The sequence below is a fragment of the Toxorhynchites rutilus genome, chromosome 2 (genome assembly GCF_029784135.1).
Source record: "Toxorhynchites rutilus septentrionalis strain SRP chromosome 2, ASM2978413v1, whole genome shotgun sequence".
Classification (NCBI taxonomy): domain Eukaryota; kingdom Metazoa; phylum Arthropoda; class Insecta; order Diptera; family Culicidae; genus Toxorhynchites; species Toxorhynchites rutilus.
Window position 1 is genome coordinate 238,726,594 of NC_073745.1, and position 72,089 is coordinate 238,798,682.

Here is a 72,089-nt window from a genome sequence, read left to right on the forward strand (position 1 = left end):
AGTCGAAGAGAGATTCTCTTCTCCTGGACAAAATTATCACAACAAAGAGAGACGTAGAGAACAAGAAAAGGTTCACTCGTTCGTGAGAATGAACATTGCTAGTGATTTCGCTAGCAACTCATAGATAATGCTGTTCTTTGGCTATTGACGTTTCCGTGTTTCAAAGCGTTCGATATTTATTCAATGTATGATTCAAATTTGAAATAATTTGAAATTAGGGTAAATCCGACACCTTAAGGATTTTCACATATATATTTCCAAGACCTCCCATGTTTTTCGACATCAAATCATTACAGAATATTCCTTCAAATATTCATGAGCCATTCTACAGTATCTGTTGATCGTTTTTTTTGGGTAGTACTCGAATTTTAGTAGAATATAAAAAATGATGTTTTCAACTGAAATGAATGGGGGCGCAGGTAAAATCGAAACTTTTGAAGAAACGAATAAAAACTTTTTACAATTATTTCAAAGTACACTGGAATCGCTTTTTACGCGGGGATACGTGATTTATTAGTTTAAAATGCAACTCATATTCTAACAAAATTCTAACAATTGCTTAGCTGTTTTTTTTGCATGCTACAATCATGCTATCTGTATCTCCTTTCATTTCTCAACTACTAATCAGTGATACAATACAAACTCATTTCGTTAAAAGTCACACCAATTACCATATTTGTAAGCGGTTGATACGTGCTGCGTAGAAAAAAACCGCGTAGATTTCGAAATCCGCGTAAAAAACCCGCATAAATTCCGAAATCCGCGTAAAAATAAACCGTGTAAAAAAGGCCGCGTAAAATAAAACCGCGTACAAAGCGACTTCAGTGTATTAAGAGGGTATCATGTACATTACTGCCCATGTTTGCATAGGAGACGTAAACGACAAAATGAACAAAATCGACTTTTTAGCTGTTTCGCATTCCACGCAATGTAATACGTATGCTCAACATGCTAACAAACATTTTTCGTTCGAAAACATTTGAGCAATTTTGAAAAAACGTTTCCGAAAAATCATTGTTTGTCCATTGTTTACGAATCGATCGAAAATCAACAATTACCAGTATTATGTGCTATGAACTAAATCTACATTTGAATCACATTCTTCACAGAGTCCAAACATGCCTTTCATCTCTATATAGAGCAATTCCAAATGAAATCGACAAATGACAAAACATGAGTATTTTTTATTCGAATGAAAGTTTGTATTCCGTTTGGCTTGAAGGAAATATAAGTTTTCCACAGCAATTGGAATTTTTTAGACTCAAGCGTAAATTTTGAAAAGGGCGTATCGATTTTAGTAGGAGAAATCCTTGATAATTTATATCTCAAAAACTATGAGTCGTACCGAAATAGTGTCTTAGAAAGAGTTATAGAGTATTGATGTCTAAACATGAAAAAAATATACACTGAGAAAAAAAATAGTACTCTTTTTTTTATTTACAAAAAAAAAACATTGATTTGCAATATCCTAAATACGATTTTTTAATTTATTTTTTTCAATTTATTCATATAAAATAGAAGTCATGAAGTAAATTAAAAAAATGGGTCAAAGATGGTAAAACTATTTTTGACGAACTTTGTGGAACATCGAATTTTTATGAATTTCCGAAACTTCGAATTTTTATACGTTAACAATCATTTTTAGCCACAAATTATGATTTCTGATGTGATTTAAAACAAAAAAGCTAATTATAAATCTCCTTCTAAATGCAGCCATTCTCGAGATATTTTAAAACATATTTCTAATTTATTGTCTTTTTCTAGTAAATATTCCTTTTTGATATGTTTGTCGTGTTATACCGTCATGTTCATGAAATTTTAAGAATTTGCTTATAATTTCCAACAACTTTTCCAAACCTAAGCCCCCTCTTGTACAGTTTTTACGTCAATGATATGGATGATTGTCTAACTAGAGACTGCACGCTGAGACAACTTGCAGACGATGGAGTTATTTCCATCACGGGTACTAATCCCGTCGCTCTGCAAAATTCGTTGCAAGATACCATGAACAATCTGTTCATGTGGGCCCTCAAGCTGGGTATCGAATTCTCTACGGAGAAAATTGAAATGGTCGTTTTTTCTAGGAAGCACGAACCCGCCCAATTCCAGCTTTACCTATCCGGCAAAACGATCCAACACTCTATGTTTTTCAAATACCTGGGTGTATATTTTGATTCTAAGTGTACCTGGGGGAGACACATTGCGTATTTGGAACAGAAATGCCAGCAAAGAATCAATTTTCTCCAAACAATTACCGGAACATGGTGGGGTGCCCATCCAGGAGACCTCATTAAGTTGTACAAAACAACGATATTATCAGTGTTAGAATATGACAGTTTTTGCTTCCGATCAGCTGCCAGGATTCATATTCTCAAGCTGGAGAGGATACAATATCGTTGCTTGCGTATAGCCATGGGGTGTTTGCATTCGACACATACGATGAGTCTCGAAGTTTTGGCAGGAGTACCCTCGCTTACTCTTCGGTTCACAGAATTATCCTACAGATTTCTCATCCGTTGCAAGATCATGAATCCATTGGTGATTGATAACTTCGAAAATCTACTCCAACTGACTCCTCAGTCAAGTTTTATGTCTTTATACCATGAGTACCTTACCCACGATGTGCACCCTTCACCAGGCATCTCCAACCAAGTTTGCTTCCCTTACTTCTGCAATTCCATTGTCATTTTTTATCTGTCCATGCGACAAAAAATCCATGGAATCCCTGATCACCTACGCTCCGATTCTATTCCGCCGATATTTTCGGCACAATATGGGAAAGTTGGATCTGATAAAATGTTCTTTACTGACGGTTGATTCATAAACGGGTCGACTGGCTTCGGCATCTTCAATGAAAATTCCAGTGCCTCTTTCAAACTCAAAGATCCTTGTTCCGTGTATGTCGCTGAACTGGTGCGATATATTACGCATTAGGGATCATTGAAACATTGCCCATCGACCATTATTTTATTTTTTCAGACAGTCTCAGCTCAATAGAGGCAATCCGCTCAATGAAAGTTGATAAACGCGCATATTATTTCCTAACAAGAATAAGACATCTATTGAGTGGTTTTGGTCGAAAAATTATTCAAGATTACCTTAGCATGGGTTCCCTCTCATTGCTCGATTCCGGGGAATGAGAAAGCGGACTCGCTAGCTAAGGTGGGCGCTTCAGAAGGCACACTTTTTGAAAGGCAAATTGCCTATAATGAATATTTTCACATTCCTCGTCAGGACACACTCGTTAGTTGGCAGCGCATGTGGAGTGAAGATGAGTTCGGTCGCTGGTTACACACGATTATCCCTAAGGTTTCGACGAAAGCTTGGTTTAAGGGATTGAATGTAGGTCGTGATTTCATTCGCGTGATATCTCGGCTTATGTCCAATCACTACAACCTAAACGCGCATCTCTATCGCATTGGGCTCGCAGCAAACAATCTTTGTGATTGTGGCGATGGCTACCACGACATCGAGCATGTTGTCTGGTCGTGTATCCGGTTCCATGCTGCTCGCTCTCAGCTCTCTAGAGCACTGAGAGCACAAGGCAGACAATCGGATATCCCCGTCCGGGATATCTTAGGTAGCCGTGATCCTGATCTTCTGCTTCATCTATACCTGTTCCTCAGAAACGCCGATGTCAACGTTCAATGATGTTTCCTTCGTTGTGTCCCTGTTTTAATCCCTCCTATCCAATCTATGAACTTTTACTTAGTCGCGGCAATACATACACACACTCTTTACAGATACACGGGCCAAAGGTTTTGCAGTCCACTGATGATTCAACAAGAGCCAACGGTTGTACCGCTCATGACAACTCTACACGAGCTGATGTTTGCGCCGGCAAGAGACCATTCTATCCTGGATTCCTCGAGTCGAGAAAGACGCACCACGCTAGATATGGGGTACATACTAGGGGGGCGTTGCTGATTAATGGTCAGCTGCATCCCAATAGGAAGTATCCCGTGTCGGGCACACGTACAGAGCATTGGAGACAGCAACATCCCAATTACGAGAACACTTGTAATACTAACCTCGAGCCGACCGCGAGTAATCGGTTACATATTACTAACATAGATAATAAGAAAAACTGTTCAAATATTGAACTCCGGCCCCGTCAGGCTAACGCCATAGGAGCCTTGATAAAAATATATATTTTGGAAAAAAAAAACTTTTCCAAATACATCATCATGGTAATAATATATGTTTAGGAGTTACGTTGAAAATCATTTGAACACATGTGGGTTAATATAAAACGTAGCGATATTAAAAATTGTTTTTTTTATCTTAATACAAACTTTTAACGTGTTATACATGTTGCGTCAACAGAACACAACATTTATAAAAGGAAAAAATATAATTCTCTACAATTTGGTCAAATAATTCCTATGTTTATCGGAGTTTGGGAAATACTAATCATAATACTAGAATTTTTAGCATTTATTTTTTATCAACATTTATTATTATCAACTAACAATTTTGTTGTATATAACTTATTTTTTTCATTATTTTCTTATATTTCTATACACATTATGATAACTTGCTGCATTATCGTTAGAGTACAACTTTGCTGCTACTTCATTCTCGGATACAGGTACAAAAGAATGATACTTTTGGGTACCTGGAATTTGTTTGGTGTTATCATACATGCTACTCAACTCTTCCACACCCTGATCATATTCTTCTTGTGACATATATGAAAATGACAATTTTGTAAGATAGTCTTCTTTTCGCTTGCTAGCCCAGTCAAATAACGTTTTTGCACTCGTACTCGGATGTTCATGCTGCCTAGCCAAACTAGCTCTTGTTGCCATCCGTTTTAATGTACCACCATCACAAGGTCCTTTGCCGTGTGATGTTGCAAAAAAATGCCATTCAGCTTCAATTTCGTATTTCGATTTAAACTGACATGAACTCGCGAAATTTTTCCTATTTTTATACTGGGATACAGCACCATCCGACATGAATTTTATTCTTTTTGTCTGCATTTGTTGTTTCAAAAATGTCACCAATTTAGAAATAAATACTTGCATACAATTGTCATGACTTAAAACTTCAGATATAACTACAAAGCTTAAATTTGCCAGAGAACCTTTTTCATCTCTATAATAAACAACGAATGGATGGATTGTTGCTTGATCATTGTTCCAGTGATGACTTTGAACTTCATCTTGAAGCACAAATGAATAATTTTCGGAAAAATCGCAAATCACAACAACCTCATTTTCTTGCAAGCTTTTATATTGTTAAGAAATGTGGACTGTTGTGTTTTAATGTAATCATGAGTAAATAATTTTTCTATTTTTTCGCAAAAATACGATACAAATTCTTCCACCGGTTTTACAAGAGTTTCTATGTCACATCGATCAGTAGAAATCCATTGTGCATAAGAGATTTCAATTAAATTGCGTTCCTGAAGCTCATCTAGAAACCAGTTTCCAAACTCGTCCATTGTTGGGCATTTTTTACATTCACGAAGGTAACAGTATTTTGATCTATTTGATATGTTACATAGTATTTATTCCATATATTCTTTGCATTCAATGTTAAAGTAATATTTTTTGAGACTATGAAGCATAAGATTTACATTTCCATTGAATGTACAAACACAAACGTTATGATTTCCTGAACTACTCAGCAATTTGCAATGCCTCGGACGCATTGATGCAAAAGAGCTAAATCCAATTTTGCATTTTGGATTAAGTTCCTTAAATCTGTTGGAAGTTTCCCGTAATGATGTTATTAATAACCTTTTTTGGATGTGTTGACGCTTCCCATCTTTGGCTATAGAAACATAGTCTCTTTCTCCAGGTAATGATCGATTGATATCGTCGTCATTATAAAATTCCGAAACATGATTTTTAACATCTTCACTTAAACTTGGTCCGTATTTGCTATGTGACAATACAGCTTTTTTAATTGCCAGTTTTTGGCTGAATTGCCATATATTTATTAACGCCAAATTCTTCTTCCATTTTTGTTAAAATTCTTACTTTTTCTGATAATGTTGACTCTGTGTGGTCAAATTTCTCTTTGAGCTGATTGATAATCTCATCAAACTCTTTTGCCTTTTGTTTAAAGTTCGACTCTTCGTCTTCTTCATGTGAAAAGGAAAATAGATTTCTTTTAATACCTTTAGAAATTTCTTTGAATTTTTATTCGGGGTAACTAGCCTGTCCAAGTCTTTTCGTCATTATTGGTGAAACGTTAATACCGGCGATTCCCTTGTTGAATAGCTCAATGTTGTACGCTCGGGAATACTCTGGTATATTGCTGTTTTGGGAATCTTGTGAAGATGCTGAAACGACTGAAACTATTGATGGTATTTCTTCTAAAATATTTCCTACTGCTGTACTGATCTGCTCCTCAGTATTACACTGCTTTGGTTTGGAAGAGGATACAGTTAAACTGCATGATCCGCAAATTTTTAAATATGTATCTAAAAGGATATTGCATCCCATTGACTTAAGTTTCTCAATCATTGACACGGTTAAGAAACGTTTTTCAGATGAACATTTCTTACCGTTTTTCGGAAACGGTCTACAACACGAAAAAAAAATGCAGAAAGTTGTGTCCAAGATACGACCGCATTGTTGACGTAGAACTACGCTTTTATTTTATATAAGTTGCTTGATTATACCTTCGGATATTATTCTATAATTCTGTGAAATTTTAGAAACAACTGCTTAGTAGAATTATCTCTAAAATGTTTTTTTCATTATAGAATCAGTTGACGATAATTGATTGATTATTCATTCTTGCCGTCGCAAAACAATACACTAGCTGATCGCAATTTTTTCATGTCAGTTTTCAATGCACTGCATTCTGCATTCAATGCATTTACCTCGAACGCTATTCCAGTGACCTTTTTCGCAATTGACATAGACTCGGCTACAGTCAATTATATACATGTTGCACTGCTTCATTATGATCAATATTAGCTCAAATGCAATCCTAGTTGAAGGCAGTTTTGCGACTGGCACGCGAACCCAAATAACTTATAACATTCCAGTAAGACATTCAAGAAGGTTGGTATTCCCCAAATAATTTTTTTGGCGCACAACCTTCACGCCTGCTTCGCCATAACGTCAGTTTAATGCATTCTCAAAGGCACCAACGAAGCTCTTATGATGACGGAAAACAAACAATGTTAACTGCTTGAAAAAAAATGAATTATGCCACACAGCTTGTACTCTGCTTTACCACCTATCGATGCGAATTCGCTGATGAGTTCGTCAAGAGTGACCGCCTTCACCACCAGCGAGGGGAGCTTGATTTTGGTTGCTGCCCAGGTAATGGCGTTTACATTTTCGACCGACGCGCCAAAATTTCCTACTTCGCTGTTGTTCGATGCGGTGTCACACTCGCGAAGGCTCGATTCAGTGCGAGCGCTTTTCACTGCACCAACATCGCGTGCATCATTAGATGACGCTTGCCTTGAAATTTTATTGCCCCTGGCAATTCGTTCGAGGGCAGGGCTCGAGCCTGCCCTCCTCTTCTTCTTGCTCATCACACTACGCGAAGCGTCCAATTTATGACGCGAAAAAATAACACACGATACGAATAACGCGAAAAACGAACAGATAAACCAAACGACGATATCCAAGTTGGATTACCACTGGTGGGGTTCAATCTTAGATCGAAGCGCAGCGAAAAAGTGAACTGGATTACTCAATAGTCCGATGTCGAATGAAAGTTTGCCTCAGCGAGATCCACTGCTTATACTCTAGGCAAGTTATCCCCTTCATTCTTCTACTTTACCTCTCCGCGAGAAGATTTTAAATCCTACGATTTCCCCTTCGTTGGTCGTCGATTAGTTGCTCGTTATCAGTCTTCCATGTTTCACAAAAAACACTGCGTCCGGAATAAACATGTCCACGCTGCTGTTCACAGTTTTGTGTTTGTGTACAAACATGATTTTTTCGTACCTATGTTAGAAAATGTGACATGTTTGTATTCGTGGTATGTTTGGACATACGATGTTTAATCCCAATGTTTCACCAGATGTTCGAACATGGTGTACAGTTTCTCTTGCATTTTCACCCCAAGCACCGGCAGTGCGTAGAGTAGAAGAAGCGAATCGGACACCACACCACCACCATTCAACGCGTGGTGTGTTGGTATGTTGACATGGAAAAAATACTTTCCTATCATGACAATGGGTGCTTCGTCTAAAATATTGGGCAAATAAAATAAACCTCTTTTTCTGTTCTGAACAAAATAAACATCGATTAGTGCACGCATCAATTTATATATTGAATTCATGTAACATTCGCTATTATTAGCTATTCGAACAAGTACTAAAATTGAATTATTCAGCAGTGACATGTTAGGCGTGACGCTGACAATTCTGGCTGGATCTTTGAATACAATACTGCTTGTTCGTGACCCGAGCTATAAAACGAGCGGAGAAGAGGAGAAGAAAGGATGATGCAATCGCATGCACACATAGCATATGTAGTGCAGTGTAAGTGTAGCATTTAGTTTTTTCCTTCATTCAGTTTGTGATAACATCGACAAATTAATGGTGTGTTTTAGCCGCTGAAATTTCTCTGCTGGTTCTGCTGTGTGCCGCTGAAGGTTGCATCTAAAACAAATTTTTGGATATTTATTTTTTTGGTCAGCATTTGTACGACGTCGCCCGCTATGCAGTCGGCTCCCCAGACTTTAATTGCCAACATGCACGCAAAAAAAAAGAAAGCTTCTTTCTATTCAGAGAATGTTTTCTTTGAACGAAACCAAGGATTATTTAATCAGACTTGCAAAATGTGCATGAACGATCTATAAACTTTTACTTAGTCGCGGCAATAAATACACACACTCTTTACAAATAAACGGGTCGAAGGTTGTGCAGTCCACTGATGATTCAACAAGAGCCAAAGGTTGTACCGCTCATGACAACTCTACACGAGCTGATGATTGCGCCGGCTAGTGATCATTCTGGATTCCTCGAGTCGAAAAAGACGCACCACGCTAGATATGGGGTGCAGACTAGGGGCCTTTGCTGATTAACGGTCAGCTGCATCCCAATAGGAACTATCCCATGTCGGGCACACGTACAGAGCACTGAAGACTGCAACATCCCAATTATGAGAACACTTGTAATACTAACCTCGAGCCAACCGCGAGTAATCGGTTACATATTACTAACATAGTTGTAAGCAAACATTGTCAAAATATTGAACTCCCGGCCCCGTTAGGCTGACGCCATATGAGCCTTAATAAAAATATATATTTTGGTGCATGAACTTATAGCCTCTTAGTTCGTGCAATTTTTGAAATACGAACTAAATTTCAAGTTCGTTTCTGTGAAAAAGTATTCTACGAAGAAATGTTTTGGGATGAATAATGTCTTTCCGTGTATGAAAAGAAACGAAACGAAAGCAATGAATACTGCGACATCGGGTGATATGTTTGTACATGATGTTCTTGAATTATAAACATCGTGTTTGTTTTCACATGTCTATGTTTGTGTATCATTGTTCGTGTTGGGGATAGACACTCAACACTAGCGAGAATCATGTTCGAATTCAAACAAAAACATGGAATTTTCACATCGCGTGGACATGTGTAAGTGTTTTTCGGAAGACTGCTCGTTATTGACAGCTCTGTTCGGGAAAGCACACAAATGGACAGAACAAATGTATGGGAAAATGGAAACGCTTGAAGTTTTCATGAATTTTAACCATTTACAAACCTGGGGATTCTAATGTATTTTCAACAAATCTTAGGGAATTTCCGATTCGTTTAGTATGTAAATCGCCAAAATCCGTTCGTGGCAAAAATAGTTATTAACGTTAACTTTATTTCATAAAAACGTGACCTGTTTTCTGATTTGGCACCCTTAATGAAAGACGGAGTTCTACGTCAAAAATGTTTGTAGTCCATTGTGGTATACTGTTATTCACTCTATAAGGAAGATTGTTCGACTGATGAACGATGTTTGAATATGAGTAACTTTATATAAATTATAGAGGTACCTTAAAGGTACCTGACTTTATATACCTGTACAGAGGTAGCTTAAAGATACCTGACTTTATATACCTATACAGAGGTAGCTTAGAGATACCTGACTTCAGGTATAATCTAGGCATAACGTAAACAAGTTAATTATATTTGTACCCATAACGTCCGGTTGAATCAACAAGGTTGTTGTAGGGATTTCAATTCTACTGTTCGTGTTTTGATTGTGTAACACGAATAATATGTTAAAAGTTTGTATTAAGATAAAAAAAGATTTCTTATTATCGCTACGTTTTGTGTTAACCCACATGTCTTCAAATGTTTTTCAACGTAACACCTAAACATACATTTTTACCATGAATGATGAATTTGGAAAAGTTGTTGGAAATTATAAGCAATTTCATGGTATAACACGGTATAACACAGGTATAACACGACAAACATATCAAAAAGGAATATTTACTATAAAAAAGACAATAAATTAAAAATATTTTTTTAAATATCTCGAGAATGGCTACATTTAGAAGGAGATTTATAATGAACTTTTTTGTTTTAAATCATATAAGAAATCATAATTTGAGTCTAAAAATGATTATTAACTTACAAAAATTCGAAGTTTCGGAAATTCATAAAATTTCGATGTTCCACAAAGTTCGTCAAAAATAGTTTTACCATCTTGGACCCATCTTTTAAATTTTCTACATCACTTCTATTTTATATGAAAAAATTGAAAAAAAATAAATAAAAAAATTGTATTTTGGATATTGCAAATTTATTTTTTTTTGTAAATAAAAAAAGAGTACTAATTTTTTTCTCAGTGTATATTTTTTTCATGTTTAGATACCAATACTCTATAACTCTTTCTAAGACACTATTTCGGTACGACTCATAGTTTTTTAGATATAAATTATCAAAGATTTCTCTTACTAAAATCGATACGCCCTTTTCAAAAGTTACGCTTGAGTCAAAAAATTCCCCATTGCTGTGGAAAACTCATATTTCCTCCAACCCAAACGGAATACAAACATTCATTCGAATCAAAAATTCATGTTTTCAAATCTGCATTTTTGGACGATTTCATTTGGAATTACACTATATATAAATATCTCGTGTCACGATGTTCGTGGTTGAACTCGTCTGTAACAGCTCGACCGATTTTCATGAAATTATGCACAAAAAACTTGGTAGGCACGAGAATAAGACGAAAACAATATATGATACCGCTAGGGTACCGATTACCATATGTTTAATTCCGATTAGGGTAACCCTCTGCAGAAAAAACATTCTAAATAATTTTAATTTCCATTTTTTTTTCTCAAATTTGACATAAAAGTACATATAACCTCAAAGGTTTACTCCCATACCCTTTTTTCTCGCGGTTTTAGTATTTTGGTTTGAATAATATCCAAATAATGGACCCGTAATTTGTTTTTCAAAGAGACCGAATTCATTTACGTTGTTGAATGACAGATGGCGCTAAGTTCGTTTCATCGATTCTTCATCCTTACATGCGCCAATAACCTTAATTCGGCTAAAGCCATGTGTATTGCCAGCGAGCTAGAAGACTTTTTGAATAAACATAATGATTTATTGAAATTCTTCATATCATACATGCGTGGTTTTCAAGGTGACAATCACGTTATTGTCATCAATTCTAATGAAACACCGACTGGAGAACACGTGTATAAATTCAATGCGTATGTTGTTGAATACATTGCTGGAGTCATGGTAGGCGACTGCCCAGCGACGCGAGAAATTGTGATTCGAAGAAGAAACAATAATCTGGAGTTCACCGTTGACACTCACCGTTCAAACGACGCTCTCAATCTTCTTCTTCTATATCATTAATGTTCCTAATGTTCCTAACGTTCACCGTCTCAACGTAGAACGACTTGCGATATCGAGTAGAGAGCGATCGAATACGATTTTAGACAATCAGAAGCGGTGTGAGGAAAAATACACTCACTTGCGAGACACTATCATGAGCAACGCCAGCGCAGCCTTTGATATTGCCAGGCCTAAACACATGCATTGTTATGATATTACAAAAAGTGTGTTCAAACAAGAAAAAAGAATGAAATGTAGAATGAGCTTCATTACGACGTTACATGTATTCGGTTCCACACCTTGATGCATGTATTCGGCTGGATGGCAGAAGCGAGGATTACCTCATATGCACATTTTTATTTTGGATAATCGACAAAATACGCCCTGACGAAATCGTTAGTGTAACTTCCTCAAAAAATTCAGATGCGTCTATTGATCAACTACTCACCCGTATTCTGAAATCCGATCGAGTCAAAATTACCCGAATCGATTGCAATATCACATTCCGTCATCCGTCGACTTCGTCGGGTTGTGCAAATGTCATCTGACCTTGAAACGCAATGCGTATCGACGTCATTGAGCTTCGTGTTCCATTTCTGTGAAGCGTATATTGTTATGATTTTTCAAGTGAAATAAACACGCTTTTAAAACAAAGAAAAAATAAATGAAATACGGTTTTATTGTGCGTTTTGTGTAACAGAATAGCATATATAGGTAGGGAAAAATGTTGAACGAAAATAGTCTCTGATAATTATTCAATATTCTGGATAATATTTTGGCAGAAATGCAAGTAGATTAATAAAAACAGGAAGTGGGTTATATCTATGGTATAACCGCAAGGGTGACGTAGGACTATCGTTGATTTAGAGATCATTTGTTTGAAGTTGAATCTGAATTCATTCTGAATGAATGAATATTTGGGGGACCTCGAAAACGAGAGCGTTACGTTGGAGGCACAAGGTTTTATGCATCCAATATTGGATACGGAAATATCCTACTGCTGGGGAAGAATAATCTTCAGAAGCTATCCTGTTAATTGCGATTGATTGAAAAATCACAAAACCAAATGTATTTGGTCACAGTGTTACATGGATAGAAAACATTCAAATAAACTCTTTCACATGAATGTATTTTTAAATTCCCAGAGGAACTGGCAGAATATTTTCCGGATCTTTCTCGATGTTGAATGGCATCCAAACGGAAAGAATTCCGCGCGTGTATGTGTGTGTGTGAGTGTGTGTAGCGGCTGCTTCGAGATCTTCCCGGGGAACCGTTTGTGGCATCACTCTCCTCCTGATGGATTCCCTTCTGGCCTAAGGTGCACAAACAGGCTCTTGGTGACACCGTTCATCCGCGCTTTCATGATAAACGAAGAGCTTCACCACAACAGCGACAACATGCTCCAATCGCTGTTCAATTTGAAGTGAGTGGATTTCCGAGCGGCGCTCGCCAAAAATTTTTAAATTATAAAATCCTTTTGTGATTTTTGAAGCTGAAGTTTATAATTTAAATGAATTATCTTTCCGTTGTTGTTTTGTCAATATCTTCAATTTCTTCATGTGATGATTAGTTCGTTGGAATTTCTTTCAAACCTATTTTATTTTATCCGACAACAACTGAAACTATCGACGGAGACGTTTTGACTATTATCGGAAAGGTAAATGCTAACACTACAGACAAAGCAACCTGGTTGTTACGTCTAGCTATACGAACAAATATCCATTGAAACGATTGATTATCCGCATAAATAGACGCAAGCGTTTTCTAAATGGAAAAAAAAATGTTTTAATCCTCAAAATCTCCTAGGATCTCTTTTTGCCGATAATATCCTTCAATAGGACAGATCATTTCATCGGAAATCTGCATGGTTATGCTTGCAGATCAGAAACAACAAAAATGCGTTTTCCCAGCACGAATGGTGTTATTGACTACGTCTACTATGCAAACATGCGCAGATTAGGGTGTATGGGAAAACATCGACCCTAAAATTTCAAAAAGTTACCCTATACAAAATGTTCACCACCTCAGAAAAACACCTTATGCCAAATTTCAGCTCAATCGGACTTAAGGGAGAGTGGCGCAAAGCGGTCAAAGTTTGAGTTTTTTGAAAATCGAAAAATCACCCAAGGGGACAGTAAAAAAATCGGGGTGTTCGAAAATTTTTTTTCAAGCCAAATGTTAAAATTGCACGTCGAGATCTAGTGTCATCTAGAATTTTTTTTTGTCAAAAATCGACACTCTGGGGTTTAGTTTTTTTTTTGGTATATGAGACGAAGCGTAAGGTTTTGGGTGCCAACAAAAATCGTTATCTAGTTTTTCCATTCGGAACTTGCTGTGAAATGTTTTTTTTTCCGAGCAATGAGAGGGAACCCATGCTAAGGTAATCCTGAATAATTTTTCGACCAAAACCACTCAATAGATGTCTTATTCTTGTTAGGAAATAATATGAGCGTTTATCAACTTTCATTGAGCGGATTGCCTCTATTGAGCTGAGACTGTCTGAAAAAATAAAATAGTGGTCGATGGGCAATGTTTCAATGATCCCTAATGCGTAATATATCGCACCCAGTTCAACGACATACACGAAACAAGGATCTTTGAGTTTGAAAGAGGCACTGGAATTTTCATTGAAGATGCCGAAGCCAGTGGACCCGTTTATGAATTAACCGTCAGTAAAGAACATTTTATCAGATCCAACTTTCCCATATTTTTCCGAAAATATCGACGGAATAACATTGGAGCGTAGGTGATCTGGTATTCCATGGATTTTTTGTCGCATGGACAGATCAAAAATGACAGAGGAATTGCAAAAGTATGGGAAGCAAACTTGGTTGGAGATGCCTGGTGAAGGGTGCACGTCGTGGGTAAGGTACTCATGGTATAAAGACATAAAACTTGACTGAGGAGTCAGTTGGAGTAGATTTTCGAAGTTATCAATCACCAATGGATTCATGATCTTGCAACGGATGAGAAATCTGTAGGATAATTCTGTGAACCGAAGAGTAAGCGGGGGTACTCCTGCCAAAACTTCGAGACTCAACGTATGTGTCGAATGCAAACACCCCATGGCTATACGCAAGCAACGATATTGTATCCTCTCCAGCTTGAGAATATGAATCCTGGCAGCTGATCGGAAGCAAAAACTGCCATATTCTAACACTGATAATATCATTGTTTTGTACAACTGAATGAGGTCTCCTTATATGTATTGGGTATATTACAATGCTGTGAAATGTTGATTTGCACGATAATATACCCAATACAAAGTATTAGCTCATTCGGACTTAATTTATTGGTGTCGCAGACGTTAAAAATTGATTTTTTTGAAAACCGGATAATCACTGGAAATCGGGGTTTTCATGAAAATCCTAGTAATCCTAGTCAAAAACACTCTCTCGGTAGCCATTCATCCGTAGTTTTGAATGGCTACCGAGAGAGTGTTTTTGACTAGGATTACGTTTTTCGGGAACATATTGGGGTACAAATTGAAAATCGAAAATCGAGCACACCGTATAAATTGTCCAATTTCAAAGGCTTATTGCTCAATTGTTTCATGATGGATTGATAAAATTTTTGCGTCAATCGAATTTGGCACTTCATAACAATTTTTTATATTGATTAAAATAATATTCAAATATATATATATATGAAATTTTAGGAATTTCTAGTGAAATTAGTTTATTTGACTTGATATTTGAGATATATCAACAGTTTGAACGACTGTTCACATATTCTAGGGGAGGTGAACAGATATTTTGTTCAATTTCAGCGATTAATTCGCATTTTTCGCATTTCGTTGTTTGAGGGCAAAGTGGCCAGTGGAGGATTACTACTGACAATGTTCTGTTTTCAAAAGCTGATATACCCTATCACCTTCTGCTCCTAAAGGGGTCCCTTTTGTTGTTTTGCCCCATGAAAAATATTCCACCCCAACCAAAACCAGTTTAAGTTCATTTTGAAAAACGTTATGTGTTTCCTACTACGTTTTTGTACGTATGAGAAAATTTCATTTACGATTCTAGGTGAATAGACCTAGCTCATTTCATACATGTACCTACTATTTCAATAATGATTTCAACAAATTTGGCCAAGAAAACACGCATAAATCTATCTCTTTGAGCGTGATATGTGCGAGTGACCACTTTGCTCCCCACAGGTGACCACTTAACTTCCTCACTAAAAAAATGTTCGATTTTTCAACCTTTTGACGTAGGATTACGTCTTTCGGGAACATATTGGGGTACAAACTGAAAATCGAAAATCGAGCATATCGTGAAAATTATCCAATTTCAAACGCTTATTGCTCAGTCATTTCATGATGGATTGATGAAATTTATGCGTCAATCGATTTCGATACTTCATAACAATTTTTATTTTGAAGAAAATAATATATGTCATGAAACTAACTATCGAATAATTGAAAAATCTCAACCCCGATCCGAACGGAAATACCCACTTCTGATTGGTCGAATTGACGAGACATGCAGTGGGTCCCTAACGGAGACATCAAAACCCAGCTGCCTGGGAGAAATCGGCATTGCGAATACATGAAAGTAGTGGGAACTTTTGTTCCTACCGAAATGTGTTCCCTAACAGAGACATCAAAACCAAGCTGCCTGGGGGAAATCGGCATTTCAAATATATGCAAGTCGGGGGCATTTTTATATTGTATGTAAGGTGAGTGATACGATTAATTCTAGGAAATAAAATTGAAATTTGGAACCTTAATGTTTGGTTGCTTCGTGATATTCCATATCCATGACCGATCGTGTATTGTGAAAAATTTAGCACAACTGTAATTATAAAATTGTATATGTTAGCAGTTGTGTTAAGAATGACTTGAAATATGAAATGATTTATTTCAATTTTCATAAATAAAAACCGAGGTGTATTCCCACTCGAGAACGGGTCGTTTGGTTTAAACTGTCTGTTTTGTTGTGCTCATTTTCACCCAAGAAAAGTTTATGCGGCGAGAAAAACCGGAAAAGCGAAGAAATATTAGAAAAAGTTATTTCCCATATGCTCTACATTTAGTATTAGTTGTTGTTAGTCCAATTAAAATCCGCATTGGGTTGAATAAACACACAGAAAGTAAAAATTAGAATAGAAATTTACCTTTTCCATTTCAAATATGTTTTCTATATAATAAAGTAACATGTTTTTACTGATGAGAAAAATTGATAATTGTGTTCGGTATCGGTAATTATCTCATTGGTGAGTTTTTGTTTTATTTATTCCATCCATACATAACCCAGGAGGCATCTCGTCCAGGATCACAGAGGACGGTTTTCATCATATCTCGTTTCACTTCGGTATCTTTTATCTGATACGCGCCATCCAACAACTGTTTACCATCCTTCTGTCATCATCACTCGGTAAACACTGGTGGAGTGAACAAACAATTCCCAACAACCAAACAAAATGGCCCTTTTCAGGGCCACCAAATCATTATCAAAGAGTTTAACGATGTAATTCTTCAAACATAATAACGGAATCCTACGTAAACTTTGCGGTCGTGTCTCGGACCCAACCCTCCTGTTACTTTTTTCTAATAATGAAAAATGTACTATTATCAATTTTCATAATAAAAACCGCTTACTATTTTTAACTACAATAAGTTGAACTACAATATTCTTCGAAGAACGGGAATTTTAGTGGTATGTGGACACAGGAAATGGGCTTGTTCCTTAGGGTGACCTCATTACCCCCAGTTCCCCTAGATAGAAGATATAGGAGTGCGTTATTTCGCTCGAAAATCCATTTCTACTTTCGACCATAGATCAATTTCGGTAGCGCAAACATCAAATGGATTAACAAGGTATCAAGAGGTAATTTTATAACATTTGGGAGTTTTTGAGGCAGAAATTTTTCAAAATCAATGTGTCCGGCATCACTGAAAAAAAAGAATCGAGAAAGACGGACACTTGGGTATGAGGAGATAATCAAGTTCTTCTCGAAACAAAATGATTGTCTTCACCTTCGGTGAAGTGTCCGTCTTACCCAACTTGATTAGTATTTTTTTAACATCAATATTTATGGAATGAAAAGGAAAAAAACTCACCGCTGATTCGATAAAATGGAAGGAAAGTGATGCTAAAACACTCACGTATCGAAAAATATTCATAAAATTACTTTTTAGCAATGAGCACCTTATTTTCTGCAGATGAAAATTTACATAGAACTGTTCTTTGCAGATCACTTTTATATTTTTACTGGCTGACCCGGCAAACCCAGAATGATTTTTTTGTTATCAATACCAGCAAACAATCACGTTTTCTTACTAAGCGAACGTTCATGGGTGCAATCGCAGATCTTTTGATTGATTGATCTTTTAACTGACCTTTCAAAATTTCCTTTTACTATAAATTCCGTAGTACTTCCAACAAAACTCGTCATTGTAATATCAAATTATTTTCAGACAAAATTTTCGTTCGAGATTTTTCAATCACTTGCAAATAACATGTTACTCCCTTACATGGAATACATGTTTGATAGAGAAAATATGACGGTTCCTGACGGTTCTCAAATATGACGGTTCCTTTTTCGAGTTTTGTGCTTACCCGTTTGCTTGATTAGTTCTCGGGATATGCAGGAATTTGTGTTTCATTTGTTTCGGTTGTGTGACAGCCCCCCTTAGAGAGGGGGGAGGATCTTCGTATCGCAATAAAAACATTTCTTGCCTCCTAAAATCTCAACATGCCAAATTCGCGGTGAGTTTGCCCGACTATTCCGCGGGGTTCTTGTATTAACTTGTATTAACACATGATGTTTTTTTTTCCACCTGTGATTTTCCCAGATCTTCTCATTTTTCAAATTTCTTAGTGGAATGTGACGAAACACACAACTAAGACTAAAGTAGCTACCCCGCTTGCTAACAAAAAAAAACGAGCTCAGAACATTAAAACGTTGTTGCGGTTCATTCACATCACATTGTCAGTTCACTTCGAGGTTTTGATTTGTATTGCGAAAAGTACCGTTTTTTGCTATTAAAAGTATCCGTTTTCCAAACAAAATGTTTTTATTTATGCTTCCTAGAATTTCAGTACTTTATTATATTGCAATACAGTACAATTATAATTGCAATCGCAAAAAAGGCTAACAAAAATTTATTGTCCGCAAACTTACAGGCACGCTCGCAAATCTGGCAACTCAGTCTCAAAGTTCGTGAGGTGAACGTCAACATCATGGATTTATATGAAATGTCACGATATTGATGATCGAAAATCAGAAAATCCTGCTGTATTTAGCTGTCATTATGCTCTAAAATAACATCATATTGTCAATAATATTGACCGTGTAAGGTCCGCTTAATGTCTCATCGTCCATAGCAAGGCGCATATATATATATATATTGGAATATCTGTATGCTCTGGTGAAAATCTCTACTCAACATATGAAATTGTATAAAGGTAGCGATATAAAAGTGTTGAACAAGAACGGATAGCAATGATTAGAGCAATCAGACAATACTACAGGCGGTCAAGTAAATATTTCGACTCAGCCCAGTGGATCAGATAGTTAGCAACAACTGCAAACGACGAGTGTAGTTGCCGGGCGGAAGAATAGGCAAATCATCAGAACGCTTATTCGAACGATACCTACTATGTTCGGCTTTCGCGAATTTATGTAAAAAAGAAGGGATGGTTTTGTAGAATTTCTTTCTCATCCAGTTCATCCACTACTCTCGCATGTGAAATATGCAAAAATGGCGTATCCTAGTAAAAACAAAACAAATAACCTCCGCTCCACAAATCGTAATACCATTCTTATTAAAGTGATGATGTTGCTTCACCTGTAATACATATATATAAGCACCTTGGTCCATAGTGAGTTCGCACAGAGAAATATGTCACATGACAACTTTTATGATACATCCTCTTTCCATGACGCAAATGAAATATTTCACCATTGAATCGAAACACGTTGCATAAACGTTGTTCCTGAACACATTTATTAAACAGTAAAAATATTATACTTAACCCTAGATTTACATGCGCTTTATGTTCTTTAAATATCATCTTTCACTTGACTTTAAACAGTTACTAAATAAAACAGTGGGGAGCTTATTAGATCTCTCGGTTTGGCTCACGTTATGGAATTTAGTTTATACACGAAACGGTCTCTCACTTACATTATTCTATAATTCGTTTTTATATCAATTTGGCACCATCGATTTGTCAGAAAAAAAGATTCTGCTTAAACAAACTACAATATAGTTCGACACTAAATCATAATAACATAATGATCGCTCATTTCCGCTTCTCTGCGCACGGAAAAGGGCACAATTTTGAGAAACTGAACACTTGGTTTGTTGAATACACTTATTTGCTTGCATTTGTCGACTAGTGCTCTTGACGAACGCTGCGCTGTTGAACGCGCTTTGCTAAATTCAACAGAGGCAAAACAGAGGCAGTAACATCTTTCGGTTCGTACGTGTTTCGTCGTGTGACTTCTTCGTCGCCACTTTATGAGTAATTGAACAGATCCTTGCTGAACTAGGGCGCTTCGCGAGACTGTCTTCTATTCCTCGCGCCGCCACGCTGCCTTTCACTTTAACTAACCGTAATACTGTACATTGTTTAATTTTCGTCCGGCCAAGGTTGGTTCGCGCTTAGCCAGTTCGACGTCCGTAGGGCGGATATCTTCGACTTGGATGGGGAACATAGCCGGTACCAACGATCATCTCCTGCAGCTCGCCGACCTGCCGCATTGGCTTCACCTGTTGGTGGACATACGGGAGCGAGGCGAGCACGTAGCTTTCGATTTCGCACTCGTTAGATCCACGCAGAATGCGGAAACGACCGTTCTCTCCCCACCATTTGCCCCAAGAGTTCATGGCGACCTGAACAGAACAAAACCACGTGTTTAGATTAAATGCGCCTTCGGTTAGGCAATTGGGTGACGGTACTCACCCAGTACTTGGTCACTTCGTAACCAATGCGTTCCTCTCCCCAACCAATCAGACGCACTGAGTGGTAGCCGGCGCGCTGATCGGCTGCTGTTGCCGCCGAGTGGCGGTAGATTCCGCTCTTGTAGGAGAAGAAGTCGCGGTGGACGCGCATGATAGCTATTGGGAAAAACAACAACAAAAAAAAAGTGTGATGATATTGTCGCAAGCAATGGAAATTGCTGGTGAAACGTACCTTGCACGGGTCCATGTTTCTTGATCTCGATCATAATGTCGGTTTCGTTATTCAAACTGAAAGCCGGTCCCATCTTGTACATGTTAACACGGTCGACTTTGGTTGGCAGTTCGCAAAGTGCGGTTTGCAGCGTGTCTGAGTGACGGATTTTGCACGCATTCTGGGCAGCGATGTATGGGTAACACTCCTCGTTGACAGTGCTGTTGCGAAATACAGACATAAGATCGATTTCACCACCAATGGGTGGGATTTAAACTCACCCAACTTTACGAACGTAATTCCAAGCTGTATCGAGATGACCTCCACTGCAACCTTGGCTTCTGCGCACACAGGAAATGATCTGCTGCGGGGCGAGTTGAACAATTTCACGTCCCTTGGACAGAATGGCGAACCGATCGGACGCGACCGCGGCGGTAGACACAGCCCACGAAGAACCACACCAACCTTGAATAACATAAACAATTTGGATTACACCCTAACCAAGTTGATCGAGGCTCATCGAACTCACCCTGATCTTTAACATCCCCGATGAAACCCGACCAGTGGGTGGTAGCGTCAAAGTGCGTCGGCAAATGCTCCTGCCCGTTGGTAAGGCGACTCATGGACTTCACCTTGAACTTCGGATAGAAGGTGCCCAGTCGGAAGGTCTTACCCTCGTCGTATTTGTGGCCCCACCATTCGCTGTAGTTCGTCGCCTGCCAGCCAATCGAACGTTCCAAGTGGTGCAACTGTTTCAGTAGATCGCCATCCACCAAACACACGTCGGTCGTGCAACTCACTTCACCGTCATTTTGACACTTGCTACATGGGTTGCGGGTAATCCATTGAATAAAGATCTTTCAGGAAGAGATCATTCGTCTACTCACCAAGTGTTGCAATTGTCCACTACCGGTGGATCGAAGGGTGTGAAATAGTGACCGTTGTGGACGCAAGATTTCACATCCTCGGGTGGTTGTATTCCCAGGCAAATTTCTTCGTAATCTGGACAACAATCGCCATGATCCCCGCGCTCGCAGAATTCGTCACAATAGCAGAGGGTGTCTAACGAAGGAAGCAAATTGAATTTGAATTTCTGCATCTTTTAGATTTTCTTGGTTCATAAAACTACTTACTGGAAATCGGCTGCGAACAACCATCTTGACGACTGTCACAACATTTATCGTACCGCCGGGCGGCGCAATATGGACCTGGGTATTCCGCGCGGAAACGGTTCGCTTCAACCATGCTGAACACCAACAAGACGACCGCTAGTTTGAACATTGTGTCTGCTTTAATTGGTCTGAAAAGAACAACAACAAACGAAAAATATTTAATAACGCGAAGCAAACATTGTATGACCTCAATCAAACAGCCAAAATAACAGTTCATCCAATGATGAACCGGAACAGATCAGATCTCGAGACATCACCGCAGGTGATCTCTGACGTTCACGAGACGGCAAAGGAGACAACGGAAAAAAAAACGCCAAAAAATATCAGCCAAGCGATAACCAATCGTGACTACTTCATGAAGATAAAAAAAATAATAAATTGCCGATGCTGTGGGCATCGGTTGCGTGCGATAGTCATAGTTGCGGCGCCTGCAGAGTGAGAATATCTGAGTTACCTCGAGTTACAGGTACGAGAGCGTGAGTGCCGCCGGCAATATACCGCCGACCGGCATGCGCGGGTATTGCTGCCGCGGCTTGTTATTCTCTTAGATGTTTACGAGCCTCCAGCGCAAAGAATTCTGTTTCTGCCTTATCTTTGCGTGAAGTTTTGTTTAACGCCCGAACGAGGGAGATACAGAGGTACATATTTGCTGAGTAGTTTGTGTTGTTTGAGACGCCCTCCAGAAAAAAAAGGAATGGCTGTTTGGTTTGTGATGATGTAGGTTGGAATTTGTTTTTGCTTTTAATCTTTTCGATCCTCTAATATCTAGAGTATGGAATACAATTTTTCTAACATAGTTAATCACGACAACAAGTTTTAATTCTAGGATCACGGAACTCGTCAACTTGACATATTGAATTGTGTTTCAAAGATCATAATTATTTTGCCCTTCGTCCTGTACTCCAACGAGATTTTAAATCTCGTCAAGGTGTTACATTATTTTAATCTGATTTATCACTATACCACGAATTCCACGAATTCATTAAACGATCCCCAATGAAAATAGAATACCATTAATATTGGTACAACAAATGAGTTCAGTCCATTTTTTGTACAGGTTCTTTCAGATTAAACGCTCACGCAACAAATTTTAATAACTTCTACAAAAGTGACCACCCCTTTTTTCCGATAACGCGTTTTAAACGGTGAACAAAATTCTTCATGCACAACTCTAACATTACGACTTCGATGTTGTTAACAATCCGGGTTATTTCTTCTTTAAGTTCCTCAAAATTTTGTGGCTTATTAACATAGCAACGGTCCTTCACGTACCTCCAGAAGAAGTAATTGACGACGAGAAATGTTGAAATTCTTACACGAAGAGAACAAAATTTCATTAAGGCTTCCGTTGCTCGAGTAATACGATTTCACTAAAAATACACGTTCTTGTACATTCGTACGTTCGATACAGATTTTCTGAGAAAAAGCACAGAAAAAAAAATTTTCAGACCAAAAACACAGATTTTATTACGGCAACCCTGATCTTGACACTAAAAACCATCCGATCAGACTAAACGAGTAGCCGAATATTATCGTCCCGAAGTGGGAAATGCAGTCGTACCATCGACGTAACTACCATATACTACATGAATTTCATATGTTTTTGTGCAAGCACTGATCATAAACGAATGTTTCTGATTTCCAAGTGTCATAAATCATAAATTGACGTTGAATATACTTTATTCTAAGCATTCAACCTTGTATGTAAATATCTTGTTGAAATCATAACTATTTGTGTTACAACGAAATATCTTCAGGGTGGTCTTAAAGAAGTTGGACAGAGTGTATTTAGCTAATGAGGTTTATTCCAGGTTTTCAAAAGTCATGAAGTGAACCGAACAAATCGCTTCTGTAGGGATTCAATTCGTTTAGGTAGTGCGGATTTCTAATCGCTGAACTGTATTCCAGTTTTTTTCATTTTATGTGGAATATTTTATGTGGAATATTATGTGGATTAAACCAGGGCTCGCTGTCGGAGTCGGAAGGACTTTAATTGTCAAGGAGTCGGAGTCGAAGTCTAAGTCGGAAAAATTTTACCGATCCCGACTCCGACTCCTGGTTAAATGACCCAATAAAATCAAAATATTAAAAAAAATAAAAAATATTTTATAACGGCAATAATAACAGTTCAGCTGAAAAGTTCATAAAGCTGACGTCTAGAGGGCGCCTCTTGCAATAATCTACTTGACTAGCACCATCTTTCAATGGATACGTGTCAAAATTTGACAGCAATCGGTCGATTGGTTCGTGAGTTACAGCATCGAGAGTGAAGCAACTTTTGTTATTGTGGGAAAAAAATCAATACAATGCACCGTGTCACAAATCCATGAAAACGATAGCAAAATTGCATGAATTGGGCTTCGAATTGCTTCCGCATCCACCGTATTCTCCAGATCTGGCCCCCAGCGACTATTTTCTGTTCGTAAACCTGGAGAGAATGCTCGCTGGCAAGAAATTTAAGACCGATGATGAAGTGATTACCGAAACTGAATCCTATTTTGAGGAAAACCGAAAGAGTGCTATAAAAATGGTATCAAGTTGCAAGATCGCTATAATCGCTGTATCGCCCTCGAAGTCAATCATGTCGAATAACAAAATTGAATTTTGCAAAAAAAAAAAATAATTTTACTGCGTTACCTTATAAACTTGTCAGCCAAACTGTTAGCTCTCCAGTTCGCACAAGCTGATGCACATGCTTATATAAAATCGAATTCTTCTTGTACAAAGCTGTACCTTATTTTTCATCAATATATATGATCGTTGCAAATCGACAAGTTCCGGATAAGTTTCGAGGCTTTTCAAAATAGGACTAGTTAATTTCATGAAACCATAATTTTTTTCAACATTACCTTGTATGAAGTGTATGTGCAGATAGCCGCAAAGTTATTAGTTGAAGAATATCTTTACTCAAGAGAAGCTTTTTAAATTCAAAGTCAATATAATAAGATGTTACATGACATTTTCTCGCCAGAGATGAAATAATTGAATATATCTGTTCAGCCGTTCCTTGGCAAACCGATATAGTGGTTCTCATATTTCCACGAAAAGTGGTAGTTTTGTTCTTTATTGGGAAATAGTAGACCCGTTTTTTTTTAATTTTTCGTTAGGGTGACCATTTCCATTTTAGGGTGGTACGAAAAATCATTTCATTCCACTTTTTCACAAAAAGGAAATTTTTTTCAAAAATTCTGCACTTTCGAACCACTGAACCGACTATTTTATTGGCTTCAATTTACTATTCCGATTATCTAAATCAGTGGTTCAGTGGTTCAAAAGTTATGAATTTAAAAAGAAAAATGTTTTGGGAAAAAATGAAAACAATTATTTTTCGGACCACCTTAAAATTGAAATGGGCACCCTAAAACAAACGGGTCTTATGTTTTGTGATGGAGAACAAATTACAACTTCTGACAAAATTCTGAGAACCACTATATCGGTTTGGCATGGAATAGCTATATATAAAATACAGCCATATATATAACATACAGCCATTCCATACCAAACCGTTATTATAATGATGGAAAAATAGAAATTAATGATAATAAAATTTATAAACCGCACTTTTTATGTTTTTTTAAATAATTTATTCTCACCTAATGACTTTGATGTCTGTGTTGGGGAAACCGTTAATCGGGCCAATCAAAACGGGGCAGTTAGGGCGTTTAGATAATGCTTGAGATTTTACAGTTATTCAAATGCTTATCTCATGAAAAATAAAATTTTATTAATGGTTTTATTATTAATGATCTATCAATTGATGCAAACATCTTTCATTAAGAAACATTAACAAATGTTCGAGTTATAACATATTCAGGTTCCGTGGTTCAAGTACGAAGACGTACTGATTTGGGTTAAATTATTGCCTCTAAGACTCAATCTATGTGCTAGCAGAAGAAATTGATCGTACAACAGTCCAACAAAAGTAGAGCTAGCAACGGATTCGGTTTGGTTAAAGAACAAAGGCGCGTCAAGATATATGAAGAAATATTATATTATATAGGGGAAATGAGGTTAAAATGAACAGGGTTGGTAAAATGAACCAGTGCTCAAAATTCGATAATTTAACTATAAACAATTTTGATACTTTTGATACTTCTTCATTATCCTACTCTTAGAACATTTGAAGCTGTTCAAGACACCTTGTTATGCAGGAAACTGTCAAAGGTAAAAAATAAAAAAATAAAACAGAAATTTTTCTCACGGTAGCCATTTTGATGTAATTTTGTGCGCATCGTATTCAAGGAATTTCCCGTGAAATTTAAATTATTCGACCTGATATCTTCGACAAATCATCAGTTCGGACAACTGTTCACATATTCAATGAGAGGTAAACAGACGTTTTGTTTAGTTTCAGTGATTAATTCGCATTCGAAATTACTATGTTCTTTGGGGCAAAATGAGCCACCACAGGATAATCACTAACAATGTCATGTTTTCCAAAACTGATCTCCCTCATCAAATGTTGCTTTTCAAGGAGTTCCTTTTGTGGCTTTGATCCTGAAAAAAATATGCCACCACGACCAAAACCAAACATCAATATGTGAAGCGTTATGGGTTTCTTACTACGTTTTTGTACGTATGTGAAAATTCTAATTCCTACTCTAGGTGAATAAGCTCAGCTTGATTTAAACAAATTTAGATAAGGAACAACGCATAAATCTTTCCATTTAGCATGAAATATGTAATTGTTCATTTTACCATCACCATGTGATCATTTTAACCGCACGATAAAAAAAAAATACTCGATTGTACATCTTATTTTCTTTTAATGAAAAATGTACTATTTTTATTTTTTATAATAAAATATTTGATATCTTGAACAACAGTTAGTTGAGCTATAATATTCTCCGAAGAACGGAAATTTTAGCAACATGTGGACCTATGTTGGAAAAAAATATGCAAAGTCTGTGAACTACAAATCAAACGCATTGGAACGAGTCATGTGAGTACACCAGTTAAAAAAAAGTTTTAGGTAGGGTGGAACACAAGCAGAAGGATACAGGCTGGTCCGACCGTAATCAACTTGATTCATTTCCGACGAATAATAACTTCTTAATAATCGGAATGGTAGCTTTTGAAAAAAAAAATTGTGCATGTTGGTGTCCTCATTATCTTCTCAATTATCTCAATTATCTCTCCGGGTTTGATTAAGATGAGAATATGATTTTGTTTTGAGAGTATCCTCGATGTGTGAGAGTTATTTTTTTTCCAGTTAAACTACAGGGTCTTTCAGATCAAACGCCCACAAAAAAAATTAGCTCCTTATAATTTTTTTTCGCTCCGTCGATGGTAACACTGCATTCCCCAATTCGGGACGATAATATTCGGCTACTCGTTCAGTCTGATCGGATGGTTTTTAGTGTCAAGATGTACAATTTAGAAAAACGTGTATTTTTAGTGAAATCGTATTACTCTAACAACCGAAGCCTTAATGAAACTTTGTCCTCCTATGGTAAGAATTTCAACATTTCTCGTCGTCGGTTACATCCTCTGGGGGTACGTGAAGGACCGTTGCTATGTTAATAAGCCACAAAATTTGGAGGAACTTAAAGAAGAAATAACCCGGATTCTCAACAGCATCGAAGTCGTAATGTTAGAGTTGTGCATGAAGAATTTTATTCACCGTTTAAAACGCATTATCGGAAAAAAGGGGTGGTCACATCGAAAATGTCCTAGAATAAGCTTTATTTTCGTTTTTTTTTAAATAAAAATCGGTTCACTTTTGTGGAAATTATTAAAATTTGTTGCGTGAGCGTTTAATCTCAATTATTTGCGCATTTGACTATCCAGCATACGAAATGGCATCATTTCTGCCAAAGATGAAATGTTTTCAGCCAACGCTAGTTTGGGTGCATTTTTGTTCGCGGTTCAGTTTCGTATGGAATCTATTGTCATTCAAAAGCTTATTTTTAGCATGGACTTTGATCATCGCATTGCTTGCAATGACATCTAGGACCACTAATAAGAAGGGAAACATTCTAAATCTTTTCATCCGTTCTTGTCGTCGTCTAGCAGGCTTTTCTGAAGACTAAAAGTTAGCTCTGAAATTTCCAAATTTCTATTTTTGAGGCTGGTGTAACACACAGCGATTCAGTTTTGTTTTTCTCGTTGGCTTGTTTTCAAGGATGTGGGCGTGAATGAACGTTAATATTAACATCTTCTAGAATACAAAGAATAAAAAGTAGGTACTAAGGCAAACCAACGACTCTTTTCAGGGTCCCAAAAAATTTACTATAAGGTCAAATTTCGCTTCATTCACAAATCATATCCACAGTGATAAACAAGTGGATAGGATAAAATGATGAAAGTAATTTATCGTGTCTCATATGACAAACGCTTAACTAAACTAATTCAAACAATCTGTTATTTTTCCAATAAAGACCGGAAGCACATGTTTAGAGAATTTTTCTTAAATATAAAAACACAGTTGTCGCTCTTTTCTATTCCTATTGTTCAAATTTCGAATTATTCTATTTTATTCTAATTAAATGTATATTTCAGAGTAAGTATTCATTTAATTTCTTTCAATCCAACCACAGAAGCATATCTCTCATTGTTCACATGCCAATTATCGTGTTAATAAATTATTTTTCAGTTCATCAGAAGTGATCACTACATGTACTTAAATGTGATTATACTTATTCAACATATATTCTTCTTACTCGGTTAAGAGGGGGTAACATATTTGAGTGTACCATTCAGCATCTAATAATGAACTTCAGTATGAGAAAACAAATGAGGCATGAAATTTGGCGTGAAAATCTCTACTAAGGGCTAAGTAATAATGACACTCGAAATACGTTACGTCAAGAAGGTGAAATAGCACTCAGGAATGTGTTAACATGTAAGTGGTTACAAAGCAGAAAAATACCTTCACTGAACATTCCTCTTCATGTTCTGATTTTCAGTGAAAAGATCCCCTCCGCTTGTCGGCTTAAGGGATTTGCCTAATTACTGTTTTGGTTAATTATAAGTGCTCTGCACTCAGACCGTCAGAGCACATGTACCCCGAAAAACCAAAACAAAAACTATTTTTGGTGTAATACATTGCGGCCGGAGAGACAGTAGCTTCTAGTAATTTGCTACCATGTCAAACCGAGCACCGGACGGAAGCGAAGGCGTGTGAACGCGTTACTTAGTTCCGCGGCAACATACATAAGCTCATCAGCATCAGTTGGCCGGCTGATGGTGTTTTTCCGCTGATTGCCTGCCGATCCCAAGAGACGCGATGAGAGAAACGGTCAAAGTATTCGTCTCATATATTGTTGTTTGCCAACGAAACAGTCCGGCTGCCTGTCGAGTTGGTCCCCCCGAGATGGGCTGGGAGTGACGAACAACACAAAAATTCCTGACTCTTCAAGGGAGACAAGCAGAATAGACTGAAAAAAGTGCAATGACTACAACACGGCAATCATCTCTTCTCTTTGAAGATCTGTATGAGGTAATATGCTTAGATTAGCCCCTCGCAATAACCGCACGCGTCGTCGCGCATTGGGTCATCGCTGAATCGTATTATAATCTAATGGGATGGGTGGGTATTTTTAGAGAAATTATTTCACGGCTTCATCATCGTGTTCTGTGTCGTTTCATTTGATTGATGGACTTTTGAGGCTGCTGATCGCTGCAGAAGAACGTCTTTGTGACTCTCGGGGAAGAGGTGCTAAACCGTGTGCGAGACATCCATTCTCTCTCTCGGGGGGCAATTGTTCACACCGTCGTTGCATATCCGGCGGTAAACAGAGAAAGTTTGCATACTGGTGCGAAAATAATCTTCGGTCGTTGCGCTGGAAGCAGCCCGAGAAGTGTTTATGCGTCGACGGATATCGGACCAAGTGTCAACAGATTGGCGCGTCGACAGACGGCTGTTCGGCTCGAAGCAGTACACCTGCTAAACGGTTACGCTGTTTTGATTGACATTTTCCACCCAACCGATGACGAACGATGCGTGGAGCGTCGTGTCGCCTTGTGTTTGCGGGAGTGCGTTGTGATTCGAGACGGGCGGATATTTATTGCAGAAAACAAGCAATAACTTTGGCTGCATCTCACTCACAGGGCGATCACGAGTATTACACACGCATTAGTTTAGCGGGTGTCGAGCTAGGCGGCGTCCCGCATTAGTGAGGAATCCAAAAACTTTTTTGTTTGTTTTTTAGCTCCGAGGGAGGATAGCCTTTGGTGTAGGTTGACCAAACGTACCGTTTTTTCGACCATTTCGCATTGTCCTGTCTTTTCATCAACTTGTACTGTATTTTGAGTATAAAGAAAAATATTTGAAATATTGCCCTGTTGTACTACGATTTATTTGAATACTCATGCCTTAAACAATTGCTTCTTACTAGAGAGCAGTTAGGGGCTGTCCACATACACGTGGATAACTTTAGGGGGGGTATGGGGTAAGAAAATGTCCACGCTTGTCCACGGAGAGGGGGGAGGGAGTACAGACTGAGTCCACGTGGACAGGAAGAATTTTCTCTCCGTATTTATCAATAAACGGATTGAGCCGCCTGAGAGTGCTGCCCAGCCAACGTTCATATATTTTTTCTCATATTATGGATCTTTTTCAGTGAAATCTGTATTATAAAAATATCTCACGTAAATTGTGAATGGCCAACTCTTTCCTATGATCGAACTTTTATAGTTACGGGGTATGCATAGCCCTCATAGCCAAAACTATAAAAATTAAACGATTCCATAATGGTTGAGATTCCATGATATGCGTTAATGATTTTTCATCAAATATAATTTTCTATACATTTTGTTATATCTCGAGAACAGTATATGTTAATAATGTCTGTATAGTTTTTCATACAGAATTGCTTGTAAAATCATTTTTCCAAAGTATTTTCATTCCATTAATTTCTAGGAATCAATATTTACATTTGCATGAGATTGTCTATGCATCACTAGTCGTCAACTTAAAACAATTGAGCCAGTGTTCTGATAAATTATAGAATATTAGGCTGTCAAAAAAGTCCTGCGGTATTTCCGCGAGGTGTCGTTGTAAGCGCGTAGTTCTAGTTGTATTCATTGTATCGAGTCATAGCTTGTTGAAAAGGTATTTTTGCGCGCTATAATATAGTCTTTGACAGTGTTTTGTGTTTTTACATACTACTATGACAAAGGCAAAAATGTATCTCAAGCTGCCAATAAAATTTGTGCAGTTTATGGACCCGATACAGTTTTCATTTCCACCGCACAACGATGATTTCAACGTTTTCGTTCTGGTGTAGAGGTCGTCGAAGTTGCGCCACGCTCCGGGAGGCCTGTCGTCGAAAATTGCGACAAAATCGCTGAATTAGCCGAGAAAGACCGGCATAGTAACAGCCGTAGCATCGGCCAAGAGCTGGGGATAAGTCATCAAACCGTTATTAACCATTTGAAGAAGCTTGGATTCACAAAGAAGCTCGATGTATGGGTGCCACACACGTTGACGCAAAAAAACATCTTTGACCGTATCGACGCATGTGAATCGCTGCTGAATCGCAACAAAATCGACCCGTTTCTGAAGCGGATGGTGACTGGCGATGAAAAGTGGGTCACTTACGACAACGTGAAGCGCAAACGGTCGTGGTCGAAGCCCGCTGAAGCGGCTCAGACGGTGACCAAGCGCTCATTAACGGCCAGGAAGGCTCTGCTGTGTGTTTGGTGGGATTTTCAAGGAATAATCTATTATGAGCTGCTTCCCTATGGCCAAACGCTCAATTCGGACCTGTACTGCCAACAACTGGACCGCTTGAAGGTAGCACTCATGAAGATGAGGCCATCTTTGATAAATAGAGGCCGCATTGTCTTCCATCAGGACAACGCCAGGCCACACACTTCTTTGGTGACGCGCCAGAAGCTCCGGGAGCTCGGATGGGAGGTTCTTTTGCATCCGCCGTATAGTCCGGACCTTGCACCAAGTGACTACCACCTGTTTTTGTCCATGGCGAACGAGCTAGGTAGTCAGAAGTTAGCCACAAAAGAGGCCTGTGAAAATTGGCTATCCGAGTTTTTTTGCCAATAAGGGAGCGAGCTTCTATAACAGGGGTATTTTGAAGTTGGAATCTCGTTGGGAACAAGTCATCGAACAAAACGGCGCATATTTGACTTATCATCATTGACAATCATCTGTTGATTGTAACTAATTTTATGAACAAATGAAAATTCAATAAAAATACCGCAGGACTTTTTTGACAGCCTAATATTTTAGGAGGTGATAGAGGATCATATTTGATGAAAAAATCCTACGCATGTGTTCAATTCTCAACTAGGACATTGTTGAACTTTTCTTAAGTTTTCTTAATTCTATGTCTTGAACTGACTCTAATTTAGAAAATTAGAATAATTATACTGTTCATTTGAAAGATAAGAAAATTTTGCATAGAATGCAGTTGTTAAACTTTCGAATAAATGGAACCCAGAATAAAAATGTAAAAATGTAAAATGTTAAATGTTAAATGTTAAATGTAAAGAAGAAACTTTAAATTTTGTGTTTTAAATTAATTTTCCAAAAGTGCATGATAAACTGGATTGTTTCTATCAGCCAAATTGAAGCTCTCCAACCACTCTACAAATCCTCCCTTGACACCACACTATTTTACTTCGCGAGCAATCGGTTCTCTTCTTACTAACAATAGAATAAGTTGAAATGTAAATACATAGTAGTTATAAGACAGGTTTAAGAATTAAGTGTGATGAGTGTGAGTGAGAGTGTGAATGTGAACATTGTCAACATATCCTTATATCCCATCCTATTCCTGATAAAAATATGTCACCCTTCTAAACTCGAGTCTACGGCGAGTAATCTGTTTTCTGCCTTATTAACAATAAAATTAAGGAAAATTGTTCATAGATATATAGATATAGTTAATATGTTTAGTTAGGCTCCTTCAAACTTATGTAACTGAGCCTGTAAAAATAAACGAATCAATAAGAAAAACCACACTACTATCCTTCTTGTTATCTTCCACTAATTTAAATGTGTCCACAACAAAATTTCATGCAAAATTTCCTCAAATGAAAACAATTCAATTGTGCAAAATAGCGCACCTTTCAAATTAAAGTCAGTTTAAGGCAAAAAACCGGTTTCAAGGAAAAGTTCAATAATTTATTTATGATTCCCTATCTCCTAAAAAATTCCGGATCAGCTACCTAACAACCTATATATAGGGTTGGGGAAAAAGAAATGTGGTATTTCTGATCGAAATTTGACGCTTTATTTAACTTAAAATTATCCAATTTGAGTCCAATATGCGCCGTTTTGTTCGCAAACTTGTTGCCATTTAGAAGGCCACATTATTATCCCCCCCCCTTATAAACCCCCCCTCCTTATTAGCAAAAAAAAAACTCAGACAGCCAGTTTTCGCAAGCCTCTTTTGAGGCTAACTTAGTATCACCAAGAGCGTTTTGCATGGACCGGAAGAGATGATAATCACTTGGAGCCAGGTCCGGACTATACGGTGGGTGCAATAGGACATCCCATCCGAGCTCCCGTAGCTTCTGGCGGGTCATCAAAGATGTGTGAGGCCGAGCGTTGTCCTGGTGGAAAACAACACCATTCCTATTGATCATTTCTGGCCGCTTCTGGTCAATCGCCTGCTTCAAACGGTCAAGCTGCTCACAGTAGAGAACCGAGTTGAGGGTCTGGCCATAGTTGAGCTGCTCATAGTGGATGGTTCCCTTCCAATCCCACCAAACACACAGCAAAACCTTCCTGGCCGTCAATCCGGGTTTGGCGATGGTTTGGGCCGGCTCACCGCGCTTCGACCACGACATTTTTCGCTTTAGGTTGTCGTACGTGATCCACTTTTCATCACCAGTCACCATCTTCTTCAAAAATGGGTCGAGTTCGTTCCGTTTTAGCAGTGCATCGCAGGCGTTGATTCGTTCTAAAAGATTTTTTTGTGTCACCTCATGTGGCACCCATACATCCAGCTTTTTTTGGAATCCAATCTTCTGCAAATGGTTCCAAACGGTTTTATGGTCTATACACAGTTCCTGGCCAATCGAGTGAGTGCTCACATGCCGGTCTACTTTAATGATTTCATCGATTTTATCGGTGCCTACCAGTACGGGGGTGTATCTTCGACAGCCACTACACCAGAACGAAATCGATCAAACCAACGCTGTGCTTTGCGAATCGTTACAGTATCAGGTCCATAAACTACACGAATTTTTTCGGCTGCCTTCGTTGCAGTTTTACCTCGCAGGTAGTAAAAACGTAAAATATGGCGAATTTCTTGCTTGGTGGACTCCATCTTTGACGCGCTATAACTTGAGACTGGGAAGGATCACAACACTGTGAAAACGACACTTGTAGCACAGATTGTCGTCTTTAAATAGCCGTATAGTATGACCCGATGCGATAAGGCTATTTTTGGAAAAAATTCACAAAATTTTAATAAAATGGGAAGGATCGGGGCAGTGGAGGATTAATTTGGCGTTGAATTGCTCTCTGGTAAACTGTGACGTTAGTGACGTTCTGCTAAGGAATTAAGCGGAGTAAAGCTAAGGAGCAATACAAATAACTTTTCGTGCAAGGTTAGTAAAAAATTATTGAGTCGTGAGTTTTCTGATGTTTTTTCCCCACGAGCATTTTAGAAGCTATCTAGACACTCAATGCAGAATGGTCAATAAGCAGTTGAAAAATAAAACAAATATATAGATATTGAAAATATTTCTAACAAGGTATTAGTACCCTTTGAAAATTCCCCGAACTATTGCGGAAAAGGTTTCTATTGCGCTGATGACTAAAAGTGAATTGATTGTGTGAATGAACCGACATTTCCGGTGGCGATCGTATTCCGAAGTAGGCAACGCTGTAACTCTGTGAATTCGAAATCAAAGGATAATTTTTCATTCGATAGAGAATACCTCTATAGTAAATAGTTCTACTGAAACTCTCTATGGATCAAATGGAAGCGAAATAATCATGTTGATTGGATTGCTTTTAAGAATGTATTTTAAAAATCGAGAGAAACTTTGAAAACAAACCATAAACGCTTTATCTTTTCTTGCAATGTATTTTGTCTACAACACATATACGCATCACACACTAGAAATTTGTAGCTTGAAAATGCTATATTTTTTATCTTAATGTCATCATTTATATCGAAGATACAGGCGTTCCGGAATCGCTGAAAAATTTCCATCCTTCACTCCTCAATCCTTTGTCAAGTGAAGATCTATAGATATCAGTGCATGCTTCCTTCTTTTTTTTTTGAAATTCTTTTTAATTGATAAAAAAATAATCTATGTATATAAAATTGGCTGTTCGTTTTTGTGCGCTTCAAAAACTCGAGCTCTGATGGAGCTCATATAATAACACTTCAAAAATTGTTGTTGCTACTGTCAACGCCTCAATAAGCTTTAAGATTTCCAGATGAAATGGGCACACTTCTGAAATAAAGCTGTGAAAGTAAATTAATTTTCTAGTATTGAATATGTATTCTATGTGATAGCAACAAAATTCTTTGCATTTGTTTAAAAATCGTGAGCCTAAACTGTGTCTGATAATGATTTTAAATCCATTTATTTCCTTCAATCTTCCTTGGAATCAACCCTTGGAATTTTGTAATTTATATTCGGATGCGGATTGTTCAACTGGATATTGTGCGTTTCCGTGGTGACAAACCAGATAGCCTTCATATCTTGGAAGGTAATAGAAAACCAAAGTTTTACAAGTATCTCAAAATTAAACTCATATGGAATATTTGCTTTGTTTTAGTACTCATATCTCATTTCTCATTTCACTACTCATTTCGTCATAAAACATCAATGAGCCACAGCAAACGTGGTAGGGTTCAGCAAGTAAAATTTGAAACAAAATAAACTTAGATGGAACTAAAATTTAATTTATGCGCAACTCAGTTATTTCCTAAATTATAATTAAAATAAAGAAAAATGTCCACGTGGACAACAGGGCTAGGGGTATGAAAATGTCCACGCTTGTCCACGGAGAGGGAGGGGGAGTCCAAAATCGGGCTTTTTCTGTCCACGTGGTATGTGGATAGCCCCTTAGTGAACAAAGATAAAAATGAGATAGAGTGTATGTCATTTTATTACAATTTCTCAACTAATGTAGGGAAGGAAGAAGTATTCTGACTAGTGAGACGCAATGTGTTCTCAAAATATATAGATTGTTGCATCCAAGATAAGACCGCGTTGTTGACGCTGGACTACAGATTTTTTTATTCTATTCGCTTGTTTATCACTTCGGCTATAGAGGGGATAACACCTAAAAATGTAGAACGCCTCTTCAAAATCATTTTAACCCAAAAATCATAAGGACTTCAGACAACCTCTTATAATTATGAGAATCGGAACGAAGGGGATTTTTGAACAAGCTGAACTCTCTGAATTGGGTGGCTGACAATCCAGAAGAAACCCAATGTACTATATTTAGGCCCTCAAAGGTTGCAGTATACACATTTTGAACCGTTGAGGCATCGGAGACAGATTCAGCACGTGGAACTATTTCGCCTTTGTAGTTTGTATCGAACAAAACCGTTGAGTGTGACATCAACCTTAGGTGAGACTGTTGACTGCTCGCTAGTTGGAGCGAGACTGAGTCCTTACGAGCGAGCGCTGCATTTACATTTCTAGCATTTCTTGAATGTAAGGAATTCGTGAAGCTAACTGATTATATTTTGTGTTTGCCTGGTAGTACCGCATCTGTTGGAATGATTTTTCTCAACGATCAATATTTGGACACAATATTATCATGACACAGTGTTTAAACCATAAACACTATTATAATTGCCAAACAGAACTATGATCTGGAATGCGACAAATTTTATGATAAAAAAATAAAATTGGGTAAAATTGACAGGTGGTTGATTTGTATAGTTACAAAATGAATTTCAAATTTCTGTTAATGAGAACCCCTTCCACATGCTATTCTATAATATTTAAACTACCCTTTGACAATGAATTCTGTTTGAGAACGAAAAAGAGAAACAATAAACGAAAATAAAACACGGTTTCGTGTGGGAATGTAATTTATACGGCATCGATATTAAACATTTCGGTTGGTTTAAATTTAAAGCTCAATTTGCTGATAGCTATATTTCGGGTTGGAAGTTAACAGAGAAGCGATATTAGTATGTACGCATGAAATTTTAAACTATTGATTAATTGTACTGGTGGGAAGAAACGGACAGTTGCCAATGGGAGTGTGATGAGCTGTAAAAAGATTGTTTTTTTCTATTCCTAAGGAATGTCCTGCATCTATAAACGGAAATAAAATCGCCAAAAGCGAACTGACATTCGTGATGAGTTTAGACCTTGGTTGAATTAAATTATCCCTCTCACGAACGATAAACCTCTACACTTCGTATATTACAAACCTGTCCATATTCCCCCCACTACACTCTGTCCAACTTCTATAAGACCACCTTGATTCTATTTCGTTGCAACACAAACAGTTAGAATTTCAACAAGATACATAAAACAACACAGTTGCACAGAATCCCGCCCAAACCATGCACGAGTCTCCACAAAAATTCCTGGCTGAAAAATACTGTTCGTTCTTCCATAAATCACGCCAGTACTCGATGAAACTGTCAGGACCATTCAAATTGAACTTTTTTTCGTCACTGAAGATAACCTATTCATTGAAGAACTATTCGTTATGGTATATAGCAAAATGTGTTCTTTTGGAAACACTTTTTGTCACAACATACAAAGTCTCACTGTCGGTTCATGTGAGCTTTGGCAAAACTCAGACGTCTTCCGATGTGAGTTGGTGTAAGTTGCGCAGCTGTGACCTTTTAAGTCCTTTTTATGTGACGATTTTTTACCAAAACATGACGAATTGTCACCCGAGTTACATTAAAATTGAAATATTGCTTTTTTTTTGCATAAGCGATTTTGAAGTATTCGAAGCTGTCCTAGGTATTTCTCGCTTATCCCGGTCAGAGAGCTTCGATTTACGTGGAGCTCTCTCCTTCTTACTGTATTCTTGAGAATTCGCCAAATATTTGAGCACTACTTGATGGGATCGTCCAATTCGACGAGCAATTTCTCCGATACCAACATTTTCTTGGAGAAATGCATCGATTTGTCTTTCTTCTCTCTCCGTGAGCACTTTTCCCTTTGGCATTTTCCGGATCTATTGATCAAAACAACTAAAACAACGGAAAATGTAACTGGTGTTATAGAAACTTGACACTTCAAAAATGCAAAAACATTCGTTTACACTCAGCACTTGCACACACACATATGAAAATTATGCAGTGTATAGTAGTCACCAATACCTACACAAATGAATATGAATTGAAATATTGTGTGTTCACAATAACATTTTCAATTTTTAGAAAACTTAAAATTTGACATCTGCGATATAGTAAATGAAGTCCGAATGATATTAGATAGGGTATTTTATCGTGCAAATCAACATTTCGTAGGAAGTCCCGTATGAAAAATCGATGTGGCGATTTTCATTGGCACCCTAAACCATACGTTTTGCCTCGTATTCTGGAAAAACAAACAAGTCCCAGAGTATCGATTTATGACAAAACAAAATTCGAGATAACAATGGATCTCGACGTTTCATGCATTTTGAAGATATTTGGCATCAAATTTTTTTTTTGAAAACCACGATTTCCTTTACTCCCTCCTTGGGTGATTTTTCGATTTTCAAAAAACTTTGACGGCTGACCGAAACTAGTAAATAAAGTCCGATTGAATTGATATTTTGCAGAGGGTAGTTTTTCGTAGGAATCAACATTTTTAAGAAAGTCTCGTTTGGAAATTCGGGATGGCCATTTTATTGGCACTCTAATGTCCATATAACCCACATCGAAAAAAATGTCGTACTTTTCAGTCTGTTTTAATTTCAGTAAATAACATTGAAAAGCATTTTTTTTTGTAAAACATTTGGCCGATTAAGTCGAAAAACAGTATATTGAATTGCAAGAAACTGCATTCATGTTTTGGGAAACATGAGTTTCCAAAGATATAATTGAATTTCTTCTTAACATGTCCGTTTTACCCCCACGAGTTTAACAATCCTCGGATATTGAAAAACCTTAAGAGACTGCTTGTTTACTACAGGCATCAAGAAATACGTGGAAGACCCGAGATTTGTTCAAGTGCTGGTTTTTCGAGCAATTTGTCCCTCGTGTAACAGATTTTATGAAACAATTATTGTTCGGTCCATTACAGTGCAGAGTAACTGCAAACGAGTGATAGAGTCATATTTTATTAAAATATTTGCCTCCATACACCACCACATGACTTATATGAACGAGTCGGAAGAGCCTAGAAATTCTGAAAAATGTTGAGTGGAAACTTCGGGTGATGATTTGACCGTATCTCAAGAAAAGCTGAGATGCATTACAAATGAAGTCAACCAAGTGGACATAATTGGTGAAGGAGATTCAGAGTTTGAAATTTTAAACGACGATGAAACCATTGAGAAAGTGAAATAAAGTCGGCTGAAAATCACTTTTACACTTCGGACCAAGATGCTGAGCATAATCTTCAAGTTTGTGCATCAGATCCTGAATATGAAAATTTAAATGTATCTGCCTAATTTGCTTTAAATTGTGCCGATAATTGCGTCAGGAATGCTGAAGGGGTTCGCATTTAAACACGCAGTTTGCTTTGCGAAAAATAAGAAAAGACGTGGAAAAATATATTGCAGGTAGAAAAACATTAGAAACGGTCTGATAGCATAACCAAGAAGGTATTCTTTTCCGTCTATCATTTTAATGAATTTGTTTGCTTTATCTCGAAAATTCTCAATGAAAAATGTTGAGTTCACCTCTTAGTTGGATTTTATCTACTCAAATTGCAATAAAATAAAGTAGTATGAGCTATATTTCGGAGTTTATTCTTATGCTTCGATATAACGCACAATTCGATACAACGCATAATTCAGAAATTGAAGTGTACATTATATCGAAGATGCTCTGTAATACTACGTAGAGGAGTCAAAGTTCTAGTAGGAACGCTAATTACATCAGATAATGTTACTCTGAACAAATCTTACAGGGGAGCAATTTACTTCTTGCTTGATCAATCCAATTGCCTGAAAATAACAAGACTCCTCCAGAAACATGGGAGAATGTTTAAATAAATTCCGAATCACGACCAATACTATTCACATACTTGCAGTGCACAATTCAGAGACTGTGGTACGAAAAAATAATTACAGTGTTTAATAAAAATGAGTTTAAACTTATAATACACGGAGAAAAAGCACATCAACGCAAACAAACAAATAACTTTTGAAACGATTTTGTAGGGCGGCAGCTTCATTAAAAAGAAACGCAAGAGTGTTTGACATGAATCAATTTGAAGCTGCAAGATATGATTTGTGTGACATATTTTTTAAAATGTATAACGATGCCACATCTCATTAAGAGAATAGATTTTTATCACAACATTATTCCGCCAATACATCCAGTCCATGGGTGCAGTTCCTCAATTCCTGCGAAATCCTACTCCATCTGTTCCTCGCTTGTTCCCCTTCTTCTTGTTCGACCGGATTCAATGCAAACACCATCTTGCCAGTTAGAGATATCTCACTTGCAAAAAAGCAGGTTTCTATTTTTTCCCTCGTCCAAGTCAAAGCGCGTCGTCAAATCGATAACGATACCAATAATAAGTACTAATGATTCCTCATAATTCACTTAGTTTTCTATAACATTTCATTAACCACCATTAACCACTAAGTTTGTTCTGATTTGATGGATGCAGGGGTCTCTGCCATTAACTTCGATGTGAAAAACTATAACTCATTTGGAACCGAAAAATTGGAAATCGAAATATGTAAAACCATATTCTTCAAAAAACGGATTTATCTCAATTGTAGATCGAAACCGAAACATTAAATGAGTCCAATTTAGACCAACAGCTACTATATTTACATTTCACAAAATTATCAAAAATATTTTTAATTGGTTTGGATTAGAAACTAAGGAAATGGAAGAAAGTCGTCGAAACTAGAGACATTGAACAGTATTGAAGATGCAAAGAGCATCTTCAACACTGTTTAATGTTTTCCCGAGTGTCATTACATCATTACACTATTCGAACAGCAAACCAACAGTTCAAGCTCGATCTGTATCCCAAAACCAAACTTGTATATTCGAATAACAAAAAAAAATGCTGCTCCATTGAATATTTTTCCAAATAACGTGAATTAGCACATTAAAGGCCAGGGAACTCCCGCAAAGGCAGTTTGCGAAAACAAATATTTAGAGAACACTAAACTTCACGCGAATGAAGACACCTCTTGTTTCACATTCCACACAAGAAACATCAATCAAGCGAAACTATCCGAAACGTTCGATCCGGCAAATTTGCGTTGAATTATTCATGCAACCGTATGCCAACCTACTTCAAGTTCTTCAACAATTGAGCACCACCAAAATTATTCTCACTGTCATGCAAATGGAACTTATTCCACACAACACCACATTCCTGGAAAAGTTCCTCGTCCTGCTTGCCCGTCGAACGGATTTATCACAACGAACACCACTCTGTCGATACACATTTAATGGCACCAATTTGTACACAACAGAATCGATGTTCCATTCAAATTGAGTTCTCTAAATTTGTGGCGGATAAGTTGACATTCATTCACAAGCCCAGTCCTCTTGTTTCTGCAAATCTTCTTTCTGCATAATATTGATTCCTAACGGTGATTGATTTATATGATGGAGAAACTGAAATTCCATACGTAAAAATAAAGTATCGAGTATTATACTCTTCATGCACTGTTCTTCTTCACACTTTCATGCGCTTCACAGTTTTCATCCGTTGAAACCATAACACAAAATAATTTTCCTGCCCAGATGACCCATTAATTTTACGTCCGGGAGATCCCCAACATCCAAATTCTTGCACACTGCAACTTCGTCATACCTTGGATATATTTCCTTCTGATCCCTCTAAGCAATCACGCCTTTCCCGATCGTAAAAATTTATCACTCTCACTTTCTTTACACAATTTTTCCCGCCACAAACACCTATGCTGAAAATGTATTTTCCACCCCTCCGACACTCTTCGCACGGGCCGCGACTTTACGAATCCTCCCCACAGACGCGTTCAGGCACCGGATTGTCAGTCACAGAAAGCAGCTGCAGCAGCGGACCGAAAAGTTCTTGCTTCCACTCGGTTTGCCGTTCGGGAGCAGACTGCGCGACAGCGGCAAGATCAGCGAACCGCGAGAGTTTTGTTTTCGAGCTGACTTCTCTGCGCGCGTGAGGCAGTCAGCGCTTGGGCGAGGGCGAAGGCGAAGTGCTTTGATTATGACTAAGAACACTTCAGCAGAAGCCGAACCCGAACTGACATTGCCATTCAGCATTGGCACTCGCACAGCAGCGCGCACACTGCCTGAGTCAGCAGAAATTATGCAACCCCCCCGGCTCATTCAAGGCTCTCGGATATATAGTTGTGGCGGCGGCGCCCAGCGCTTATCGGAGCGGGAATTTGTCATCCTAATCATCGGAATTTGCATGATGCGAATCCAAATTTAACCGGCGCACAGCAACAACAACATATCCGGCAGTGAGACAATCCGTCGATACGAGGACCACCCAGAATAGCTCGCGCAGCCATAAATGGGGTGGGGGGTTGCAATAGAGGAGCTTCCCCTCCGGAGCACATTGATCGATTGTTCTGGCCAACTGTATGGCCGAAATAGAGGTTCAGATAATTGGCGACAATAAATCTTCGCAATCGATTGCTGTCTGGGGCAATTCCGCGCCTGCCGACCAAATGACCGGGAACCGCCAACCTTGGTCAATGGTAGGTTTGGTGGCTGCTCAGGGAGGGGAAAATTTGTTTTAATACATCGAATGGTCTTACGAACGGGAGGAATTTTGGAATGTAGACTGTTTGTTGAATGAGGTGTAATTCATTAAATTGATTGACCATTTTCGCGCTCACAAGGATCCGTTATAATATTTTCTTTCTCGGAACTGGATCGGGCATGGTGGTCTGAGTCTATTAATAACATATTGCACAAAATTTAACAACCAATCGGCCCGATGAATCGACTACACTTATCAAGAGGTTACATTCCGCGCTATTGACATTGGCGATTCTGTGTGAATCAGCACGGATGCGATTGGCGTAGCCTTATTCAAATACAAGAGATACGAGCTGTAAGTGGGCCACCCATATGCAAAGTAGCATCCTCGCAAATGTCTTAGTCATAGTTCCGCGAGCTTAACTATCCACAATTTCTTTTCAACATGTTTGTGTGTTAATTAATAGTATTTACTGACGAGCTTGTATCTTTCTAATCAGTTTATCTATCACTGCTTTATAGTATGGTGTTAAGATGGCCTTTCTGTAACGGAATAAAAAGCAATGATGTTACCCTTCTACACTACACTATCTTTATTGCATCTTGACATAGGCGTAATTTATTGTTGACCCTCATAGACCCCTTCTGTATCTTAAAATCATAGTGCTAAAACAGCGTGTTTCATACAATTAGAGTGATAAAAATACTAGATGGTGGAAATGAAAATACAGGGTTCATGATAACATGTGGATGGAAGTTAAGGCTTCACCCATATCTAGGACTGTCGTTCCCCAATTTCTTGTGTGTTCTAAGAGATTTTCGTCTATTGTGCCTTTCAGCAAAATTCATCATATGCTCTGGTCAAGATCGAGATGTATGAAATCATGTACTCAGCGTTCTATTTCGCCCAACAAAATCATATCCCTATCTACCTATCAAGGATGATAAAAATAGGTAAATGGACATTGCTGAAAATACACTGAAAAGTACACCATTTTAGTCTAATGGTATGGATGACCAGTGTTTGCCGATTGACCAGTTTACTAAATAACTCGGTTTCGTTTGTTTAAATATGATCTTGTTGAATTCATTTCTCCCAGTAGCATTCTGTTGTTGCTATATGGTTAGGTTGGCCAAATAGCTCAGAAATAAAAACGCATGACGGGACACGTAAACCCAAGAAACTAACAAAAAAAAATGGTAAAATTTAATAAAACTAAGAACGAAACGAGTGCGCACCCGTGGTCAAGTGGTTAGCGTCTCACATTATCATGCCAAGTGTTCGGGTTCGATTCCCGTTCTGACCGAGGGATTGTTTCGTCAAAGAAAGTTCCTTCGACTTGCACTGTGGTTACGCGTATTCTAGAGCTTGCCCCTCGAAATACATTCAAGGCGTGTTATTTGGCTTAAGAAATCTCAACTAAGTATTAATAAATGACATTAGTTAATGCATACGTTGAGACGGCAAAAGTTCCACAGGGAACGTTAACGCCATTCAAGAAGAAGAAGAGAATGAAACGAATCAATAAAACATTCTTAGGTCTCTTTGGCTCTTAGGCTTTGGCCTCTGCTGAACAGACTTTACAATGGAGATGATGAGCTTTGTAAATTTAATCATGAAGTTTGTCACTTTCCAGATATAAGTTCTGTTTGTAAATTCTGGTAGCGTTTATGTTGAGATTATTCTGTTGTTCAAATTAATCATCATAGAAAAATCTTTCAACTAATGCGATATTGAAATTCAAACACAAAATCTAATCAGTGGTTATGGTGGTTATACTCTCCACCCATCCTCTCTAAGGGTGTGGTGCTGCCATACAAATGAAACACAAATTTCTGCATTACTAGAGAATTAATCAAGTAAATGAAACCAAACTAGGCTCATTGAGGTTTTAGGATGCAATAATACAAATAAAACACAAATTTCTGCATTACTCGAGAATTAATCAAGCAAATGAAGCCAAATTTGGCATGTGAAGGTTTTAGGGTGCAATAAATGTTTCTATGATGGTTAGACTCTCCACCCCCCTCTCTAAGGGGGGATTGCCATACAAATTAAATACAAATTTCTACATTACTCGGGAATAAATCAAGCAAATTAAACCAAATTATGCATATTGAGATTTTAGGGTGCAATAAATGTTTCTATGGTGGTTAGACTCTCTATGTTTCAATGGTGGTTAGGGTCAGCTAGTAATCTATATAAACAGGGAGTTTTTTTTTACTAATGCTACTTTGAATCTCTGGCAATCCCGGAATGGACTTCAATATAATACTGTTATGTTTCTCCTAGACTAGCCTCCCATTTTAAAATGTACTCCAACGCAGTATCATAGAGATTTTCCAATTCCAGAGGAGGCGATCTGGCGTAGTCCATACCTCTCACGCTGAAGATCACGAGTTCAATTCTCACTCCCGACATTCGTCCAAAAATGGAAGCAAAAAGTGACGAACCAGCCAAAAGCATTGAAAGTCACTATAGAAATTTCCAATTTTTTTAAAGGGCCTGGCCGAGTAAGGGGTAACAGGTGCCCCAAACAAAATCACCAGCTGTATGGAAAATATTGTATAGAGTATTATAAAGGGGGGTAAATGAAATATGGTACTACTGTAAAAATATGAAATTTTTACAGTAGTACCATATATTTGAGTCTATATATGGTATATGGTATATATATATGCTATATATGGTTACTAAGGTGTATTAATCAATATTTTCAAACAATTACTTCATCAAAAAATCAAATACATAAAAAAAATGAGTTTTTATTTTAATTTAAGATTATATTTAATTTTTTTTTTATTTTGAGATTCAGTACTACTCTAGTTTGTCTATTTTGGGTATATGTGATTTTTTTCAGAAGTGTTTTTCGTGGTACAAAAAAAAAAATATAATATTTTTTTGCCTTTTGGGCATTTTTAATTTATTTCGAACTAGCTGTACCCTGCCGATCTTTGATGTGGCACATTGTGGTCGCATGGCTGAGTTGAATTTTTCATTTGTTCATGTTGTAACAACAACATCTAGGATGTGTTTGGTTGTTTTGTATATTGTATCATAGTTTGAGCTCAATCGGTTCCGTACTTTTCAAGTTTTTGGCGCGTACACAAACGAACAGAGCATTTTTATATATATAGAGCTAGATGAGGGAAATCGATAAATTTTAAATCACTTCGAAACACAATTTCAGTTCACGATTTTGTCAAACATGCTCCTTGAAGTGGATTGTAAATTGTGTCCAACTTTGAGCTTAATCGGTCCCTACTTTTCGAGTTTTTGACGCGTATACAAACGAACAGAATATTTTTATATATATAGAGATTTAGAGCCCCAGTACTGCTCTAATATTTATTTAAATTTTGTTTTTTATATGTCTTAATTTTTCCGGTATATATAGAGCATTGTGCTGTACAAAGTTTTTTTTTTATCGTATCTTAAAATATTTTCTTTTTCTTTAGATTGTCTTTACATTGGATTTAGATGGTTTACCAAATTCATAGCAGTCAGTAGCACGATAGAGCTCTGTGAGAAAAAATAATGTCCTTGTGGAAAGATCTTTCGGATGAATGAGAAGAACACTTAAAAACATTCAAATTATTTTTTTGTTAAATTTCAATCTTACAATTGAAAACCACGAATACAATAAAATAATTGATTTCGAGAAAATACAAATAATAATGCAGACGATGAAGAAAATTATTTTTGTGTCTCGCAATGCTCTTTAAAATTCAGGAAAATATTGCGCCACATGTAGAAAAAAAGACACATACGAACACATTCAATTGAAAATTGGAGTAAAAGTCATTTTTTTTTAAATTTCCAAATACCAGAAAATATATAAATTTTTGTTGTAGGTTTGTCCTGGTTTGTCCAATTTGGGGTGTTTTTTGGGTACTAGTAAATGCAAATCGATTTTTCTTCATGAAAATCACACATAATCGATGGGTTTGTTGAAAGGCCCCAAGCCTCTAGTTGCTGATACTACCATAAGGTGTTGAAAATATTCAAATTTTTATGTTTTTTAACGATTTTTCTTAAAGAGGAATTATGATCATGGTTCTACCACCTATGATCATGGTTTGCCCCAAAAAAAAATCATGGTTTGTCCGGTTTTAGAAATCACCATTTTTTAATGAAAACATTCGAATTCACAAGTAGATGTTGCATTTATCATTGCTTGAGTTTACTGTCATCATATTGATCCATTCATAATTTAGGCTTTCTTCACAATATTACCTGTTCTTGGGCATTTTAAAAGTGTTACCTTCAACACACTCAACACAGAGAAACTTTATTTCTGCTATGCGCGAAGGGCACAATCAACAAACTGCAGCGCGTCAAGCGGTTGCCATAGAAATCATTTGGACAAAATAACATCATTGAATTGGACAACACATGATCAGAACTGAGTTCATCATATACGTTAAATTGATAGTTTAGCTATGTAAATCTGAAACAAATGGTGTGCGAGCATGATGTTTACAATATTTGTAAGTGTCATAACCCAGAAAAGGTCTGAATACGTGCCAAATAATCATCTGGTGATCGATTAAAAGTTAGCTCGAATGAGGGACGCATTGACACAAATAGAAAGTGTATTTTATAATCCTTTAAAACTTGTGATTCCGTGAAAATATACTATAAAACTACTGTAAATCATGAAAAAGACAATTTTATTTATATGTTTTGAAACATTCGAATACCTTAGGAGCGCTGAATTAGAGCATTCAAAAAAATGGGCAAACCATGATCATATTTTCGACTAGACAAACCAAAATCATTTACCTTACCAAGTATTTTTATTTTTCTTCATTAGTACATTTTTTGATGAAAAAATTGATTGAATATATTTATCGATACACCTTAGTAGGACGTACTTTCAGCATTTTTTTTTATTTTCGTCTCAAAGCTGTTGAGAATGGCGTGAAAAAAAAGAAAAGGTGCATTTTTCACCATAGATCCTATGGTGTACCATATCAGAACTCAAATATATGGTACTACTCCCAAAATGTTTTATTTAGTACCCTATACAATATTTTCCATTCCACTTTTTACTCCCTTACCCAGCCAGCCCTTTGGATTTTCTTTTTGTATCGCGCAACACTGAAGAAAATCTAGAAAAAACACAGATATCTAGAAAAGCCGTTGGAACACATTTAAATATGAATTAGAGTAGTACTGAATCTCTAAACTCAAAAAAATTGTTTTTCGTAATTTTAATATTTTTTTAGTACTTGAATTTTTGATAATTTTTTTTTTGATAATTCTTCTTGATACACCGTAGTAAGACATTCAGTATTTTTTTTCCAAATTTTTATCTCGAAGCTTTTGAGAATGCCGTGAAATAATCGAAAAAGTACGTTTTTCACTATAGACCCTATGTTAAACCACATAGGGGCTCAAAAAACCGCCAAAATTTCTTATTTGATATCCTATACAATATTTTCCATACAGACATGACATGTTAAACATTACGCATTCCTAATCCATAAATTGTTCAAGTGAACAAACATGACGATTGCAGCAATGAACGTCCAATCGGAGCTCAACGTCTATGAACGGATTGATGAAAACCCTAAGACAAGAGTTTTCGTACAGTGGCAAATACATGACAATGGTATTCGATGTTCTTCGTACTGTACGCCCAACATTATTGAACTCTGAACGTGCGTTTGCCTCTTCTGGATTTTTTTTTTTCAATGGAATCCGATATAGATTAGAAGACGACAATATAACATTATTTGTGTCCTTGAGTATTATTTTAACCAACATACTAAATAGCAAAAACCTGCAAAATGTTTTCTTGTTAACTAATCATTATCAATAAAAAACGTTTCTTCAAGAAAATGGTTTATTTGAAATTATTTTTTACCGGTTATATACCGCTTTTACTGGTAATGAAATTTTCCTTACCGAATAACCGGTTATTGTAATTTTGGCACGGTAATGCAATCCCTAGTAACAGTCTAACGAAACCCTACGTCAACTTTGCGGTCGTATCTCGGACACAACCCTCCTGTGACCTTTTGGTTTTCATTCGGAAGTCAATACTTCGAGAAGTTTAGCATGAACAGGATCTCTTGCAAGATACATGAGGGCGATGGTGTTTCAGAAACGTCTTTGTCGTGCATAAACAAGATCGTCAAACCGCTAAACGTTATAAAAACACGATCTTGTAATAATGATCGACAAAGGTAACAAAACTACAACGGTGACAAACCTACATGCAAAGAAATTGAGCGTTCCAAATCGCCTGTCGGTACATGGTTAGGTTATTTTAAAAACTCAACAAGACGATGAGCGTTTTTTTGCTGACAAAGCTATTCCATGGTGACTGATGGTGCACCATCTATGATTGGTCGTCATCGTGGTTTAACAGCTCACTCAAAGTTACAACTGCGTGAGATACTGCTCATTCACGGCGTGATTCACAGACAGTATTTAGTAGAAAAAAATCTGAGTCCTAGATCGCGTAAGTCTTTACTATATATTATAAGTGCTATCAATAACCTTTGAAGCAATTCTTTGAACACTTGATTATTTGCTCAGCTGCATAAGTAAATTGGCGAAATCTTTACTCAGTTACTTCTATACGCTGGAGTTCACTGACTACCAAGAGGTTCTTGCTTAGCAAGATTTTCAGTTTTTTTTTTGAATTTGTGTCTCAGCTGCATGGTCACGACTACAACTTGATTGAAACAATATCAAGAAAAGCCTTTCTGACGAAACTTTAAAAATAAAGTTTTCGCAGAAAAGAATATTCACAGTTTCTGCCTTTGTCAAAATTATCACAAAAGTTTCAAGACCATATTATATTATCATATGTTACTCACTTGGACGCATTACACAATTATTTTACTAAGATGTTTTAGGATCTTCCAATGGATAATAAATCCGTACTATACCACAACCATGGAATGAGCCAAGGTGATAATGCAAGAAAATTTGTTTACCATCAGCACAGATGAGGAGCTCAAGCAGGAGTACAACCAAGGCTGTCATAAGTTCTGATTACAACGCAATATTGAAACACAGTATCCTGCGTTGTGGGACATTGCTGAAAAATATCTTCTCGTTTTTCCGTCATGGTACCTTGTCGAAAAAGGTAAATCAAAGTTTTATTTCATTTGAATTTATTTTTCTTATTTATGGGTTGTGAAAGTCGTATCAATACAACAAATTAAATCATTAAACGGTTTTCTCATAATCTTCTGAATTGCGCCATGATGTTTATACATGGTTTTATGGAACTTTACCTTCAAATTCTCCGTCAATTTCATCCATGACGCAACTTCTCGAGCCGATACACAGTTCTTCGCTTTCAAAATAGTCTATAATTGTGGGGGTCAACCGAATCCCCGACTTTGTTTCGTTGGCATTATAAAGCGAAAATATTCGTTCGACACACGCTGATGAATGTTATCGTAAAGTGTCTTTTAAACGGCTTTAGCAATAGATAAAAAAAATTCTCATCAGTTTTGACATCCAACAGCTGGGATTAAATTATATCTGAGTAACTCAATTTCTGCTCCATAATTTTCGTCTTGAGTAGGCTGCTTTCGTTATCCAAGCCCTATTTTTCACCTACTTCAACGAATTCAGGAAATTGGCGCATCAAATCATTATGGTTTGGTAGATTGACGAAATTTTGAAGGTTTATCAATTTCGCAGTTTTGATAACCGGATCGCTGAAATCAAATCGCTTTGAAATCTGTTTCACGAGTTCAATATAGAAGTTACGACAAATCGATTTGAAGGTCAGATTCCTAGCTGCACCCAGCCCTTTTCCAGCTTCTTCTACATCGATACCAACCTGAAAATCCTCAGGCTTCTTCAGAAAGTCTCTGAAATATTTCACATCTAGGTCAGCATCATCGAATCGTTGCACGTAGCTCTCCAAACATAAGTTACCCAACATGATCAACAATAACATTCTTGTCTCATTATAAGGTTCGCAAAATCCAGAACTTTCTGATTGTAAAGTGCAATCGGCGTTATTGATGAGCGGTGGAACAATATTTAGGAATAGCATAATCGGTTTAGTCATACGAATGATTCAATGAGTCAATATACGATTGGTGGATTGTTTATGGTTATACTTAATATTAAACGAAAAGAATAGTTTAAGCTCTTCAAACCGCTCAAGATTTTGCTTAACAACTACCTCCAACGAATACCATCTCGTTACGTTGCTACCCCGATTATCCGCGAAAAAGTCTGGCAGGGTCTTCGCGAGTAACGAAAATCGCGGATTACGTGATAATGGGCTAAAAATGACGTGCAAACACGAAATAGAGATATTTCAGCATAAAACTATGTTTTATCAATACAGAAATCATTAAACTATCCATCTGCAAGGTCGTGAACACTTGCGGTCAGATAATATGAGCAAGTGCCTACTTCTAATTGACAACCTTCAGAAAGCACTGTAGATTTACTATGGAACTCGCCTTCGCGGTTAATCCGCACCGCGGATAATCGGGGTTCTACTGTATCTATGTATGCACTGTAATACATTTAATATTTAAAATTAAATTTAAAAAAACTGTAAATTATGTATTTTTGCGAAAAATCTGTAGAATACAGACTATTCTGTATATGTGGGGTAACCCTGCTTTCAACACTTTCGGCTGGTTTGTCACATCACTTCCATTTTTGGAAGAATGTCGGAGTGAGAATTGAACTCATGACCTTTTGTGTGAGAGGTACAGATGTTACCACTACACCAGATCGCCTCCATGAGAAAATAATGTCAAGTTTAGTTATTTAACTAACTGCAGTGTTTTTAAATTGATAATTATTCAGTAAGAGAAAAAACTAAATATATAACTCTCGAAGAAATTAGGCTATGGGGGTCTGAGGTATGGCTTCATTCTGGAATAGGGGTCTCTTGCCCGAAATAGTTTGAGAACCCCTGACCTAGACGTATAGAAGTGTGAATCGTTTTGGCGGAAAAAGCTGATCCTCGTTTGTTAAAACCCGAAGAGTGCTGTCTGTTATGACCTAGTAAAACGGTTCTACTAACCTATAAACAATAATTGAACGGCTGCCAGAGTACTCAAAAAATGATGATAATCAGAAAAGGTAACACATAATAATTTTTCTTCATGTCGATGTTTCATCAATGGAAGAGAAGTCAAAGCTATTTAGTGTGTGAAAAATGAGAAGTTATCACAAAAACAGATAGAAACTTAGTCTCATACTTTATTCTCACGCCTTGTATAGTTGAACCAATAAAATTATTTATTTACTAGCTGACCAGGCAAACGTTGTTCTGCCAAATAAATTATTTCTAGTGAATACATGGAAAACAGCGATACGCCAGCTAACTTCAATGGAGCTGATTAATCGGCCTGTTTGGAATGGCGTTATTTTATCGTTGTCATTCAATCGAGAAGTATTCACATCGGTAATCTAAGTTTGAAACACAGCCATATTGCTTCCTTTATTCATGGATGTTTTTATTACTCTTCACCGATTTGTAGAACTCAATATTCATATATGCATATGAGTAACCGGATTTTACAATTCGATCGAAATCGACTATTACACTCTTAAATTTGTTCGCCTTGTCGCGAAACAATGATCAAAATAAGTCATCCGTATTTGGTTCAATTTACTCTCTATCTGATCGGCATAATTCCGGAAATAATTCTAAATTGTGGAAATTTGAATGAAAATTATTATTCGATCTCGTTTGGATACTAAATTTGTTTTGAATGTGTTTGAATGCTATATTTTGCGTGTTTATTCCACCCGAAAAACCATTACTATTTTTGCTTCATAGAAATGAAACATGGAGACCAATGTTGTTTACGTCGAATTGCGTGGCAAGGTTGTCACATTTGCTCAACTCGATTGGACTTGAGCTTGAACAGAATGCAAAATTGCGCTTTTTCCATTCAACAGAATACAACCAACAATATGTGGGGACGAATACGATCGAACTTCATTTTGTTTTTGAACACACGCGCAATGTCATGACAATGCATTGCGCTTTGGCCTGACTATAACTAAAGCTGTGTCGGCGTTGCTCATGATAGTGTCTCGCAAGTGAATGTATTAGGCTGTCAAAAAAGCCCTGCGGTATTTCCGCGAGGTGTCGTTGTAAGCGCGTAGTTCTAGTTGTATTCATTGTATCGAGTCATAGCTCGTTGAAAAGGTATTTTTGCGCGCTATAATATAGTCCTTGACAGTGTTTTGTTTGGTTAAGTCGTTCGTGAGTTATAGTGTCGCAAATATGGAGCAAAATAAAGAGAAAATCCGACATATTTTACAAACTACTATGACAAAGGCAAAAATGCATCTCAAGCTGCCAATAAAATTTGTGCAGTTTATGGACCCGATACAGTTTCCATTTCCACCGCACAACGATGGTTTCAACGTTTTCGTTCTGGTGTAGAGGTCGTCGAAGATGCGCCACGCTCCGGAAGGCCTGTCGTCGAAAATTGCGACAAAATCGCTGAATTAGCCGAGAAAGACCGGCATAGTAGCAGCCGTAGCATCGGCCAAGAGCTGGGGATAAGTCATCAAACCGTTATTAACCATTTGAAGAAGCTTGGATTCACAAAGAAGTTCGATGTATGGGTGCCACACACGTTGACGCAAAAGAACATCTTTGACCGTATCGACGCATGTGAATCGCTGCTGAATCGCAACAAAATCGACCCGTTTCTGAAGTGGATGGTGACTGGCGATGAAAAGTGGGTCACTTACGACAACGTGAAGCGCAAACGGTCGTGGTCGAAGCCCGCTGAAGCGGCTCAGACGGTGGCCAAGCCCTCATTAACGGCCAGGAAGGTTCTGCTGTGTGTTTGGTGGGATTGTCAAGGAATAATCTATTATGAGCTGCTTCCCTATGGCCAAACGCTCAATTCGGACCTGTACTGCCAACAACTGGACCGCTTGAAGGTAGCACTCATGAAGAAGAGGCCATCTTTGATAAACAGAGACCGCATTGTCTTCCATCAGGACAACGCCAGGCCACACACTTCTTTGGTGACGCGCCAGTAGCTCCGGGAGCTCGGATGGGAGGTTCTTTTGCATCCGCCGTATAGTCCGGACCTTGCACCAAGTGACTACCATCTGTTTTTGTCCATGGCGAACGAGCTAGGAAGTCAGAAGTTAGCCACAAAAGAGGCCTGTGAAAATTGGCTATCCGAGTTTTTTGCCAATAAGGAAGCGAGCTTCTATAACAGGGGTATTATGAAGTTGGCATCTCGTTGGGAACAAGTCATCGAACAAAACGGCGCATATTTGACTTAAAACAGATGATTGTAACTTATTTTATGAACAAATGAAAATTCAAAAAAAAATACCGCAGGACTTTTTTGACAGCCTAATATTATTCCTCGCACCGCTTTTGTTGATTGTGTAGTAAGAATTGCAGTCGTTCAATCTCTACCTTCGCGTATATGTCGACCATAAATGTAATGGCACAGCTCACGGTATCTTGAATTGGCGTTTCTTGACCATGTCAAATCACCATATGATAAACATAAAAATTCTTCGAGCGCGCCCTCTGTTTGTTTCGTCGCATGTTCATAAATATTAAATCAAAATGAGAAATGATGTTCATAATGAATTAAGTATCTGTGACGGGGTCTCGTTGGTCTAATGTTTATACAAGAGATTTTTCATTAAAGAAACCCTTCTGACTTGCACTGTAGTCACGCGTATTCTTGAGCTTGCCACTCCAGAATACATTCAAGGCGTATTGTTCGTCATAGAAATCTCAACTATTTACTAATAAAAATGACGCAAGTAGTACTACGTTGAGAAGGCAAACCTTGGGAACGTTAGTGCCATTGAAGAAGAACATAGCGAGGGTCGTATGAACGGTGTGTGTCAACGATGAATTCCAGATTATTGTTTTTTCTTCGCATTAAATTTTCTCGTGTCACCGTGCCATCATGATTCCAGCAGCGCTTGTGCTTTGGATCTACACACGTGCTCTCCAGCTGATGTTTTATCAGGGTTGATGGCAATAGCGTGATTGTCATTTTGTAATCCGAGTAAATGTGATTTGAAGAATTTCGATAACTCATTGTGCTCATTCAAAAAGGCTTCCAGCTCGTCGGAGATGCTCCCTGCTTTAGATGAATTGATGTTACTTGTGTATTTGTGGATGTTCAATGAAGCGGACGTTACGCCATCAGTCATTGAACAACTTAAATGAATTCGTTCTGTTGAAAAAACGAACAACGGTTAATTTATTAGGATATTTTTGACACAAAAATAATAAAATCGCAATCAAAAATAGGGAATTGGGGTCAAAATTTAAGGTTATATGTAAGGTATGAAGTAAAATTTTCGAAAAAAAATATCCAGATCTTTTTTTCTGCATAGAGCCACCCTATTCGGTATTAAATGTATGGTTATCGGTATCCTACCGGTATCATATATAGTTTACAACCTATTCTCATACCTACCAAGTATTTTGAGTATAATTTCATCAAAATCGGTCGAGCCGTTTCGGAGGAGTTCGGTAACAAACACCGTGACACGAGATTTTTATATATATATATATATATATATATATATATATATATATAGATAGATTGGCAGGACCGGTTTCATAAATATTTCCTGGAACTCGTTTGATGAACGTTCCATAGATATTCCCTGGACATTTATGGAATCATAGAACTGTTTGCATCGAATATTGGTAATTTGTATGAGGCCATAGACAATAAAAAAAATCAACATTTCAAACTGAAGAAAGTAGATCTGCCATTTAACGAACGATCAAGAACTTTTTCCCTGTAACAATCACAATAAGAACCCCCGCAGACCGCAGACTATTTAACGGCCGATAGTTTGATCGGCCGACTTAATCAGTATTCAGTTGGGTCGATGTTTGCACTAACAAGCCAGCTCGATCAAACTGTCTGCCGATAAAAAGTATACAGTCTGCGGGGGCTCCAACAGTTCCAAGATAATATCTCGATCTGTTTTCGACAACGAAATCTCTGTTGGCCCAGGATGAACGTTCGTATGGAGATGAGACAGCATAGTTCGTACAGTTACTAGAGTGCACCTGTTCGAATGTGAGACGCTAATGGCCGGGACGAAATCTGCCAAAAAGTGACAGCAGCATTCCGTGGGGTCTTCGAGATCTAGTCGATAATAGCTTATTGTGTTGCAAGACTCGTCAACTTGCAAAAGCACTTTCGACTCACATGCGTGTAGCCGAGAATGAATGGATTCGTGTTTCTGGGTGAAAAATTATCTCGATTCTCAATTCAATGGAAACGATAAATTTCTGTCGAGAAAAATTCGCTCTGTCTGCAAATATGATACCATTCCAAACCACAACCTGCAGATAACGATCGACTGTATATTTATCACGCCATTGACATTAATGTGCTCTATTCAATATAATTTCTGGTTCCTAAAGTTCCACATTTATTTCATTCATGACAGGCGAAAGCAAACATGACAATAAACACATGCCCCCGATTATTACCGCAGCTGATTTTTGTTTCGTGTTTTCTGAATACGCAATTACTTTGCGCTTGAAGACAGTTATTGCCATCCGATACGAGGGACAAAGTACGCCAACTACATACCAACCCTCGCCAAGAACTTGCACCAGGTTTTTGCATAATCAACCGATCGGTAGACGATTTGCGTCGGCGTTAAGTCATTCAATATTACTCCCATAATGAAATTTGTGAATGGTTTGCCGCCCTCACAGGGTAGACAATGAACTCACAGATTGTTGAAGTACGGAAAAGTTGAACCCGAGGTGTCACATTAATATCCCATATCGCTGGAACGACTTTGTAATATTCATTGGGAGTGAAATAATTGTTTGTCACAGGCCGACCGTCGATGCTAGTTACCTGTTAAGCCCTCGCAGTAGATTGGAACGGACAGCGAAGTATCTCCCCGGCAAACTAATTTACATAAATTAATAAGCTTTCCTCCGAGCTTACGGCCTCTCACGCACATACTTCTCGAAAAAATAAAGAGACGCCAGAGTTCAATGGTAAATTAATTGGCGAAGGTGTCTCAGTGCTCGTTATCAGCATTCTTCCGAACAAGTTTGTTTTTTTTTGTATTTATTACATATCAGCCTCTCTCCGGAACCGACGATCGACACCGATGAAGTCATTTTTGTCAACTGTGCGCCGCAATTTAACGAGGAAAGAATATAAAAACCGAATAAAAACGGCCGATGTGTGTTGCGCTTTTATTGCACACACGATTTCATCCCATCTCGGCAACAAGGAATGCACCCACGCGATTGAAAGGCGCACTTTTTGCTGCCTTCTTGTTTATTTTGATCGATTGCCATCATTGCTGGTGACAGCAGGGCAATGGTATTTCGTCGATGGCTGCCGCCTTTTTCGGTGTTTGTTTAAACGATGCAGCCGACGCCGCGGGTTTAATTGCATTGGAATTGGGGTTCATTTGAGGATTAAAGTAAATATCTCCTCATCCGGTGGTGCTTCACAGAAAGTCAGGCAGGATCAATTTGTGTTGAAGCTTTTAATGCATACTCATTTGCGGGTCATTTTATGATCGGTGCTGTAAGCGTTAATGGCCTTCCGTTATTTTTAAATTTTTGGACAACAATTTTGCATCGGTTAAATGAAATGGAAGTCATATAAGTGCCATCCGATTGGAAGGTTACCCTTGATTTATAGTCTCCAAATGGACATGACAGCGGCTGAGAAAGCAAGTTGTGGCTTCACTACTGAATATAAGAGGATACTGAAAAAAATAAAGTGATGGAAAAACCAAAAATGAAAATGCTGATTATGTCTTTTTTGGGACACAAATTTAATATTCGGAACTACTCAGAATTTCTCGGTATCGTTAGAACCAAAATTGTGAACGATTTGAGTTCAATATTTCATTGCGAATTCCTAAACACTTTTTTTAGTTGGAAAAATGTTTTTTTTTAATTCTCTGTTGTGGAATATTTTTAACTATTCAGCCATTCCAGGCCAAACCGATATTGTGATTCTCAGATTTTCGTGAAAAGTGGTAATTTTGTTCTTCATCGCAACCCATATTTTTCTACTTCTTTATTAGGGTGCCCATTCTCATTTTAGGGTGGTCCGAAAAATCAACTTTTCCACTTTTCCCCAAAAATAACTTTTTTCAAAAAATCCTAACTTCTGAACCACTGAATCGATTCAGATCATTTAGATGATCGGCATATCAAATTGAAACCAATGAGCTAGCCGTTCATTAAAAAGTATTGAACTTTGCGAAAGAAATGGATTTTATTTTCGTAAATATTGATTGTAGTCGTTTTTAATTGTTTTCATGGCCTTGAACTAGAGGGCGCTATATTTTTTAATTTTTTTTTTTTAAGGCTGAGGAATTTTTACATAATCGAAACATAATCGAACATAATAATTAAACGATATCGAAGATGTATTATTTTTCGTTTTTGAGTTATGATTTTCAATGTTAATCGATGGTTCGAAAAAACAATTTTTCCCCATTTTTGCCACTACAAAAAAATTATAACTTTCGAACTAATTCATTCAGGTGATCAACATATCAAATTGAAGCTTTTAAGTTAGTTTTCTTTGGAATAATATACTTTTGCGAAAAATTAGGATCATCGTTTTTGTGTTTGTTGATTGAGTTAGTTTTTCATAGTTTTCTCGGTTAAATATAGGGGCGCTCTATTTTTTTTCTATTTTTTTCTGGAAAGTTGAGAATTTTTAACATAACATATCTCAATATCAGAGGTGCTTTTTTTTCGTTTTTGAGTTATTATTTTGCAAATTTAACATGTTTTAAGGGGGACCTCTGTCTGGAAGGTCGAAAAATGATGAATTTTCGTGATATTCTTTCGGATGTTAGGAATAAAGTGAAGTGTTCGGGAATTTTGAATAATGCTGAAGGTATATTTGAAGATGTATTTTCTATTTTTTGAGTGCACGAATAACGATTATTACGCTGTTGACTGCTGGATGCGTAATTGCTGTCTGAAAATAGGTACCCTGCTGGTGGTATCGATTCTGAAGCGACGGGGTGTCGCAGAACGAATTCCAATGAATATTTTGAAACGTTAGGACGATACCTAAAGCATTACATAGGGATTTTTGTAAATTCGAAAAATTGCCAAAATGACGACCATTTCTGTTAAAAAAAATCGAGGGGTTTTGCGTGGTTTTGTAGAATCATTTCGAGAAGCAACGAATCTTTCTTGCCTTTGCGAGAACAATACACTACTTCGCAAATATTCTCTTTTCGCTATCCCCCTTCGTTGTTTCAATTCTTCTTCTTCTTCTTTTCATTTATTTACGGATACTTTAAATCCAACTATTCATTCGTCTCCGACTGTTTCTATTGTAGCGGCTGAATAAGTTGCTAATTTTTGACAGCTCTGTTCGGGAAAGCACACAAATGGGCAGAACAAATGTATGGGGAAATGGGAATGCTTTCAATTTTCATCAATTTAAACCATATACAGACTATGGAATTGCAATACATAGCACATCAAACAAATCTTAGAAAGTTTCTGATTCGAATCGTTAAAATCCGTTCGCAGCAAAAATAGTTATTAACGTTAACTTTATTTCATAAAAACGTGACCTGTTTTCTGATTTGGCACCCTTAATGTAAGACGTAGTCCTACGTCAAAACACAGAATAGACGGCGGATCGACGGCCGACTCGGATTGCGTAAAATGTGTAAATGTGCTTCGAGTAAACGTGTTTCGGGTGAATATGACACAACCTAAGCAAAGATTGCTTGAAAAATTAAAAAAAATATAATTCAGAAACGGTTGGTTCAATTGGCTTGGTGTCTTCCACAATTTTTTAGATTATTATTGGGACTATGTGGAGAAAGTATGTACAGTTAAATTTTTGTTTATTTTTTTCCTAATACAGGTCGGACTCGATTATATACAGACTCGATTATATATGATTCGGTTATATTCAATTTCAGACTTGGTTATATACAGTTAACTTTTGCTTTCTTTCAAACTAGTTGACCCGGCAAACTTCGTCCCGTCCAATTTGTTTTTTGTTATCAATACCTTCAAAAATTTTCGTTTTATTTTCTTAGCACAAGTTCATGCGTCCAATCGTAGAACTGTTCATTGATTGATCTTCTAATTGACCCCGTTGAATTTATCTTTGAGTAAAAAATTCCTGGTACTTCTACCAAAACTCATCATTATAATATCAAATTATTTTCAGACACAATTCTCGTTCAAGATTTTTCAACCACTTGCAAGTTACATGTTTCTCCGTTACATGGAATAAATGTTTGAAACAGAAAAAATTATAGAATAAGGACAGACCCCTCCCCTCTCCACCCCTTAGAGAGGGGGGAGGAGTGTCTATTCACCAAAGAAATGTTTCGCACCCCCTAAAATCTTCACATACCAAATTCGGCTCCATTTGCTTGATTCGTTCTCGAGTTATGCAGAAATTTGTTTTCCATTTGTATGACAGCCCACTCTAAGAGAGGGGTGAGGAGTGTCGAACCACCTTAAAAATGTTTCTTCCCCATAAAACCTCAACATGCCCAATTCAGTTCTGTTTGCTTGATTAGTTCTTGAATTATGCGGAAATGTATGCTTCATTTGTATGGCAGCCCCCCTTTCCCCTCAGAGAGACGGGAGGAGTGTCTATTCGCCATAGCAACGTTTTGTGTCCCCTAACACCTTCGCATGTCAAATTTGGTATTTTCTTGATTAGTTTCAGAGTCATGCAGAAATTTGTCTTTCATTTGTATGGCAGAAAATTGTTGAAATGTTTCTTATAAAAGTACTTAGACCCCTTTATATGAAAGTTCGCATGATTTGCAGGCAAAATGGTATATGACAAAATTTTTCTGAACGCTACCGTTTCTGAGATACAGTGATTTTAAAATAAAATTCACAATTTCTCAGCTTCTGGTCGTGTTGAATGTTTTTCGAGTCTTTTTAATTTAAAAGTAGATTTAGAAAAACCTCACTTTTTTAACAGTGTATACTTTCTCCACATAGTCCCAACAATAACATAACACATTACGCATTACAAATAAATAATTGGACCAAATGTTTCTAAGTTATATTTTTTGAAAATTTTCAAACAATTTTTGCTTAGACCCTTTAAAAAGAAAGGCTAAAATCAAAAACCGATGATGCAAATTGTCCTTTTTGATCATGAAGAACGCGTCTGCAAAATTTAAGCCGAATTAAAAAACAAACATGAAATATCGACCTCCGAATTCAAATGGAATCGCTCAATCTTTATAACTACACGCGACAAAAAATTAAAGGAATAGAGTGCGAAGTCGAAATTTTTAGATGGTTTTTGAAATGCTGTAGGTTCGTGAAAAATCAACGCATGAAGAAGAAATATACCTTCTTTTGAAGATACAACTTTCAAGTTTTGGAAAATTTTACGAACTCAATTTCATATGGGTGTGTGTAGATGTAGTGGACAAACATGTAGGAAAAAATAAAAAATCCATTTCTTTCAGTTTTTCAAACTTTTTGTAGACTAACTTTATTTTCCCGCGATTTCTGAGGCACTGGAACTTGTTTTTTGAGCGACCCTCGTAATTATCTCACCGCAAAAAATACTGTACTACCGAAAGGTAGTTTTGAATACTCCAATAAATTCTGTACAAGTCTAATTCATTGCTTTGAAAAAAAATATTTGATTTTTTTGCATCGATTTTAAAAATGTGCCAAAACTCGTTTTTATAGAAAAACGAGTTTTGGCATATTTAGGTTTTAGAAAATTGAAAATCGAAAATCGAGTACATCGTGAAAATTGTCCAATTTTAAACGCCATTTTTAAAGTCATTTCATGATGGATTGATGAAATTTTTGCGTCAATCTATTTCGGCAGTTGATAAAATTTTTTATATTGAAGAAAATAATTTCACCCAAAGAAAGTTCATGCGGCGAGAAAAAATTGAAAAAGTGATCTATCTGATACGCACCACCCAACGACTGTTTACCATACTTCTGTCATCATCACTCGGTAAACACTGGTGGAGTGAACAAACAATACCCAACAACCATATAAAATTGTCCTTTTCAGGGTTTAACGATGTAATTCTTCAAACATATCCAAAATCAACAGATAGCCTAATGGAATCCTACGTCAACTTCGCGGTTGTGTCTCGGACACAACCCTCCTGTGCATTTTGAGCCGATTCTTCAAAGTTTGGAGTAAATTAGAGGAACACTTAATCGCAAACTGTACCAAAACTAAAAAAATGCTATGCGTACTTTCCAAATGAACGATTCGTTGCTTTCGTTTTTGTGCGTTTGTGGTTATGACGATTGCAAGTAGTGATGATACTATATGTGTGAGCATCATCACTCCTACGCATTCCCACATATACATTTTTTTTTTCTCTATTATAGTGACTTTCAACACATTCCGGCTTGTTCGTCACTTTTACTTCCATTTTTGGAAGAATGTCGGGAGTGAGAATTGAACTCGTGATCTCTACGTGAGAGGTATGGATGTTACCACTGCGCCAGATCGCCTCCAAAAATCTCACATATACACACATTTCTCATTCAAAAACTTGAATTCCGAACACTTTTGCTTTTAATTCCGGACATGGGTTTGTCCGGAATTAAAAGCAAAAGTGTTCGTTTTTATTATTTTCATTTTTGACGTAGGATTACGTCTTTCGGAAACATATTGAGGTAAAAATTGAAAATCGAAAATCGAGTACATCGTGAAAATTGTCCAATTTCAAACGCTTATTGCTCAGTCATTTCATGATGGATTGATGAAATTTTTGCGTCAATCGATTTCGGCACTCCATAACAATTTTTTATATTGAAGTAAATAATATATGTCATGAAACTAATCATCGAACAATTGAAAAATCTCAACCCTTATCCTAACGGAAATACTCACTTCTGACTTCTGATGCTGCCTGAGAGTAATCGACATTGCAATACATGAAAGTAGGGGGAACTTTTGTTCATACCGAAATGTGTTCCCTAACAGAGACATCAAAACCGCTGCCTGGGGGAAATCGGCACTGCAAATATATGCAAGTCGAGGGCATTTTTGTATTGCAAGTAAGTTGAGTGATACGATTATTTCTAGCAAATAAAATTTAAATTTGGAACTTTAATGTTGGTTGCTTCGTGAAATTTCCTATCCATAACCGATCGTGTATTGTGAAAAATTTAGCACGAGTGTAAGTGTAAAATTGTATATGGTAGCAGTTGTGTTAAAAATGACTTGATATATGAAATGATTTATTTCAATTTTCATAAATTAAAACCAACGTGTGTTCCCGCTCGAGAATGAGTCATTTGGTTTATGCTGTCTGTTTTGTTGAGTTCATTTTCATACAAGAAAAATTTATACGGGAGAAAAATTCGAAAAGTTAAAAAAAAATTCAGAAAAAACTTATTTTCCATATGCTCTACATATATAGTATTAGGTGTTGTTAGTCCAATTTAAATTCACATTGGGTTGAATAAACACTCAGAAAGTAAAAATTATAAAAGAAAATTCCTTTTCCATTTCAAATATGTTTTCTCTCTATTTAAGTAACATGTTTTTACTGATGAGAAAAACTGATAATTGGGTTCGGTATTGGTAATTATCTTATATCACATTGGTGAGTTTTTTTTTCTTTGTTTTATCCACACATATCACAGGAGACATCTCGTCTAGGATCACAGAGGGCGGTTTTCATCATGTTTCGTTCCATTTCTGTATATTTTATCTGATACGCACCATCCAACGACTGTTTACCATTCTTCTGTCATCATCACTCGGTAAACATTGGTGTAGTGAACAAACAATACCCAACAACCAAACAAAACGGCCCTTTTCAGGAGGCCACCAAATAGTTATCAAAGAGTTTAACGATGTAATTCTTCAAACATATCCAAAACCAACAGATAGCCTAACGCAATCCTACGTCCACTATGCGGTCGTGTCTCGGACACAACCCTCCTGTGACTTTTTTTCAAATATTTGTTTTTATTTTTACCATTTTTTGTCAGCGGCTAGGTACAATGCTTGACACTACGCTGAATTGATACAATAGTAACTATCAGTCAAATTGATTCCACATACAAAAAATGTTATGGCTTTGGTATGATTTTGTATGTAATGAAAAAGTGTCCGGATTCAAAAGCATTACTGTACTTAACTGCTCCTAGGATGTCTACATTATTGCCTTATTCTTTTTACAAGTGTGGCATTTTTCGAAAAACTCAGATCCATGACATAATATCATATAGAAGATACAGTCTTTTCGTCATGAATAAATTCGAATCTTTGATACCAAACACGGCCGAAAAGAAATCCTTTCATGTCTTCCACAGACTACCTGTTTAGACCACTGTTTTCGATTCAACCTTCTATTTCAATCCACTATCAACGATCGTCATATCCACGAAAAATACTAACCAAATCGGTGAAAATTTCAGTAATTCTGGTACCCACCGGGTAGGCGATTCGCTTGGCCGCAGCTACCAACAACATCGTTCATCAGCTGGGTCTAGAAAAACAAAACAAAAAATGTTTTCCCTGACCACATTTCCTCCCCATGAAACGACACCAGTCGTTTGTTGGCAATCATTTGTGCTGCACTTTATTTGTTGATGTAGTTATTCACAATCATCAGCTGAGTCCGTAAATAATTGCCCTTGAAGGTTTTACGATTCGCCAATCCGCAGGAGATTGCGTCGCACTTTATGGCCCCTCGCGGTATGTCGAGGTGTTGAGCCCAGTGAAAGTGGCATCAATGAATCGCACCAGATTAGACCCATCGCAGATAGCGTGTGCTTAACCCACGCCCCCCTCTTTCGGCGTGTGCTGATCGCGTGCGCATTCGCCGAAGGAATGTCAAACATTCTGACAGATTACATCAGAATGCGAGAGCACGCTGATAACGAGATTGCACACGCGAACCGGAGCAGCAGACCTTGTGTCCTCCCACGATCCGCAAGCAATATGGACAGTTTAAGCCGCCAATTGCCACTCTCGGCACATTTGAAGCTTGGGTCGGGGCGTGAGCGGAACCTGTAATTGATATGCGCGCCGCTCGTTTATGCGCACTTCACCGATTCCCAACGGCAAAGGGGAAAGGCAGAAGATTCAGCGGAAGATTAAAGAGTTTACCGCGGTAGCAGCGTCCAGCGAAAGGCAAGAATGAAAACAAATTGTTTCCCGAGATGAAACTTTGAACGACCGTCGCAAGTGATGGGGCGATAATGAACGGCTATTTTGAGAATGATGTACTCATTCTTCTGCTCGTACGGTCCTCCAGGCGGTTGCGAAAGTATTTTGTTTGCCAAATGGAGATGCGGTTTTTGATAATTACATCGTGAGAGGTTCGTTGAGGTTCATCGGAGATTTATTTACATTGAATTGAACCCCCAAACACTCTGGAGCTACGCACAATAGAAAAATACTAGGCCATTGCGAAGGGGCTGCTTCTAAAATGACCAATAGCGATGAAGAATGTAGAAGAAATGCAGAAAGCATGCAATAATATGCACAAAAACTGTCGATTCTTAGGCCGTGCCGAACCTTATGGTTGTGGTTAATGCCAAGGTTCGTGCATTCTGATACAAAGCTGCAATTCCAAATGAAATCGTCCAAAAAATGCAGATTTTTAAAACATGTATTTTTGATTCGAATGAAAGTTTGTATTCCGTTTGGGTTAGAGGAAATATGAGTTTTCCACAGCAATTGGGAATTTTTTGACTTAAGCGAAACTTTTGAAAAGGGCGTATCGATTTTAGTGGGAGAAATTTTTGATAATTTATATCTAAAATACTATGAGTCGTACCGAAATAGTGTCTTAGAAAGAGTTATAGCGTATTGATGTCTAAACATGAAAAAAATATACACTGAGAAAAAAAATTAGTACTCTTTTTTTTATTTACAAAAAAAACTTGAATTTGCAATATCCAAAATACATATTTTTTATTTTTTTTAAATTTTTTCATATAAAATAGAAGTCATGTAAAAAATTTAAAAAATCGATCCAAGATGGTAAAACTATTTTTAACAAACTTTGTGGAACATCGAATTTTTAGGAATTTTCGAAACTTCGAATTTTTGTATGTTAACAATGATTTTTAGCTACAAATTATGATTTCTAATGTTATTTAAAACGAAAAAGCTCATTATAAATCTCCTTCAAAATGTAGCCATTATCGAGATATTTTGAAAAATATTTTTTAATTTATTGTCTTTTTTATAGTAAATATTCCCTTTTAATATGTTTGTCGTGTTATATCGTCATGTTCATGAAATTGCTTATAATTTCCAACAACTTTTCCAAATACATCATTATGGTAAAAATATATGTTTAGGAGTTACGTTGAAAAACATTTGAAGACATGTGGGTTAACACAAAACGTAGCGATATTAAAACATCATTTTTTTTATCTTAATACAAACTTTTAACATACTATACGTGTTACACAATCCAAACACGAACAGTAGAATTGAAATCCCAACAACAAATACACCTTGTTGATTCAACCGGACGTTATGGGTACAAATGTAATTAACTTGTTTACGTTATGCCTAGATTATACCTGAAGTCAGGTATCTCTAACCTACCTCTGGATAGGTATATAAAGTCAGGTATATTTAAGCTACCTCTGTACAGGTATATAAAGTCAGGTACCTTTAAGGTACCTCTATAATGTATATAAAGTTACTCATATTCAAACATCGTTCATCAGTCGAACAATCTTCCTTATAGAGTGAATAACAGTATACCACAATCGACTACAAAATTTTTTTTTCGTGTTGTAGACCGTTTCCGAAAAATGGTTAAAAATGTTCATCTGAAAAACGTTTCTGAACCGTGTCAATGATTGAGAAACTTAAGTCAATGGGATGCAATATCCTTTTAGATACATATTTAAAAATTTGCGGATCATGCCGTTTAACTGTATCCTCTTCCAAGCCAAAGCAGTGTAATACTGAAGTGCAGATCAGTACAGCAGTAGGAAATATTTTAGAAGAAATACCATCAATAGTTTCAGTCGTTTCAGCATCTTCGCAAGATTCCCAAAACAGCAATATACCAGAGTATTCCCGAGCGTACAAAATTGAGCTATTCAACAAGGAAATCGCCGGTATTAACGTTTCACCAATAATGACGAAAAGACTTGGACAGGCTAGTTACCCCGAACAAAAATTCAAAGAAATTTCTAAAGGTATTAAAAGAAATCTATTTTCCTTTTCACATGAAAAAGACGAAGAGTCGAACTTTAAACAAAAGGCAAAAGAGTTTTATGAGATTATCAATCAGCTCAAAGAGAAATTTGACCACACAGAGACAACAAGATCAGAAAAAGTTAGAATTTTAACAGTTTTGCCCAAGTCTTGGTCCGTGCAAAAAATGGAAGAAGAATTTGGCGTTAATAAATATATGGCAATTCAAGCCAAAAAACTGGCAAATGAAAAAGGTGTATTGTCGACACCACATAGCAAATACGGACCAAGTTTAAGTGAAGATTTTAAAAATCATGTTCCGGAATTTTATAATGACGACAATATCAGCCGATCATTACCTGGATGTGGTTTCTTTAGCCAAAGATGGGAAGCGTCAACACATGCAAAAAAGGTTATTAATAACATCATTACGGGAAACTTTCAACAGATTTAAGGAACTTGATCCAAATTGCAAAATTGGATTTAGCTCTTTTGCATCAATGCGTCCGAAGCATTGCAAATTGCTGAGTAGTTCAGGAAATCATAACGTTTGTGTTTGTACATTCCATGAAAATGTAAATCTTATGCTTCATAGTCTCAAAAAATATTACTTTAACATGGAATGCAAAGAATATATGGAAAAAATACTATGTAACATATCAAATAGATCAAAATACTGTTACCTTCGTGAATGCAAAAAATGCCCAACAATGGACGAGTTTGGAAACTGGTTTCTAGATGTGCTTCAGGAACGCAATTTAATTGAAATCTCTTAGGCACAATGGAACTGATCGATGCGACATAGAAACTCTTGTAAAACCGGTGGAAGAATTTGTATCGTATTTTTGCGAAAAAAATAGAAAAATTACTTACTCATGATTACATGAAAACACAACAGTCCACATTTCTTAACAATATAAAAGCTAATTTGCAAGAAAATGAGGTTGTTGTGATTTGCGATTTTTCCGAAAATTATTCATTTGTGCTTCAAGATGAAGTTCAAAGTCATCACTGGAACAATGATCAAGCAACAATCCATCCATTCGTTGTTTATTATAGAGATGAAAAATGTTCTCTGACAAATTTACGCTTTGTAGTTATATCTGAAGTTTTAAGTCATGACACAATAGCTGTGCAAGTATTTATTTTTAAATTGGTAACATTTTTGAAACAACAAATGTAGATAAAAAGAATAAAATTCATGTCGGATGGTGCTGCAACCCAGTATAGAAATAGGAAAAAATTTGCGAGTTTATGTCAGTTTAAATCGAAATACGATATTGACGCTGAATGGCATGTTTTTGCAACATCACACGGCAAAGGACCTTGTGATGCAATTGGTGGTACATTAAAACGGATGGCAACAAGAGCTAGTTTGGCTAGGCAGCATGAACATCCGATTACGACTGCAAAAACGTTATTTAACTGGGCTAGCAAGCGAAAAGAAGACTATCTTACAAAATTGTCATTTTCATAAATGTCACGAGAAGAATATGATCAGGGTGTGGAAGAGTTGAGTAGCATGTATGATAACACCAAACCATTTCCAGGTACCCAAAAGTATCATTCTTTTGTACCTGTATCCGAGAATGAAGTAGCAGCAAAGTTGTACTCTAACGACAATGCAGTAAGTTATCATAATGTGTATAGAAATATAAGAAAATAATGAAAAAAATAAATGATATACAACCAAATTGTTAGTTGATAAAAATAAATGTTGATAAAAAATAAATGCTAAAAATTCTAGTATTATTATTAGTATCTCTTAAACTCCGATAAATATAGGGATTATTTGACCAAATTGTAGAGAATTATATTTTTCCTTTTATAAATGTTGTGTTCTGTTGGCGCAACATGTATAACATGTTAAATTCCTAAAAATTCGATGTTCCACAAAGTTCGTCAAAAATAGTTTTACCATATTGGACCCATTTTTTAAATTTTCTACATGACTTCTATTTTATATGAAAAATTTAAAAAAAAATAAAAAAGATATGTATTTTGGATTTTTTGTAAATAAAAAAAAGAGTACTAATTTTTTTTCTCAGTGTATATTTTTTTCATGTTTAGACATCAATACGCTATAACTCTTTCTAAGACACTATTTCGGTACGACTCATAGTTTTTGAGATATAAATTATCAAATTCTCCTACTAAAATCGATACGCCCTTTTCGAAAGTTACGCTTGAGTCAAAAAAATCACAATTGCTGTGGAAAACTCATATTTCCTTCAACCCAAACGGAATACAATCTTTCATTCGAACAAAAAATACTCATGTTTTGTCATTTTTCGATTTCATTTGGAATTGCTCAAAGGCGAAATACATAAAATGAATGGTACAGGAATACGTGTTTCTCGTAATTAAATAACATGATGTAAACCAGAGGTTTTTGAAATTTTTTATGACACTTTTTATAGCAAAACATTTTGACGGAGCACCTGCTTTTTTCGTAAATTAAATGAATCCTTTTTCCGTTGACGTTACTCAACTGGGAACAGCTCTATTTCGGTTGCGCGTCGCAGTTAAACGACATCTGATCCAGAGTGAATTTGCTATCACCAGTGAAATTAAATGAAAGAAATTTATTTTCAAGAAGGATCTTCAAGTGGGAGCATTTGCTATAACTTCGCGGAGCACCATTTGAAATCCCCTGATATAGACAATTTAATTCAAATTTTAATATTTTAAAACTGGCGTCGTGCTTTCTAATCTGATAGAGATTACACTGTCGAGTTTGGGACCCAAATTATGGTCCAAAATTAAAAATTGCCACCAGACGTCGACACTGTACCACTGTCATCGCGAATTGAATGCGATAGCCGATCACTTCATAGTCCCCTGACTATTCTCAGTTGAATATGACTTTGCCGAGCCCTGGGTACCACGCTAAAAGCGATTTTTATTGCCAATTCTGGTTTCGAATCTCAGTAATCGAGTGTTTTATAATAATGATCAATTTTATCTGAAAATCGATTTAGATTTGCCCAAATTGTTACGTTTGAAGGTAATTGCTATAGCTACACTAGATTAGATACCTCATTATTAAAATGGTTATAATGGGATTCTCGGAAAGTCCTTTCTAGGATATATTCTTGAATGCCAAAACTTCAGAAATATGAAGGAAAAAAAATTGATTATCTTCAAATTTCTAGACTAGAATACTGCCATGAACATTACAAGGTTGTCCCGTACTCAGTGTCCATCTTCTTCGATACGCAAATGGAAAACAAGCCTGAAACAATGCTTGCAAACGAAACCATAGCATTTGCCATCACTGGATCATGGGTCAATCTCTCAGCACGATTCCCACAACGTAAACATACTCGAGTAGTGTAGAAATTGGAAATTTCAACAATTTTAATTATCCCACTCCTCCTCCATCACGCCCACCCCACCCTGGCTCATTCATTAAGCATTGGGGGGATCCCTCTTGGAGCAAAAATTATTAAACCACTTGTGTTCGGACGAAGGTTTTTGCGCTCGAAATAAATTACGACTGCGGCCAAAAATAGCACGCGGACCTCGGCCCCTAGATTCCCCTCTTGCGCATATTTCTCCGCTGTTATTTGTTTGTTTGTTTGTTGTTGTTTCTACAGTGAAGGATGAGGCTGGGAATTTCTTGGAAAGCTAAGCGTGGCGGAACAGGCGAGGATGTAAACATCAGGTGAGTAATGAGAACTTTTAAACTCGTGGACGACCGATTCCATTCAACAATCAATGGTTGCTTCCTATTTATCGCAATATACATATTTTTTAAATTTAGCTTCTTGACGGGTGGACTATCACATTTCGTTTGGGAATTGTATCATCTGCGCATTATATTGTAATTCAATTTCGTGACTCATCGATTCCGTCATGTTGAATGACGTTTTGAAGCAGACGTCATCTCTCGTCGAAACAAAATATCCTGCTTGGCCGATCATGAGTCAAGTAGTGAGGAATGAGCTCATTCCAGCATTCCGAGTCGATGAACTGACACTTGAGTCGACTACTCAAGTGTCAGTTCATCATCACCATTTGAACGCAATAACTTAAATATTCATCTGCCTGCGTCGAATCGCATTTCACTTTACATTTTTGTTCTAGAATGAATACTATTCATTTGCCTCAATCGTGCTTATCTTCCTCTGTTTATCGACAGTTTCAAGAGCATCTGTTCCTGCGCGGTACATATGTAAATGACGCATAAATTAGCTCTGAAGTACATCGGATACGTCATTGGCAGTATTGAGACGTCACATTGGCTCTCGTCGTGTGCAACTTTGTCACCGGCCCACGCCTGTCGCTTGTCATGTTCCGCATACACGACTTAATTTTCTTTATTCTACTGAAGGATCGTACAGAGGGGGAAACACTCAAGAATCTCGTCCATAATCAGCCCGCGCGGATCACGCAACTATGCTAGCAATTAGCCAATTAAGACAAATCAAAACAAACAACAACGCGAGTGGCGAGTGGGGTAGATCAAAATCGAGCCGATTGTTCAACTCCACACGACCGGTCGTGCTCACGGCGGAAAGATCAACTAGCCGTGATAAGCGGGCGAACATGCGGCCGCGGCTGAGATCAGCTGTTTTGCGCTGAAATGTCACTTTATTTAATTACCCTCCTGCGTGTGTCGATAAGCGGCTCGGTGGCAGAGCAGTCAGATCTAGTGAAGTATTCGTAGATCAGCAAATTTGTTTGATTTTTATGGAAATACTTTCTTGGGTAAACGCTCATGGGTATACGACAACGATGAACTTCTGAATAATTTGGAAATATATAGGAAACATGGTGTCATTCATTACAAATCATTCTCTAGGTAAAAATTGTACTCGAAAAAATGCAACACTAAAAAAAATTAAAATTGATGAAATTTTTAGTAAAAGTAGTTTAGAGTGTAATGTTTATACGTGCAAAATTTCTTCACAATTTATCAAGTCAAGTCATGTCTTCAAGGTAAGGAAGGCGTCTAACCGAACCGATAAACAGAATACAGTGGACAGATCCCACGCCAGAAAGCTGTATTGCGAGTTGGTTAGTGTAGCCGAAGCGCGTCGTAATGGATGAGACGAGACGTACATTAAAGCGGTCGCCAAGCAGATCCCCGGCTTGGTGTTTCTCGTCGG

General features: G+C 37.2%; 1 protein-coding gene across 1 annotated transcript; it reads right to left on the bottom strand.

Annotated features, from left to right (window-relative positions):
• Positions 1 to 19,715: 19,715 nt before the first annotated feature.
• On the bottom strand, positions 19,716 to 42,233 carry LOC129770364 (uncharacterized peptidase C1-like protein F26E4.3). Its single transcript, XM_055773151.1, has 8 exons — positions 41,939 to 42,233; positions 22,043 to 22,209; positions 21,797 to 21,971; positions 21,439 to 21,731; positions 21,191 to 21,374; positions 20,931 to 21,130; positions 20,700 to 20,854; positions 19,716 to 20,629 (listed from the first exon to the last, which is right to left on the bottom strand). The coding sequence occupies exons 2-8, from the start codon at positions 22,188 to 22,190 to the stop codon at positions 20,399 to 20,401; spliced, it is 1,386 nt and encodes a 461-aa protein (XP_055629126.1). The 5' UTR covers positions 22,191 to 22,209; positions 41,939 to 42,233; the 3' UTR covers positions 19,716 to 20,398.
• Between the last annotated feature and the right edge of the window lie 29,856 nt (positions 42,234 to 72,089).

Coding starts and splice junctions, on each gene's coding strand:
- LOC129770364 (XM_055773151.1), bottom strand. CDS start 22,190: ATGTTCAAACTAGCGGTCGTCTTGTTGGTGTTCAGCATGGTTGAAGCG. Junction 21,972..22,042: donor TTGTTCGCAGCCGATTTCCA/GTAAGTAGTTTT, acceptor TTCCTTCGTTAG/ACACCCTCTGCTATTGTGAC. Junction 20,855..20,930: donor GAAACATGGACCCGTGCAAG/GTACGTTTCACC, acceptor TTTTCCCAATAG/CTATCATGCGCGTCCACCGC.